This window comes from Hydra vulgaris, chromosome 08 (genome assembly GCF_038396675.1).
Source record: "Hydra vulgaris chromosome 08, alternate assembly HydraT2T_AEP".
Taxonomy (NCBI): Eukaryota; Metazoa; Cnidaria; class Hydrozoa; order Anthoathecata; family Hydridae; genus Hydra; species Hydra vulgaris.
The window spans coordinates 41017780-41089868 of record NC_088927.1 but is presented as its reverse complement, the minus strand read 5'-3'; the positions used below and the strand labels follow the sequence as shown (position 1 = coordinate 41089868).

At 27.9% G+C, this 72089-nt stretch overlaps 3 protein-coding genes across 3 annotated transcripts; all 3 read left to right on the top strand.

Moving 5' to 3' along the window:
* The first annotated feature begins 12473 nt into the window (after positions 1 to 12473).
* On the top strand, positions 12474 to 13885 carry LOC105847151 (muscarinic acetylcholine receptor M3). The gene has a single exon (XM_065803726.1). It carries the CDS (start codon positions 12499 to 12501, stop codon positions 13660 to 13662), a length of 1164 nt encoding a protein of 387 aa, XP_065659798.1. The 5' UTR covers positions 12474 to 12498; the 3' UTR covers positions 13663 to 13885.
* Positions 13886 to 27869: 13984 nt separating this feature from the next.
* Positions 27870 to 66953, top strand: LOC105847192 (muscarinic acetylcholine receptor M3). The gene is made up of 2 exons (XM_065803725.1): positions 27870 to 28064; positions 65619 to 66953. Exon 2 carries the CDS (start codon positions 65635 to 65637, stop codon positions 66787 to 66789), a length of 1155 nt encoding a protein of 384 aa, XP_065659797.1. The 5' UTR covers positions 27870 to 28064; positions 65619 to 65634; the 3' UTR covers positions 66790 to 66953.
* Positions 53891 to 55506, top strand: LOC136083845 (uncharacterized). Its single transcript, XM_065803724.1, has 2 exons — positions 53891 to 54171; positions 54257 to 55506. Exons 1-2 carry the CDS (start codon positions 54065 to 54067, stop codon positions 54606 to 54608), a joined length of 459 nt encoding a protein of 152 aa, XP_065659796.1. The 5' UTR covers positions 53891 to 54064; the 3' UTR covers positions 54609 to 55506.
* Positions 66954 to 72089: the final 5136 nt, after the last annotated feature.

Sequence of the window (72089 nt, the reverse complement as noted above, 5' to 3'; positions counted from 1 at the left end):
ATAACTACTTTAACTAAAGTAACACAAAATAAATACGCGTTGCAAAAAATGATCATAAAAAAGTTATATCTGAAGGAAACCATCGATTATGAAGAACCGAAACAGAGGTATTTTTTTTAAGCGCAAAAAGTAAACTTATGCTTATAAAATTGGCATAATAATATTTAAAAAAACCAATTAGCGTTTCCAAATACAATATGTAAATATAGTTTCACTTTTAACCATTTTTAAGTTTTTTTTGTTGAGCTATATATTTACTTTATTTTTTTTTAAATTTATTTTGCTGTTTAGCAATAAATAATCAACATATACAGGAAAGAAAAAATCAGAACAAAAAAGGAAAATCTTGTCAACGAGCACAACAAGCAACAAGTTTTTGTATGTAAAATAAAAAATATATAAACTTTTCTTTTTTACAATGAGCAGCCGTGGCGCAGTGGTTAGAGTTCTGGCTCAGAACCCAGAGTTCCAAGGTTCGACGCCGGCTCTAGCCCAATAACAATGAATTAGTCCAAAATATATTAGTTTGAGACTTTGTTTATTGATATATGAGCGAACTCGATACATCATACCAAATATACTAGTGGTTTTAGATTGAGTATATCTTATTTGAGGAAGCCAGGATAAATTTTTATCAACAAAAACTCAAAAAAACCTAATACTGGCTTGTTTTTTAATTAAGTTATCATTTAAGCTAAGGTCAGGCAACTTAAGAGGAAGGTTTTCTTCTTGTGTTTTTTTATGGAATAATATATAGTTTGTTTTCTCTGAGTTAAGTGAGAGTTTGTTAGCCCTAAACTCATTATTTACTTTATTTAGTTCAATATTCATATCTTAGTATAATATCTTGATATCATTGTTAGTAAGAAATAGATTTGTATCATCAGCAAACATGACTGAATTAAGTTTTAATGATGCATTGCAAAAATCATTTATATAAATTAAAAATAGGGTGGACCAAGGATAGATCCTTGGGGGACTCCACAAAAAATATTTAAAACTCCAGATTGTATCTTACACCTGTATTGTTTTCTATTGGTAAGATAACTTTTAATCCAATTGTAAGTTTTATTAATTATGCCATAGTGCTTTAGTTTATCTAATAGGATGCAATAGTCAAATATGAAAAGCCAACTTGCCCTATTCGCCGTCTTGCCTCGTTTCCCCCTATATTTAAATTATTTGATCAAAAGTTTAAACATAATAGTACTTTTATAGATGTTTTAAACGCAAAAGAACTTAACTTGTTCAAAGCGCAAAATTAGAAATGCAAAATGAAAATTCTTTTTATCTCTGTTAGCTAATTTCCAAACCTTTTTATCTCTGTTAGCTAATTTCCAAACCTTTTTATCTCTGTTAGCTAATTTGCAAGTAATACAGAGCATTCTTGTGCTTCAATTTCCATATTTTTTTTTTACATATATTTTCCTAATATATAGAATAAATCATATCATAACTCTCCAAATTGAATATATGATATTTAAATTTAAAAGTCGAAGTACTTATAAAGGTCAAAGCATTATAAAATTATGTTTAAGGAAGAATTTAAAAGCGAAAGCTTAATTGAAAATTATCCAAAAATTTTTGTGTTATATATTAGCGATTCATTATTCTACAAAAACGACATGTTTATATAATAAAAACTCAATATGCAATGCTTCAAAACCCCTATGCTGTGTTATTTTTTTTAATTATTTTTTTTTATTATTTAACTTTTATTTCGCTGATTAAACAATATTACAATTTTTCATATAAAATAAATAACATCGTAAACATAAAAAATCTTTATAAAAAACGTTTTTAATATTTTTAATTTATAATATATATATACTGTTAATATCAGTCGGGGTCTCAAAGAAGGTAAGGATGATGCGTTTATCATCACAAACTTTTCATAGAACCCGTTTAGTCACTCATTAAAATAAAAATAAAAATACACTTTAATTTTTAAAGTAAAATAAAAATTTAATAAAGAAAAACTCTTTTTTTTTTTTTTTTTTTTTTGGGTTATAATTTGAAAAAAAAAAAAAAAAAAAAAAAAGTTAAAACACATGAGAAGAAGAAAAAAATAAAAAATTAATAAAAAGAAAAAATACAAAAAAATCTGAAAACAAATACTCTAAACTATAATACATATGTCAGGAATTAAGGAGATGCATTTTAGTTTGTTGTTTAAACGATGAAATGCTTTTTAGATCTTTAATATTTTTATATTGGAAACGATTCCATATTGATGGACCACGGTTTGTAATTAGAAAACTTGACTGTTGTGATTTAATTTTTCCTAGTTGATAGTCGTTCCTGGTATTTGAACGCAGACTATATTTTTAAGAAAATGGTATCAGAAAGTTATGTGAAAAAAACATTTCGTAGAATATTGTTTTTATACTTATACATAAAAATTAATACCTGTAATGTGTTAAGTTTCTCAATATCTAGAACCATCATGCTTTTCATCACTGGGGCCGGGTTTACTAACCTATTTAAATAATTAATTGTTTTGCATGTATGGTTTTGCAGACTTTACAATTTTAGCAATTTGGTTTTATGGGTGCTGGCCCCTACAATATTTGCGTACAAAAGCTGACTATGTTATCTACTAGTTTCAATTAAAAACATATCATTACATCTTTAATGATCACCTAAAGGAATCCATATCAATACGAACCCAGAAAAATGAGTCCAAAACGTCGTCAGACTTCTTATTTATACTAATTTTCATTTTAAAGATATTTATTGCTGTATAAGCATTAGATACTTAACGGCAAAAACACACTGACATATAGACACACATTGCCCCATCAAAAGACGTTGCTTATTTCAAAAAATACTATGCACAATTCCGTCTTAAAACTAATTGAGCCTAATTATTTGGTAATTTTTTTTCTAGATAAAACATTTTCTATGTTTTAGACATTTTCAATACCCTTTTCCTGAAGTTTAAGGTTTTCGATAAAAAAAAACTTTTTTAAATGCATGCGCCGTTTTGAATAAAAAATATACTTAAGAGTTTGACTAGTCAGCTAATAAAAAAAATTTAGAGAGTTTTAACAGCCTATAACATACAGAGAAATAAAACTTCAACCTAAAATTTTTCTTCTGAAAAACTGATATATGTTGATTAGACCCGTATTACCCTAACACATATTCCATATATAAATATTTCCCGGAGCAAGAAGAAGACATTGACTATCTTATAACCGAGCCCCTTTTAACTCGATATTGTTAGAATTTTTTTAACGCGGACTTATTTTTGCCTGAATTGACAAAGCGTACAGAGTCTTATAATCAGAGTCTTTAAAATACGAAATATAACAATTTATTAATTAACGTATATACTCATAGATAATCCAGTTTTAATCTTAAAGGAAAATCATGAAAGCAATTACATATCAGGTAAAAAAAGCACCAAAACCATAGGTTTGATGTATCGAATTCGCTCTTAAGTCACTACACAAAGTCTAAAATAATTTCCTTTGGGCTAAATCATAGCTTCATTAGATATGTTAACATTTCATGGGCATGTACTCAAACACCAAAGCTTAAGGTGGTTGCCCAAGAAGCAACAATTCTTTTAACCCTGTGAATTTAAATTTGAATTTAACCTAACAAATTTTGGTCTATATGTATGGCCTTGACTAAAAATATATTTTAAAGACGCTAATTTTTTTTTGCCTTGATTACTCTATCGTTAAAGTAAGACAAAAATGTGCAAAATTTTAAAATACTATATCTACAGATAGTAACATAGTAACTACATCAAAATTTCAACATAGCTTTAAGATGATAGTTCCATAAGATCCATTTATCGTACCATTTTTTGATCGACTCATTTAGTCAAAAGTTATGCCTCTATTTGCAAAAAGTGAGCTTTAGACGTGCTAGGTCTTATACACACTTTTTGCTACTATTTGTATAAATATTAAAAAATGAAAAGTTATAAAACTCAAAAAAAGAAAAAGCCTATGATGTATGGATTATATATAAAAAATGAGTTATTCCAAAAAATTTTAACTTATTTCATCCATTCATTCTTGAGTTATCATGTTTTAAAACCTTAAAAATCAGATAAAATTGTGAACGTGAGAAAATCAAGTTTTTATCTAAAACAATATAAAAATTTCTTTAAGATATGTTAAAAACCACCAACAACATAAGACTTACATTTTTCATTCTAATTTTTTTATCTGTGTAGCTTATCTGTATAGACATTTTGATTGCTCGTAATTTTTTTGTTTGTTTTTTGATGACTGGTCTGTATCGGTTTTCCATTCTTGTAACACGTTGACGGTCTGGTGCAATAGGTTATTATGTTTTTATAATAAATTGTATTCACCACTATATAAAATATGAAAAAACAGAAGGTTTTATCTAAATTAGATATATATGATCCATATATCATTTTAAACAGGATAAATGTCTGGTAAAGAATCACTTAAATAAAAAAAAGTTAATTTTTTTTTGAAAAAAACAACATTTCTTTCTTGGGCTTAATATCTTGCATAATCACTTTCTTTAAAGACGTGAACACACGTATGCAGGATTTTATATCGACAGTATGCAGGTATCGACAGTATACAGTATGAAGGATTTTATATCGAGAACAAAAGTTATGGCATACCTTATAAAAAGAATTTAAGAGTACGATCAACTAGTTAAGTCCATTCACATTTATTACAAAAGAAGAAATTTTTAAAACTTGAGGTAATAGTTTCTTTTAATAATTTTTCTTAAATCTCTTCTTGTTTTGCTTTTACTTTTTGTTTATTTCATAGTAATCTTATTATTCATAGTAATCTTATTATTCATAGTAATCTCATTAGCGCTCTACGCATTGCGTATTACGATATTTTATTTAAATTTCGTTAAGTATTAAGTATTATAAACGATATAAAAAAAAAGTTATACTCAGGGAAAAAAATAACAATACGCAAATCAATCGACATTGAGATCAGCATATATTAGCATATATTAACATATTTTGCCAGGATTATTCATGCAGGTTTTTCCTCACTTGAAATAAACTTTTTTTTACAAAATTATTTTTTCAACAATAACTTTCTATCTGTTGAAGTAACTAATAGTCCTCAGTTCTCTGACTGAAATATTTAAAATATATATTCTTCAAATAATCCTTATAAAGCTGTTATACATCAAATACATCTGATGACATAACGGCTATCGTCTAATTAAAACGCTGTTAAATTTTTTGCGTTGTTAAAATAATATTCTCACGCATGAATAAATCTGTGGCGCGAAATTTTTGTGCTAAAATTATGAAATTAATTTTTTTATAAAGAAAAATTTGTTAGCTAGAAATCCAATCCATTTTTGTTTAAAAAACAATGCATAGAAACATCTAGTTTTGACTTTATTTAAAGATACCATTTTTGTGTAATATGAGCATGCTCAAATTACCCAGTATTTTTCTTTGAAATTACCTAGTTTAAAGTCCTAAAATAGCAGTGGTTTTAATTGCTTTTTAAATAAAAACAAAGTATAGTAAAAATTTCATAATTATAACAATAATAAATATTTTTCTGTAACAAAAATTAAAAAAGTTTGATTTTTTATCGTTCAAAGGTTTGAGTTAATAAAATTGAAATAACAACGAACTAATTTTTTTTTTTGTTGTTGCGGAAAACGTATTAGTATTGCTTCAACAAAAATTGGCCTAAAATTTGATCTTTTGTTTATAACAAGTCATTATATTCCGAAAGTTAGTGCTAATTGTCAGGTTGGTATTTTTTTACTTAATTAATGCTATTTTTTTGAGCTATTTCAAAGTGCTCATATTCCCAAATGGTCTGGGTAATATGAGCATTTTTGCTACTTTTTAAAACGTCTGTATTTTTTAAGGAAAAATTTCGGGTGCCCATATATCTAAGTGGATAGTAGGGATCCCTAAAAATTGTTTATTCGCAAAAATTTTGGACCCAGCATAATTATTTTTAAAAATTTTCAAATTTTTGTTCAAGGTGCTCATATCTGCTATGCTTAAAGGTCCTGGACCCTTCCTAAAATTAAGATTCAAAAAACTTTTATTTTCCTAAACCTCTTAAGAAAAAACTATTTGATTTAGGGTTAAACGTAAAAAAAAAGGTACCTAAAAAAAAAAAAAGGTCCTTCATATGTAATATGGTGAAATTTTTATATACAAAGCAGCCCTGCATCTATGTGTCCCCTCCCCCAGCCCCTAAATGCCGCTCCGACCCTGGTTTTGTTTAAAGTATTATTTAAAGCGATATTAAACTAGAAAAAAAAATTATCCAATAGTTTCAAATAGATATAAAAATATAGTGTTGTTTCGTTTGAAAAAATCTTAAACTTTAAGTCGTTTCTTTTGCGCAGTTTTTTAGTTTTAAGAAGTTTTAAAGTAAACTAAACTTTTGGCAACTTTTTTTTAGCAGCTTTAGTTATTTCCATTTTTCAATGGTGCAGACAGTTTTCAATGATGCGTACAGTTTTCAATGATGCGTACAGTTTTCAATGATGCAAACAGTTTTCAATGATGCGTACAGTTTTCAATGATGCGTACAGTTTTCAATGATGCAAACAGTTTTCAATGATGCAAACGGTTTTCAATGATGCAGACAGTTTTCAATGATGCAAACAGTTTTCAAACAGCTAGATTCATATAGCTTTAGTTACCTCTTGGGTGTATTTAACGCGACTCAATGTTAAAGCAGCTTTGAACATTTTAATGCATGTTAAAGAAATAAGAAGACTTACTTTTTTTCGACTTAAAATTATTAAAAACACTTCAATTTTATTCCCTTAATCATTGTTTTGATTATTCAGATAAATAAAGTGGTCAAAATAAAAAAATATATTGTCTTGGAATTATGTTAAAAGCTTTCCGCTTTCTCCGCTACATAACTGCTTAAATTGTCTACTCCTTGAACTTTGTTTGATTTTAATAAATACACAGCGTTAAATAATTCTAAAGTCAAAATATCATTTACCTTAAAGCTTATTTTAGGCATTAAGTGTGGTTCAAACTCAAATTTACTATATTTAAATTTTGATACTGAGATTTGGGTCTGAGTAAAAAATAGCATGGTTAAACAATTTAGCAATTTCGATTCGTTCATAACTTTGCAACCAATTATATTAAGTTTTTTGGACCATTGCAATTTATTTAGTTTTTTTCTTTATTTATTATTTATTTAGTTTTTTCTATTTTTACTATTTATTTAGTTTTTTCTATTGTTACTATTTATTTAATTTTTTCTATTTTCACTATTTATTTAGTTTTTCCTATTGTTTCTATTTAGTTTTTTCTATTTTTACTAATTATTTAGCTTTTTCACCAACGGCGTTCATAACTAAGCGCTATGTTTTTTGTAAACTGATTTTAAGTTTTATTATTAACTTTGTTATAGAAGCCAATGACTCATAAAGACGATTGTGAATTTTATACTATGACTCGATTACAAGCGTTATTTTTTTTGTAAATAAACTTTTCATTCAAATGTTGTTTTTTTTTTGCGTGATAATTTTATGATTCCTAGTGTTATTCAGAGATTTGGAAGGGTTTCGTTTTTAATAAAGTTTTTCTGTTGTTAATTTGATAGTTTTTCCCATAATTATTTAGTTTTTTGCATAATTATTAAATTTAGTTTTTTGCATAATTATTACTTTAGTTTTTTGCATAGTTAACAAGAAGTTATAACTAAAGCAAGTTTAGCGATTGAAAATATTAATGAGAAAATTATAATTATCTAATAATAATATTACACAGTTTTTTATACGATAAACAACAAACCTATTTGTAATAAATTAACTTTAATTTCTAATTTAAAAAAAGTTGACTTTTTTTTTTTCATTTGGTTACGAAGCATCTAGGTTTCTTTAAATTTGCTTACAAATAGTATTTTTATTGTTTTTCAATTCGTTGCAAAAAATAAATTCTTTTCTATAGGCCACACATTTTTGATTGATTTATCATGATTTTTTGATTGTTTTTTATTTTCGTGCACGCTATAACAGAACACTTTCCCATTTCTTTAGAAAAAATGTGTTTTTAAAAAAAAAAAATTCTCTCCCAAATATTGGTTCTATTTTTCTCGCTCCCAAAAAAAAAGTAACTAACGGGCTAAGTTTTGACCCATTGCATGGGGCTCATGAACACTTGATATAAATAATAAATTCTACAATTATATTTGAATAGTATATTTTACAAATTCTTTCGTATTCTATATTACAAAATACTTTTGTATTATGTATTACAAAAAGCCAAAAAAAATATAACTTTATACTTAAGTATAGACAAATTTCAGGTAAAGCCTCAAGATCGCAATAGGTGTTACGGCAATTTTGTTTGAATAGCGATTTCTGGGGAGTTTAAAACCACAGGTAAGAAAATAACGTTTGCACAATATATTTTTAATAACCATTTTTTCATAATTTAAAATGTTAAAGAATGTTAAATATAAAAATGACGCAGCAAGATATAATTCAAGATGACGAATTTTTCAAATGAATAATTAAATGAAACAAAATTAAAAATGTTGGAAGAAACCAAAAAGGGTCCAACATGGCTCAGTGGCGTAAATGAACCTAGAGTTCTTTTATAAAAAAAAATTATATGCATAAAGAGTCTCATAGTATTGCTTTAATGAAATTTTGTTTGAAATTACTTATATTAAAATAAAATAAAAATGTTTGTTATTTTTTTTGCAAGAAATTTATAACAGAAAATTTATAAACCTCTAATAGAGGGGAATTAAACATACATAGTTATGATTTTTAAATATATACTTATTTATAAAATTTGAAATTAACAATCAGTATAAATTTAGTTAAGAAGAATAAAAAAAAAATTAAAAAAAAAAATAAATAAATAAAACTTATGTTGCTCTTACGTATGGAGAATGAAAAAAAAAATTGAGTGTTTTTTGGTTCTTGGTCTCCAGCCATCGTAATGTTTTACAAAATATCTTTGCTTGACATAACTAAAATCATATAAATGTTTGAAACTTTCCCCATCTTATAAAATTTGCTTCTCTAACACCATAAAATGGTATTTCTACAACTGAATTGAAGTTAATATACCACAAGTTTCCGCGGTTGCTTTTTCTAATGTTTCAGAAAGACACGGTTTCTGACATGGATCTAATTTTAAACTTTATTTATGCTAGTAATTAATGCTAGTAATTAGTGCGAATGGAAAATGGTGCTGCGATTGGAGCCTAGGAACAACAAAAAAAACCTAAAACTTATGCTTCCCATCCCCAAACATTAAGGCAATAATTTACTAGCTTTAAAATTATTATAGTTTTTAACTAAATTTATACTAACCAACAAATTTCAAACTTTATTTATTTTATAATACTTTAGCGTTCTAAATTTATAACTACCTAAAGTTTATAACCCCCTTTTGTAAATTATTAAGTAATACTTATTTTAGAGTTATGATTTGGCAATATCCCGCATATGTCGTTAATTCTTAATGAGGTTTTAACAATCTAACAATCAAAAAAGTTGCCAATAATAAATATTTACATTTCGTTATTTTATTTTTGAAATTAAGAAATCAGAGAAATTTAAAAATAAAAGTAAGACGGTTACTCCCCATTGAAAAGCGGGTTTATCCCCCATATTGTCCAAATGACTTTCAGTTCTCAACATAAAAAAAATCTTCTTATTCCTCAAAACTGGGTTTTTAGTTTATAACATTGAAGAGGACAGTTGCTCTTAGCCCACAAGTGACATCACTAGGTATTGGCCAACTTTGGATGTGCCACTGATTGAGGCAACAAACACCAAACCACTAATTTAACACACATTCGTATTTTTTAAATCAGGTGAGATAAAAAGTTAAATAAAATTTCTTACTTTGCTTTAAACACTGGTAAACAAGTTTAGGTTTAAATTTGATAAATAACTTTATTTTAATATTTGATTTTAATTTATACATCTCTATTATCTAGCTTAGGTACAATTATGCCTGCTTCTGTCACTTGTTTTACTGCACACACAGTACTTTGAGTATAAATTTTAACAGGAGTTATAAAAGATGTCAATCTTAGTAATAACAACTTGTCTTTAGTAACCAAACAAGTAAAAGCAGGTTCATATAATTATTCTTTTTTCAAACTAGCTCTTGGATTAATTTATTTATTTCCAAGGACACCAATACCCTTTAGTTTTAAAAAATGGTCAACTGCAAACTTGTGACCTTTTGCATTTACCTAATTGTTATCATTACATGATAACAATGAGGTCAATATATTTTGATGATGCGCATACCAGACTCATAACAGGATGCAGGCAGACACAATTTCTTTATACCACAATTTTTTAAAGAGTGTTTTCATAAAACTCTCAACTGAAAAAGTGTGCGGAGCAAACTCATATTTTACTTATATATATAAAAAAAATTCGAAAACAGAATAAGAAAAGTAACTCAAAATTTTCTAAACTATGTTTGATTAACCCATGTTTTTTACTCCGCATAAAAATTGTTCTCATGCTAGAAGTAAGTTTGGCATGACTTAAAGGGTCACACTGTACTTCTATTAGATAAATGGCACCTCACTAAATTTAACCGCTTTAATAGTTTGCAGGATATTTTCTAGTCTTCTGACATATCACTAATTGTACTTTCTCGAACAACAACAAACTTAATTTGAATGATACAAATTCTATTGGAAGACGCATATTCTAATCTTCTATTAGATGAAGCAAATAAAACTTATTCAAACGAATCATGCATAAGGCTAGGTAATACTAATGATCTAATGGCTTTTCAAGATATAGCTATCTTTTATATATTCACTTTTTTAAGATAAGGCTATGCCACCACGTTTCTAGTCTGTTTTAATTACTGTACTATCTCCTCCAAGAATAAAACTCCATAACATTGCATAATTGCAGTAACAAATAAACATTATCAGCAATATTTTTAGCATTTTATTTGGTTAAAAGGCTGAGTCTGGAATAAAAATGACAAAGATACTACTTATTACATTCTATAGTCACTAATATTTGTTGTTCTTTAATAATAGTTACATGTAACTGTTCATCATTAGTTCGAATCATTCGAATTTGTGACGAACATTTGAATCATTAATTGTTGCTCTAGTTGAATTTTTCTTTCCATTGACGAAAATTCCAAAATGCTTGTGTATGTGTAGATTTAAGTGATCTTTTTTTTTTGCAACAAAAATCACGATTATTCTTGCTCTTGTTAACTTAGAAAGATTACAAGGATTCAGGTGCACAAAACCCTACTTTAATTAAATCTAGCAGATCATCTGTGGCAATCTGCAGTTGCTGCAAAAAAATAAAAAATCAGCGAAATCCAAAACTTTTAAACTTAAAGTAGTTTATATTTGCTTTACTAAAGAAATAATCTTAATAACCATTGTCTCTAAAACAATTGACAAAAACATCCTATGCTAGCCGTTGCTATGCTCATTACAAAAGTGTTTATATATATATATATATATATATATATATATATATATATATATATATATATATATATATATATATATATATAATATATATAAATATCTTTTTAGGACATTGTGTTTCAAGAAAGACACAGATATCTAAATTTTTGTTAGATTTCTATTAAAATTAGTGAATGATATATCATTTTCTTCAAATTCAACTTTTGCCAATAGCTGACTCTTCAGAAAGTGCAGCAGTTGGTAAAACTTGAAAAAAATTAGTATTTGTATTTTTTTTAATAACTTATTAAAACTCTATTCCTTACAAATATTGACCTCTTTTTATGAAGGAAGGAGGAAAGGAAACAATATTTAGTGTTTTTGTTGTTTCCGGTTTTCAATCACAGCATCTTTTTGCAAGCATTCTCATTTCATATAAACTTAAACATAGCCAAGTTTAAAGTTTGCTCCATTTATGTAAGTTATCTTTTTTAAAAATGAAGAAAAAGCTGTAACAAAGTTTTACCGTAATCTCTTTAATTTGAATCTTATACTATTTTTAAAACTATTTAAATCATAAACCAAAAACACAACTCGTTTTAAATTGTGTCTTTAGATTTTTTTTTTTAAATATTCAAAATATTTGTTTTATTCATAAAAATGAATACTAAATCTAAACAAAATAATGTTAAAAAATTATATATATATATATATATATATATATATATATATATATATATATATATATATATATATATATATATATATATATATATATATAAATATATATTTGTACATGTAAAGTCCCTCCCACATAGCTACAAAGATGAATATATTTATAAACGTGTGTACAGCGTTTTAAAAAAAAATCACATTGATTAAATTACAAAAAGAAAATTTTAGAATTGAATTTTTAATTTAATTTAACTGATAATATAATTACAATAATATAAGCATTATAAATAGTGATTCTGCAATCCAAACTAAAAAACTTTATTTTTTTATTTATTATTTTTAATTATTTATTAATACTTTTCATAGCGTTAACATATTGTAAAAAACTTAAACCAAAAAAAATTTCTGAGCATCATTTGATATGAGTTTCCTAAATAACACTCATTTCTCTGATTGCTGTGGTAGTACTTCGGATTATAATAGACCAATTGTACAAACTGTCCTCATTTTTTTAGGGGTTGGAATTTTAAGCTTGGTAACTGTGTTCGGAAACTTACTCATTATTTTAGCATACTACGATAACAAAAAAATTCGAAATCTTGCAAACATACCCATAATTTCATTAGCTTTTACAGACTTGTTTATTGGCTTATATCCTATGAACATTAATGTATTAGAAATGACATTAAGGTATTGGCCTTTAGGCCATGTAATGTGTAATGTATCATTGACTTTTGATTACGTATGCGTACAAACCTCAATTAATCATATAGTCTTGATTAATTTTGATCGTTACATATCAATCAAGTCTCCAATGAAACACCGACTACAGCAAAAAACTCCAAAAGTTATGTTTAGATTATTTGTTGTATGGTTTTTTGGCATTTTGATTTGGGTTCCATATATCAATAGTTACATGTATGTATTCCGAGATAAGTTTAATGATAAGAAATGCTACACAGACTTTTTAGCTAACAACACATCCAGTTATAAAACAATCATGTTTATTGTTACATCTGTTGTGGGCTACTTTATACCATTAGGTATTGTTTTGACAATGTATTTTAAAATGTATAACATAATAATGAAGCAACTCTACGAATCTAACCAAACTCAATATGCTCTTCGATCTCAAGAAACAAACGAACATATTGAAATAGGTAATCTTGCGTACAACCCCATAAGTTGTTCTAATGCAACGGAAACTAGCTGCTATTTTGTACCTTCAACAAATTCTTTAAAACAAACATATGAGTATCAAAAAAAAAAACTTGATTCAATAGTTAAGCAAAAGAAAATACTGAGGCACAAGAAGTCATTGCGCATGATTGCAAGCATAATACTAGCATTTCTTATTACTGGGTTACCTCTTAATGCTCAATGGTTTGTAAATGGGATTTGCAAAAAGTGTTATAATGGAGTATTGTTTGACATTTTTAACTTCATAACTTATCCAAACTCAACAGTAAATCCGTTTTTATACGCATTTGTAAGTCGGGCTTTTCGTTTACAATATAAAAGGATTTTATTTGGAAAAAAAAAGTTTCGAGAAGCTGAACGTCAAAATATAAATAATTCTATCTAAGAAAAAATAATTTTGGACGATCTGTACAAAACATTAATAACATGTATATTTATAATTTATATACAGACTCTATTCAAGAAAAGGCGAGGCCCAAGCAACTAAGAATATCGAGGACCATAAACCAAAATGCAGTAAAAAATTTAAAAGATTTTCGTTGTAGCCACATAGTTAAAATGAAGAAGGTTTAATTTAGGAAAAACAACGAGTAGTTTAACACTATATACCCAAGAAAAAAAGTTTTATAGAATTTCTATAAACTTTTGTAACATGTGGTCTATAGAAATTCTATAGAATTCAATAGAATTTCTATAGAATCTCTGTTAATTTCTATAGAAATTCCAATAGAACTTTTTTTCTACTTTTTATTTTATAGAAAAAAAAGTTTTATAGCAATTTCTATAAAAATTAATAGACATTCTATAGAAATTTTATAGCATTCCCATATAATTTATATAGGCCATATGTTCCAAAAGTTTATAGAAATTCTATAGAACTTTTTTTCCTGGGTAGATTATATAATCAATTGTATTATTTAGCATATATATATATATATATATATATATATATATATATATATATATATATATATATATATATATATATATATATATATATACATATATATATATATATATATATATATATATATATATATATATATATATATATATATATATATATATATGAATCGATGTATACAAAAACGTTCTAAGTTGTAAAAACTACTTTTTTGGAGAACGAGAAAAAACTTATTAAATCCAAAATTATTACTTTAATAAATTCAAATAAAAAAATCTGGGTGCTTTTTGACATCTTTAAATATTAGATTTGTTAAAATATATATCAAAATTTGTGATATATATATGTGTTATACATAGTTAAAGTTGTCTGACTTAAAAATAGTTTTTATGACTTAAAACGTTTTTGTATACATCGATTCATATATAGCGTATATTCATTTAAATTATAGTTATACGCATTATATGTTCATGTAACAATATTGTACTTATTCAAATAATGACAATAAAAACACTGGACTGTTATTTTATATTTATTCATATTAGCAGAATATAATACCAACAATAATGTCGAACATCAAGTATGCCCTTCGAATAGACACACACACATAAAAATATATATACAAATATATATATATATATATATATATATATATATATATATATATATATATATATATATATATATATATATATATATATATATATATAATTGTTTGAGTGAAACGTGAAGCTTCACCCCTGTTGAAAAACGTTTAGAAGCGAACACAAAAACTTAAAAAATGCAGGATGCTTGGGATCCAATAGGGTTATAAGAAGTTCTTGGTTTAATTCGGTTTCATACATTAATCCTTCAAAAAAAAAAAAATACTTGTAAATCATTAATGCAATCATAAATTTTAAGAAAGGTTATATTATCTTTAGTAGAAACACTTGTTATTAATATGATTTGACTTGAAAGAGAAATTTAAAACAAACAAAAGTAGGTTTTTTTTATCGTATTTATCATATTTATCATATTTATCGTATTTATCGTAACTTAACAAGTCTTTTGACTTCAGGTTTAAGAAAAATCTAAGCCAATTTTCGGTTGATATGGTGTTACTAATCCCTTTAACCCAGTGAAAAATGAAACCGCGTCCCACATGGGTTACGCGTGGGTTCCGTGTGGGATTGATGGGATTTATGTGGGACGGATTTTCCCATGTGGTATCCGTATGGAAATTTGTCACCTTAAACCCATGTGGGTAATCCCACATGGGTTACATGTGGGAACCATATGGTATTTACACACATGGGAAATCCCACGTGGGTTTCCTGTGGGAATTAATTTGAAAGCTGGAAACTAAAAAAAAACTAAAAAAAATATTTTTAAATCGACATTGCATTGCGTTACGTTTGTATTGTGTGAAAATATTTTATAATAATATAGAGAATGGCAAGCAAGTATGTAAGTACCACGAATAATGTTTATCTTTCTTTATAGAAATAAGATTAAAAATTTATTAAAAAAGAAAAAAATAGGATGGAGATGGGTTTCTATAACTTTTTTTATGCTCCAAAACTTTTAACGTTAGATATAATAAGGTCCTTAAGACTTGAGGGACTTACGAACTACATTGAGGAACAAAAACAGGATATTTACAGAAAATTTTCAATTTTTAGTTTGGAGTACCACAGTGTTATTGTGAATAAAGCCTCTGGGTCCAGTTTTCAAAGTAATATGATCTAAGTAATGGTTAAATAAAATAAAATGCTTTAAAATGCATATAGTTATACATATAACTCCTGATAGTTAACTATATGTATAACTAGTTATACATATAATTTGTTATAAAAACTTATTTTTTAAGGTTATGCTTGAACAAATTAGTACCAATTAATTCAAATTCAAGATTTAGTTAAAGTTCAAGTTAATGTTCTTATTTATTCATTGTTTTTGTTAATTTTATATTTATTTGTTCAAATTTATCAGTTAGTACTATATTTTACTACAGTAAGAATGTTTATCATTGTTGAACGTGATTTTATTAGTAACTTTTGACAACACCCTTTATATTTTAAATAATGACAGCTTTACTTTTCTATTGATGTTAAATTTATTGCGTTTCAATAACTCAGATTGAATCTTAACTGAATTATTGTAAGCTTTGTAGGGGTTTGTTGTATATCAAATGGTGTTGTAAATAAAGTAAAAATAATATATATATATATATATATATATATATATATATATATATATATATATATATATATATATATATATATATAACATTAAAACAATAAAATTGATACAAAATTTCACTTTAAAATGAATACCATTAACATTGTGATGATAAAAGCATTAGGAAACTAGTATTTATGTATTATTATTATTCTATAAATAAATAGTTTTTTAATTCATTTTATAAAATGGAGACTGACAACTGATAATTAATGGAAATAAATACAAATCATAAAAATCATGTAAACTTCATTTATTATTACTAAATACTATATTAATGTTAGTCTACAAAGTTAAAATCAATTTAGAGCATTGTTATTAGTTCTTTTGCGATTCGCACTTCCACTTCTGTCTCTCAAATTTATAAAATAGGTGGTCAAAGCTTGCTCAATAGGTTGGTTCTCAGCATAACAATTTTTCTTTTTTCTTACACTTTCTAAAGAGAAATATAGCAAATTGATTACTTATTTTACCTAAATCGTAGGGTCATCTATGCATAATGATGTCGGATGATGACCCGGTTTATTGAACAACTTCACCCTTTATCAAACTCAGTCAATTTTTTGCCATCTCCCATTGAAAATGATGTCAGTTTTTGTTATCGTATAATGATGGTATATCTGAATTGTTAATATAATATAAAAAATGCATATACCATCAATTTTTTTCTGGTTCAATTATAAATACGTTTATTCTCAACAGTACTAAAAGTAAAAAAAAAAAAAAAACATAAATTGTTCTTTCAGATAAGCAAGCTAATTTCTGAATTTAAATTGTTTTTCCTATGATCCTCTACAGTTTTAAGCAACAAAAGCAAGAAGTTTTTAGACCACATTGTTGGTGTAAATACCTTTAAAACCTGCTCATAGCTAGCATAAATTGTTTTACTTTTTTAAAAAAAAAAATATTTTACTTTTTTTTTTAATTCAATTTTTTAATTGACATTATTTTGGTCTCAACATCCCCTCCCCATTGTCAATTATTGTTAAACTCACACTGCCCCTCTATCTACTTATATTTATGGATGATATAGGTAAATATATATATATATATATATATATATATATATATATATATATATATATATATATATATATATTATTTTTACTTTATTTACAACACCATTTGAGATACAACAAACCCTTACAAAGCTTACAATAATTCAATCTGAGTTATTGAAACGTAATAAATTTAACATCAATAGAAAAGTAAAGCTGTCATCATTTAAAATGTAAAGGGTGTTGTCAAAATATGTTGAAAGTAAAATTAAGTTACTAATAAAATCACGTTCAACAATGATAAATATTCTTACTGTAGTAAGAATTAGTACTAGTTAACAAATTTGAACAAATAAGTATAAAATAGTGAAAAAACAATGAACAATAACTTGAACTTGAACTAAATCTTGTATTTGAATTATTTGGTTATAATTTGTTCAATCATAAACTTAAAAAATAAGTTTATATAATAAATTTTATGTATAACTAGTTATACATCTAGTTAACTATCAGGAGTTCTATTTATAACTTCATGCATTTTAAAGCATTTTATTTAATTTATATATTACTTTAGATTATATTACTTTGAATACTGGACCCAGAGACTTTATTCCCAATTACACTGTGGTACTCCAGATTAAAAATTTAAAAGTTTCTGTAAATATCCTGTTTTTGTTCCTCAATGCACTTCGTAAGTCCCTTAAGTTTTATGAACCTTATTATATATAAAGTTAAAAGTTTTGGAGCCTAAAAAAAGTTACAGAAACCTCCCTATCTCCCCCCTAGTTTAATTTTTTTTTTTAATAAAGAAAATTTGACTTTCAAACCTGCATTTCTTTGTGGGACACTGCAGTGTCCCATGCATGCATGCTTAGTTTTTGACAACATTAGAACTTGCATCAGTCAATTGTTTGCAGATAATATACTCAAGAACTATATTCAAATATCATATGAACATGTTAGAGAATGTTCATATGATATTTGAACATCACAAATTTAATAATATTGTTGTGATATGTTATATAAATAATTCCATAATAGATTATGATATGAAAATAAGATAGGATATGAAGGCAATGATCAAAGAATAAATTTACTTATAGAAATTTAGATGTTTGTTTATTAGTTTCAGAATATTATATTATGTGTGACCGCGGCCTTCTATAATAACAGGCATTGACATCGCGCAACAAATATGTTAAACTGAAGGCCAATTCCTAATACTGTGTTTTACATTTTCATCTTTTAACATTAGACGAAAGTTTGTGCTTTTTTAATAAATCTTTAAAATGTGTTTGGTTTATAAATTAGATAGCCCAACATCAAGATCGATAATGTTGTAAGGTTCAAGGCATTAACATTGTAAGGTAATAATATTGTCAAACTAACGATAAGTTTTTTTAATTATTAAAATGCCTTGAAAATGCCTTTAAAATGCTGTGTATCTCTTTGCAAGTCGAACTATCTCAACTACAACAAAAATATCAATTTATACAACTACAACTACATTATCAATTACAACTACAACAAAAATATCAATACTCAACTACGACAAAAATATCAATTTATAAATTCCCGAAGAATCTAGAGGAGAGAAAAAGATGTAGTGAAGCTATCCCAAGAACTGGTTTTATTGTTACAGACTATACAGCATTATGTCAACTGCATTGGCCAAATGAAGCACCTTTTGAAAGCAAATATGGGAAGCAACGACCTTTAAACCCACCATCTGTTTTTAAAATATTCCGCCTAGTTGTTTAGCCACACCAGCAAGTAAAGTTAGAAAAATGTAACTTCAAGCGGTTTTCGAAGCATTTTACCAGATGAGTTAAATGATTTTCTAAAAGAGGATGAAATTATATTTGACGATATTCAATCTTTGTTAAGTGATAATAACGATGTTATTGTTTTCCAGCTTAATAAAAAAAGTTTACACATACAATCAAAAATGTACAAACTTGGTGTTCCATTATTTATTTTAGTAATTTTCAATGATTATTCATTTGTAGCTAACCATAATGGCACAACTTGTAATATTTCATATTTAGCTGTAAACAAATTAAAGTTAATAAAAACAAAATCAGCTTTATTTGAAGCAGTTAGATTTTTAAAAAATAAAGAAAGTTCGCTTCAGTCAAATATTCTATTTGAACACCTTAATGCTATGAGAAAAGTTAATATTGGTGAAGTTTTATATACTTCAGATATTATATGTAGAGCATATGAGTATTTTGCTATGTGACGAAGTTTGTATGATTGTTTTATATGTATTGACAACAAGTTGCCAAGTTTATATGTATTGACTACAAGTTGCCAAGTATAAGGACTTTAACCCTGCTGAGATATATTGATAAAACTTTTTTTTTGCTTGAAGCAACTTTTGTTGGTGTTTTTTATTGTTGGTGATTTTTATTGTTACCATTTTTAGCAAAAAAAATTAAAAATACAGTTATCTTTCTAATATATAAATATATACTTTGTTATGGTTCTGCTTGTTATTGATACTATTTAATATTACATAAATATTCTTAATGAAATTTGAAATACGAAAAGCATGATTATCTTTCAACAATTTTTTGGTTTTCTTTTTATATTTCCGTTTTTACTAGAGATTATTATTAAAAAACATAGACTGCCATTACACCCTACCTAATATAAAAATATATCAACATAAGTAAAAGTGAAAGTTTAATCGGCCTTCAGTTTTTACGGCATTTTGCGCGATGTCAAGGCCTGTTATTATAGAAGTCTACATCATTGAAAAAGTAGGTTTTTACATTTTTGTTTTTGTTTTTTTGTTTAACTACTTATCCTTATTGATCACTTTTTTTCAAGATTCTCCTCAGGGGTTCAAGCTCATTACGCATAATATGTGTTCAATTACGCATAATACGTTAGTCATTGTAAGTAATAAATTAGGAAATAATTATTTGTGAAATATTGTAGTCATTAATGACTTCAAACTGGCTAATAATTAAAATTGCTTGACTAATAAGGTTCCTTATTAGAATTGCTCTCTCTCTCTCTCTCTCTCTCTCTCTCTCTCTCTCTCTCTCTCTCTCTCTCTCTCTCTCTCTCTCTCTCTCACCATATATATATATATACAGGGTGTTCAGGATAAATTTGACATATTTATAATTGATTATATTTTTTTGTAGATTAGAGGTATTTATACACACTACAGGTCATTTAAAAGTTTGAACCCTTCTTCATTCATATACAAGATGTCAGAAAGGATGGATGACTGGAACCCACCTGAATCATGGAAGAGAATAACTTGCATCATGATGATTCGTGCCGGCCATCAAAATAAGGATATTATGACTGCTGCCCAATGCTCCCTGAACACTGTAAAAACAATCAGGTATGAACTAGAGACTTGCAATGGTGACTATGAGGATGTAGTAAGAAGAAAGATCCCTAGCAGACGATCTGATTGCGTTCGTACAGCAGAATTCCTCGCAAGTCTTCAGGAACAGGTGTTGAAGAATCCTCTACTATGAAGCTTGCACTCAATGAAGACATTCGCTACTACTCATACAAGCATCCAGAGGATGCAACATTTATTTCACGTGACAAAACCCGAATTCCAATGCCAGGGTTCTTCAACATCTGTTCCTGCAGACTTGCGAGGAATTCTGCTGTACGAACGCAATCAGATCGTCTGCTAGGGATCTTTTTTCTTACTACATCCTCGTAGTCACCATTGCAAGTCTCTAGTTCATACCTGATTGTTTTTACTGTGTTCAGGGAGCATTGGGCAGCAGTCATAATATCCTTATTTTAATGGCCGGCACGAATCATCATGATGCAAGTTATTCTCTTCCATGATTCAGGTGGGTTCCAGTCATCCATCCTTTCTGACATCTTGTATATGAATGAAGAAGGGTTCAAACTTTTAAATGACCTGTAGTGTGTATTAATACCTCTAATCTACAAAAAAATATAATCAACTATAAATATGTCAAATTTATCCCGAACACCCTGTATATATATATATATATATATATATATATATATATATATATATATATATATATATATATATATATATATATATATATATATATATATATATATATATATATATATATATATATATTTATATATACTTATATATATATATATATGTATATATTTATATATAATTATATTTATATATAATTGTATTTATATATTTTTTTTTTAGAAAATGTTTGAAGAAAGTTAGAAGATACTAAAAACCTTGGTATTATACAAGCCGAAGCGATTTAATTAATTCAATTGACAAAAAACGGCGTGTAAATCGCAAAAGAAAAAATAATATTTTTAATATTCGTTTTGGATGTATTGATTAGTAGCATTTATTTTTAAATAAATTTATTTTGCAACACGTTTTTTAATTTTATAAAATTTCGTCATAATAGTTTAAGGTAAATCCCACATAGGTTATAGGTGGAAAACATCACATGTAAAAGATCAAAAATGCTACACGTTTTGAATACCAAATGGGATAAAGTAGCAAATACCAGATTAAGTTAAGCCTCTCTGAAAGCTTCGATGATTAATTTTAAATTACTATTTAAGTAATTTTTAAATTAAAAGAATTTTAAAAACTATCATAGAAGCATTCGGACTTTCATTTGTCTAGTATTGACTACTTTTATACCATTTGGATTAAAATATGTGGCATTTAAGATCTATAACATGTAGTATTTTCCACCTATATCCCATGTAGGATTTACCACATAAAACCCATGTGGGATTTACCATATGAAACCCACATGGGACAAAATAATAATCCCCATATGGGTTACATATGGTAAAAACCCACGCGTATCCCATATGGGATTTACCATATGGAATCCATGTGGGATTTACCATATGAAACCCACATGGGACAAAATAATAATCCCCACATGGGTTACATGTGGAAATATCCACGCGTATCCCATGTGCGCTTTTTCACTGGGAAGGTTAGTTGAAGTCATCAACAATAAACTGAGACACAGAGCATCATAATCTATAAATATCTGAAATCTTAAGTTTAAAATAATCAACATCAACTATTCAATAAAGAGGTGTACGACAGAAAATTATTGTCTGAATAATTTATGACTTCTGTTGTTTTTATCGTTAATTGCCACTCCGCCAGTTTTTTTTTGTTCTTACAATGAGTTGAGTTTAAAAATAATGTGTATTGAAAAATAAACGCAAACTACAGTCTTGATAAATAAATAAAATTTCTTTAATTTTTTGGTCAGATTTTTTCGTGCATTGAAAATATAAAATATAAGGATAACTATTTTGCGTTTTTTGCAAATTGTTTTTTGAAAATAAATTTGGTCATTATCTAAATATAATTTGATTTAAGTAAGTTTAATTTCTACGACTTATTTTTTCAGATCTTAATTTTGGCACTGTTTACTCAAACTATATTTAGGTAAATGGACTTGCGACAGTTAAAATTCAGTTTCTGTTTATTTAAAAACAACAGTAATTTTGTAATTTTAACCAGTTTTTTATTACATTTTTCTCAATAATAAATCAGGTTAATAAACAACATTGTGAAAGTCTACAAAACTTTTTGCCGTCTACAAAATACTACTTATAAATAGCAATTGTATTTTTTTTTTTTCAACTCATTCACTCCCAAGAAGGCTGGAAACAACTATTATTTGAGTAGGGAGTTACCTAAAAAACAAAAGCGTTGTTAAAGGTAAAAAAAAAGTTGTCAGAAGACTTGAAAAAACTGTATCATATAAGTCGTAAAAATATGAAGATGGGAGGTAGTTCCGAAGCATTGATGTAAGAGGAAAGAAACTAAATAAGTATAAGTGTTTAGAGTATAAAGAGACTACTGAATAAAGATAAATTTTTGGGAGATGCAACTTTGCTGAATCACGAGTCATGCAAGAATAAGTTTTGGTTGATAGAACTAGAGATGTGAGCTAGTTTGTTTCATTTGTAAGAATTAAGTTCTTATTAAATAATTAATAATTATCCGTTCACAAATAAATTGTTTTATTTTGAGGTACTTTTTTAAAACTTTTCTTGAAGCGTCGCAAATCTAAAAAAAGCGACACCTAAACAATTTTAACCTATTTATTTATCAATTTTATTTATTTATCAATTATATTTATTTATCAATTTATCATTTGTATTGAATAAAATAATTGATTTTGTTATTATTTTTGTGACATTCCAATATTTACAGTTAAACTCAATCTTCAAATTTTTTGGGGGGTTTAATTGTAAGGAGCAAACTTTTTATTTTCCTTGTTTTGAGTACTTGACATATAGTTTTGTCTTGGTTTCCTCTCTCATTATTCATAATCATGCAGTAGAGAACTTCTGTAAACAAGAATATGAATTTCCAGTTAATTTCTTAAAGACAACTTCTTCTATCTTTTCATTTTAAAGTTTTGTCAGCTCAATCATTTTAAAGTCAATTTTTGTAAGTTTTTATAATGACCTGATGTTTTTAAAGCAAAGCAAATGGATGAATACACCCGAAATGTATACTTATGTATCGTATTCAACTGCAGAAGTATTTGTCTCTTTAATGTATTCATAGATAATACGTAACGCGTGCCTTGCATAGTTAGCAGGCCCAAGTTTTATCATAGCAAATTTTTTGGTCAACTAACTTGTATTTATATTTATTATATAAAAGTATATGAGTATACTGAATATATACAGCATATTCATATAAGTCTTAATGTGTTACGATGTGTTTCTGATTTAAGAAACAATACTTTTATCACACAATGATTGATTTTCTAAATTTTTTTTGTAAAAGTAAATGTTGTAGGAACAAATTTCTGAAACAGATAAACAAACTATAGATTTATATTTTTTTGGACCATTCGCTTTTTCATCAAGTATAATAATTACATATTTAATTGTTATTTCATTTTGGTGGAATTGACTTTCTAAACTAAATGTTGTTTTCTATATGTAGCTTTTAACAGCTTAACAGCTTAATAACTAGATCATCGTCTGCACCAGTATTTGAATTGATATTATCAAGAACCTCAAGAGTTTCCATGCAGTCAAACTCTTCTACAACTTCTTTAGTTACAAGTTCCAGTTTCATTCGTAATGATTTTATGGGTTATATATTTCTTTGCCTTTGTTCTAATTTTGCAGTAAATGTAAGATGTTTTTTTTTTCAATTCAAGATATTTTAATTAGTTTGCCATTCAAATTGTAACCAATTTTATGAACAAGGATTTCTTGATCTTTTTTATCAATAACTCTTCATTAACTTTTAATTGAAGAACCTCTTTAAAAAGTTCAATTAGATTTTTATCTCTATTGGAAACTTTTTTATTAAAGATTTTCTGAAATGATACTTCGTCAATTAACAATTGTTATTATGCACTAGGCAATTAGTAACTCTGCAGCTAAATGATCAGCCCCAAAGGTATTAATTTGATAACGAGTTGCTGCTTTTTCAAAGTTAGGCTAGAATTTTTATTTGTTTGAAAAAAGCATTTCTTCATAAAATTTTGAATCAGAACTATTTACATTATTATCACAATCATTGTTATGTGTAGGATTGTCATACTAAACAAAAATTAAACATATTTATATATATATTTAAAGTAAATACTTTATTTACGCCATCAGTTCCGTTATTCAAATATCGCTGAAAATCCCAGGCAGTCTCAACAAAAAAATAGTGCTTAAATACTAGAAAATCCTACACAAGTCTTTACAAAAAAATAGTACTTAAATACTAGAAAATCTCACACAAGTCTCAATAAAAATATAGTTATTAAATACTAGTAAGTTCCACACAAGACTCAACAAAAAAGAAGAAAAAGAAGTACTTAAACACTAAAAAGTTTTGGACAAGTCTCAACAAAAAACTTAAATACTAGATAAAGATACAATAATACACAACAATAAATAAGAATATTTGAATTTACATATGAAGTACTATATTCACAATAAAAGTACTAATAAATGATAAAATTAAATTTTATAAAAAATTTATTCTCTTGTAACACAAAACAAAAGTATGTAAAGTAATTAAAAAGAAGTTTCTCGCATTTTTATCATTTTAAGTCTCAGTTTTTAATAATGTTTTGTTAAAATCAATCAATTACCCAGTTACCCAGCCAATAATAGGAAACGGACCCCGTATGGTTTTTATCTGGGCTTACAGGAACAGAATTTCGATGGGTGCGAGTTCTGGTTTCCCGTATGGTTTGAAAATCACGCAAAACTTTTCATTTGGTAATGAAATGGACTAGAAAATCTGGGATTTTGACGCGTTTCCCGTTCGAGGTTCATTTGGGGTTAAACAAAACTTCAATAAAATGCGTTAAGTCGTTTAAAATTCAAATCGTTTAAAATTCAAAAATTAAAAAAAAATCGCCATTTAAAATTCAAACTTTACGTAGAAAACTTGCTTAAATATAAACAATATAACTTGTAGTATATTATTTGTAGTTAAAGTTTTCTTTTATTTGGTTTTTATTTTATATACCGTAAAATCACCTAAGTTCGGCCACCATGTAACTTATTCATTTAAGTCATTTAAGAAAAAATATATTTAAGGAAAAATATAAAATTTAAGAATTTAAGAAAGTCATTTAAGAAAAAATATTAAAAAAACATTCAAAACTCAAATTTTACAAACTTTTTTTTCTCAAATAATATTTGCAATTAGTTCGAAAATATGAATCAAAAAGTTATTACTAATAATAAAAAAAAAAAAACGTTTAAATGCAATCTGCTGAAATAACTCTTTAGCAAAACAACAGTTTGAAAAAATCCATACTATTAAAATCTAAAATAAGCAAATTTTTAAAATAAATGATCATATTTAATCTTTGTATTATTAAGAATCACCATATTAATTCTATTTACAAAAAAAAGTTATAATCTTTGAAAACTAACTACTGTTTTTTTAAAAATTAGTGAAGTTTTGAAATAGTCTAACAACGATATATATATATATATATATATATATATATATATATATATATGTAAATTACCTTGCAGCCTTGATATATATATATATATATATATATATATATATATATATATATATATATATATATATATATATATATATATATATATATATATATATATATATATATATATAAATATATATATATATATATATGTATATATTATAATTCTTATTAAAATCAATATCTGAAGCTGGAGAGTATTAAAAATCCTAAGAAGTCAAATGATCAACTAAGAAATTATATAGTTACATTTAACATCTATTTTTATATGGGTACTGTGCAGATGAGATTTATATCTATAGGAATGTTTTCTCAAAAGCCTAATAAAAAGCAATTACTTTAAGACGCCATCAAAAGGAAGCATCTTTTGTGGGTGATCCAACACAAAATGTAACTGTATATTTAACTGTATTTAAAATTAGCATTTATATCTACTAATTGTAGATTTAGTTGAACTTTTGTGTTAATATACATGTATATATACGTATATAAATATACATATATATAATATATATACATAATATTTGACTACTTAGCTACTTTGAGCAGCCGTGGCGCACTTGCTTTAGAAACAAAGGATCCGTGGTTCAACCCCATCTCTGGGCAAGTTTTGCGACATCGGTTAGGAAGTAGGCGTGAACTTCCAATTAAATGCTCATCCGCAGTGCTCTGTGATAAGACTGTAAGGACTTCATGGGGCACCTAAATAAATTTGAAAAAATATATATATATTTATATTCTACATTATAATGTTTTTCTATATATTTTAACATTATATTCCAGATCTATATTTTTTTTTTAGATTTTAAAAAGCAAAAAGTTAAAATATGTCACGGATTCTACCGGATAAAATTGCACTTGTTTATGTTTTTCTAAGTTTCTTTGTTTAAAAAATAATGTCATTGTTGGTAAAAAGAGTTGCTATTTAAAATTATTTTACTTTTTGTTGCAAGTTTATGAAAAGCATTAAACGATTTCTAAAATTATTAAGAGGCACTCACTTAATACTTATCTAAGACAAAATTCAATAATTTTGTTTTATGTATATTTTATGAATGCCTTCTGATCTATATAAAAAGTTTCTATTTCTTATCTTAAGTTGTCTTATGTTATTTTGCACTGAACTTTTAAAGAGACTCATATTTTAAATAGATATCCTATTACGTTTAGTTTATTTTAAAAATAAAAAAGTAATGTTGGTATGGTTTTTCTTAATGTACTTAACCCAATAAATATTTTATGTCTATAAATATTTTATATTTATAATTATTTTAAGTCTCAGTTTTCAACAATACTTTGCTTATTCTGAATTTTTTCATTTCGAATAAGTTTATAATGCTTTTAAATAAAAAGAACATAATAAAAACAAAAACAAAACACAAAAAAAAACAAAAAAAAAAACAAATAAAAACAAACTATTGCAATCAATATTTTTAAATTTTTAAATATTTTAAGTTGGAAAGATTATATTTTGTATTAGTTTTAATTTTATTTTGTTTGCAAATTGAAAAACGTCAACACAAAGTTAATTTTTTATTTAAATTTTTTTTTTTATCATCCTATGATAGTCCTTTTACTTTTCGTATTCTATTTGAAAAGATTAAATATTATAAACGTATGTCTACATGTGTTTTACTTTATGGATTATTAGCTAGCATATTAAGAGCAAATATAATTCGACACGACTAAGGTAAGAACAAATTTTTTTCTAATAACATAACAGAGCAGGTTTCTACTGTTGCTTCCCATGTTGTTGGTAATTTAGGTGATAGTTTAGTGTCTCTTCTTTCAGATTTTGACTATTTTCAGCATTTTTCTCTTAAATAATGAAATAGTTCCCCAATATTTCTATGAAAACTTAAAAAATTTAACCCATTTATGAAATAAATTAAATGTAGAATTAACAACAGGTTTACAAAGCAATTGTGTGCGACCGTTACTAAACAACTCAGTGCGAACGTGGCGCAACTGTTTGAGCGTATGCTTTAGAAGCAGGAAATCCAGATTTGAAACAATCTCTGGACACTTTTTTGCGTCACGGTAAGGTAGGAAGCGTGAACCTCCTAGCTTGCAATCTGCAGTGCTCAGTGACAAGATCGTTATGTCTTCTTGGGACACCAAAAATAGCAAAATTAAAAAAATTAAGAGAAAATTGTTTACTTTTTGATACCAAAATCAATAATGATTCTTATTACAGATTTTGGTAGATATTTATTAGTACGGTGCTTGTCATATGGTACTTGTTGGTGCTGCTCGTTTTTGCGTGTTTTACATAAAGCCCTTTAACCAAATATCAGTGGCAAAAAATTATCGCCGAAGAAAACTTCTAGAGAGAGGTTTTTAGTGTTTTTTTAATAAGAAATTTTGGAAACATTTTTTATTTTATTTGCTTACCTATTAAATTAATAGTATATTTAAATTATTATTTCTTTTTTGTGTTGTTGTTCTGATGTAACTTGAGTTCAGGGGGGATTTTACGGGGATTGAAGGGGGTGGGTGTCAAATCTCCTTGCCCCACCAAAGAAGGCAATTTTCAAGCTATAATCGGTTCTTTGAGGATTACAGTAGTTATATGTTACTTGGTTAGTCGGGCACTTGACACTTTTTAGTCAAGTGATCTTTAGTTTTAAGGATTTTTTTTTGTTTTTATAAAGATTTGCCAGCCCCCTCTTCTTTTTTTCTAGAATCGCCTCTGCTTAAGTTGTTTTATACTTTGGACTGTTTTTTGTCCTATACTTTTAACACATTATATTAAGAAAGCTGAAAGTTTTGTTAACTTTATTGTATTTCAAAGAAGGTTTTGAAATTATCCTTGACTATAAATGTTTTCAATTTATTTAATTGAATGCTTTGACAATAGGTTCAATATTTAATTGAAAGATCATTTGACAATAGGTTCAATTTTTTTACTGATTGCTTCTTTAAGAATTGCTTCCACTGGGAAATAATTACCAATGGCTAATGAGCCCACGCAGTAGCTCGTACACAGCATCTCTATTGGTACAGCAATAATGTGTTAAAAAGTTGCAAAAGTTAAAGTAATTCTCGTTGGGGCATGAATGTAGTTGAAGCATTCGCAAGTAATTAGGTGGTATGTGGCCACTTTGCAGGATATAATGTAGGCTTCATCATGTCAGCATTTAAGTCACCAGCTATGCAGATTAGCCCAGTTAAGCTAATTTCTGCAATAATTTAATTAAATTTCACTAACCAGTCTGCTGGTGCATTAAGCGGTTGATCTACTCTACTACAACTATGGATAGTTAAGGTTTTTTTAATTGAATTGAATTTACCGTTGCCTCTATTCCCTGGTCATTAATTTTTGCTTGAAACAAAGTTTAAAACTTTTGGGTGACAATTTTCTTTTATGAATGTAATCACTTCACCACCTGAAGAACTTCTATAACGTCAGCTTATAAAGTAGCCATCAAGTGCGAGAGATCCACAAGATCTGTTTCATCCAACTTTGTATCCTACAGACTGACTATGTCTATTTTGCAGGTGTAACCTTTTGATAACAGCCATTTACTCCTTAATCCATTAATGTTTCATGACACCAGTCATAATGAATTGTAAACTTTAGTTCAGGGCAAGGGTTTGCCCTTGGCTATGTAATTAGCAACCTTTTTTAAATCCTGGGCAGGATGAAAAAGATGACTCTGAAATAACTTTCACAGCTGTTAGACTGTATTGGTTGAATGCATTCTTGATAGTTTTATTATGTACTAAAAGAATTGTTATGGTGTTAGGGTTTAGATAAAGATTTGTTTGATAAGAGAAACTGCTGGATGATTTGGATGTAGAGGTGAATATGTTGGGCCAAAAATTTGCACTTCGTGTCGTGGAAGAGTTTGCTCCCGGTAGATAAAGAACTTATCTTTACCAGCCTATATAAGTAGTTCTTTCCGCTAGCTGGTTAATAGACATATTAAATCTTACACAGATCCTTGGGTTCTTAGTGAAACCAAATTTGGCGTATTTCCACATATTTTGTAGAATACGATGCGGCATTAATGTGGAGCACTCCAGATCTATTACTTCATGGATATGCTTTATCTAAGTGAACGGTTTGAATAGTATTATATTTAGAGCAGTTTGCTTAGAGAGAAGTAATATTTACCAATTTTATGATATCTAGAGTATCACTCTCTTCTTCTGGAAAACCTTCGATTATCACATTTAGTTTCCTTCTGTTGATTTTTGATATTTTGTCAGTAGTTTGTTTAACGTGATATGAATTAGTGACCTTGATCTCTTTAGTTATAGCCTTATGATCCCGTAATCAAATTAATTCAGAATTAATTACTTGCTGAATATACTTTATTCAGTTTACAACTTAAGCCTAGGTGAAGTTATTTATTGCCATTTCATTGTTAAGTTTTTTGAAGTTAGATTTAAGTAGTGAGATGTTTGTTATTATTTCATCCGTTATGAAATGTTATAAACCCCATCTTTTAAAACCTGCAATTGAAATTAGTAAACTAAAATATTGTGCAAATGTGTATTTGTGCCAAAAAAAAAATACAAAGTGATAAATATATAAAGTGTGTGTGCGTGTGTGCATGTATATATATATATTTATATATATATATATATATATATATATATATATATATATATATATATATATATATATATATATATATATATATATATATAAATATATATTTATTTATATATATATACAGACTTATATACATATTGGTCCTTACATTTTCTAAAGACTTCTGTATGTCTTATGTCCTCACGATAAATTCGTCAAAGACACATTTTATAATATTTACAAACCCTAGAAAGAAACTGCCGGATAATTCAATGAAGGTAGCAGACGGCTGTGTTATAATTCTAGTCAAATCAGTTAAACTGTAAGGAGAAACCCTTGATTGGCATACCTTGATTACCTTTATTCCTCATACAGATGATGTTAAAAAAAAATGTCATGGTATCTTGGGAGTTTTTTTGTGAGTAGTTGGTACCTAACTCGAGACCTTCTAAGATTACACTAGAATACTCAGCTTGAGTATTCTAGTGTAATTTGCTTACCTACAGCACCATCACAGTTGAAGAAACTAGTCATATTTCAAAAAATTGTTTCACAAATTATTTGCGAAACAAATCAAGGCGCTCATTCAGCCCTCTTCTAACTGAGTTAAAACTGGACTCTTTAAAAGATAGAAGAGAAAAGCATGTAGCTGAACTTGTTCGTTCTATTATAACTAAAAAATTGTCCTCCAGCCTTTTACAACCTATTTGGAGATCGTACCGAAGGAGAAACTAAAGAAATCTGCACTCGTATTAAAATTGGTCACAGATTATTTGTTGCAATCGGCCATCAGATATTGAATAGTAGTTGACCAAACTGAGAGAGAAATACGAAATAACAAATATTACAAAAAAATAATACATAATATCAAAAAAAAACTATAACAACAACATCAACTCGAGGCAAAAGGATCGGTTAATAAAACTATTGTAAATAAAACTCTTAACTTAACGGAACTGTATCCCAGAGCCAGCGCAAGTAAGAGAGGTGAGGGGATGTGTGCCATTACAAATTTTGCTGACTAAAAAAGGTCCTCGTTTTTTAAAATTTGCCTAGCCGACATTTGAAAAAATTCACCCGACTGAATTGCGTCAAATACCCGTCTAGCCAACTAAATTCGTCAAAACACTGACTATAACTTAAAAATCACCTTATTTGGGGGAGCGAGTGGAAAGTGGAACCTCTCTAAAATTGCCCTAGTCAAACACCTGCACACCCCCTAGGCACCCGCCTTAACTGTATCCAGCTCTTATTGAGTATAAAAAAAAATATATAATAATAATAAGGTTGCCATTTAAAATGAAATAAAACGAGATTCAATAACAAATTTCATTAAAGTAAAAAGCTCTAACTCAATCTTGAAGATTTAAAAAAAATAAACAAAAAAATATTAGCAATTCATCTTTTGCAATTTTTGCAATTTTTTGCAAAATAACTATTACCCATTGTTTTTCAAACTTTTAAGCTTTTGAATACTATTCTATAAAGATTTGTGTTGTTATCGACTTCGACTAAGTCGACTAGCCGAAAGTTGAAATTAGTCGACTAAGAAGAAATGAGAAGTAGATTTAATCGACTATAGACTTTCTACTAATCGACTAAATGCCAATTTAGTCGAGTAAAAATCTTAAAGTTCTTTTATCTTTTCATTCTTTTTAATACGTTGTGGGTATTCTGTCAAAAAACACTTTGCTGAGGGCGTTTTCGTTAATTTACGACTTGGCTGTGTTACAGCACACATTATTTTTTGACTGTTACATCAATTTGATTTATATATAGTTATGTATAAACGTATCATACACTTCAAGCCACTCAAAAAGATTACAAAAATAACCAGCTCAGGTACTTGCATTTCAGAGGTAATTTTAGAAGTTAATATAAATAGACCTTTACTACAATTTGAACTTAAATCATCGTTTAACTTTAAAAGGAATGTCAAATATACGGATGTAATAAAATAATGTGATAAATTCTTCTCAGTGTAAGGCTGCTTGACACCAATGAACCATCACCGGTGACTGGCAGCACCGGTGATGATTCAGCTCTACTTCGTAAAATAAAGAAAACAAAATAAATGAAAACGATCAAACTAATCTCTACAAAAAAATTCACACATATAAAGATGTGAGAACGAGTAGTTCCAATTGCAAATGATAGTATTTTTTACATGAAAACGATACGTTTAAATTGGACAACAAACCCTTACATGTGTTGGTCAGCAGATGCAAAACAATATCCTAACAGAACTTGCTAAAAAAAATTTATTATTTGCCGGTTGCAGTGTACATAATGAATGGCTATTTTAGGAAGTATGACATCTTTAAGTATAACTATTACTTATTTTTTGTTTACTCTTATAAAGTTTTATCTAATTCATAGCATATTACTATTTAGGCTCTTTGCTGAGCTCTGTTATAAGACTGTAAGGACTTCTGGGAGTACCTTAATAACTACATTTAAAAAAAAGTAAAAAATATACCTAATTAAACAATTGGTTATGTATTTATCAATTTATTTTTTCTTTTGAATACTCGATGCTTTTGATTTTCATAAATACTTTTATACAAGGCCGCTTCAAGCTCGGTAGGGGCCCTGGGGCAAAATTAAGTTGTGAAGCTTCAAATTAAAAATGCTTTTTGTATTATACATTGTAAATATGATTGTAAAAACTTTGATAAATAGCAAGTATTTATAGCAGTTCCTAAATCATTGAGGTCTGGGAATAAATTCGCTAGTTGTCGGATCGGCCGTTCTCTCATTTCTCGAATTTAAATAGATATGTGACACGAAATTTTTAAATTAATCAAATACTAGATTGTTATATATTATTGGAAAAACCTTAAAAACAGTATTTTTATGGTGAAAATATTATCAAAATTGAAAAATTCTACAGAAAGTTATAACGTTAAAGAAACCGTGACCAAATTTTAAGTTTTTCTTAACTTAAAATGTCAGAACTTTGTCTATTCTTATCAAAATTCATAAAACTTGGTTAAAAAAAAAATCTAATAAAAAAAGAAGCAGAAGGATTTATAAAAGATGTATGCGGGGCGTTAGAAAGGCGTATAACATCTTTTAATATATCATTGTCATAATAACACATAGTCCGGCCAGTTGGGCCGTTTTCGCAAGATTCTTTTGTTTTTTAACAATAAAAATTAAAAATTTGAATTAATGTTGAAAATAGTTTATTTAAGTGCACAAAAATTTAAAAATGGCAAATTTTGGAGAGGAACAGCCCATTGATTCTCTATTATTAGATCTAGAATCAGACGTTTTTTTTGAAAAAATATGTTTCTTAATGATGTCAATGCTTTTCTTACAGAAATTGAGAATGGAAGCATTTCAAACAACTTTAACTGCCAGCAGTGTGTGAAAAAGTGAAAATCAGAGAAAGGACTCAAACGCCACATAACAGCACATCACTCTAAGATTGACTCTTCAACACTGCCAACAAATGCAACAACTGATGTTAAGCGTGCGTGTACTGCAGATGAGTTCATAACTTTCAGTAAAAAAAGCATTAAACTTGTGCAAAACGATTTTTGCTACCCTCCGTACATAAGAGATGAGTATTCAAGGTACAGTTTCTCTGAAGATGATGCAATGCATTCATTTAATCTCAATAAAGAAGTTATTGAAAATTTTAATGGTGATGCGGAAGTTTTTTATCCACAATTTTACAAAGTTGCTGGTCAGAAAGGTTTTATGAAAAATCTCACAAATAAAACCTCAACTCTTGTAGAATATGACCTTGCAAATTACATTTTGGCTCACTTGACTAAGTCTAAAAATGCCACCTCAGTTTTAGTTATTGATGATGAAATTAAGTTTACAGATAAAGAAAAAAATTTAATTGAATATTTAGGTGGGTATGTATTTAGTACTTTTTATCGAAGGATACATTATTCAAAAAGTTGGAAATCCAGATTTTGTCAAGAAACATTCTTGATTCTGTTGGCTGGAAAAATTGTAGAAAATAGATTCTACTTATTTTAATGAGTATAATCATGATACTAATAAAAAATTTACGAGTTTAAAAAATCAAAGTGGTCTTTGGTCTATATTTTCTGATGCTTTGTCACTATTTAAAATAGCAGAAATAGCATTCAGAAAATCAACAAAACTTTTAAGTAAAAATATTGACTGCAGCAAGATGCAGAGTTACTTCAAGATGTTGACTGCAGAGTTACTTCAAGATGTTGGGTTTTATCTCACTTCTCAAAAATTTGCAATGTTTTCTTCTACCAAAGTATCTAAAGAAACGTCTCTCAATCTTCTAGACCATCTTTTAACTCTTTATATTTGTGTTCGCTCATTTTCCTATTCAAAGGACCTTGTAAACTTGCATAAAATCAAGTCTAAGAACAAAAGAACACATTCATTAAGAAAAGAAATCAAGAAAAGAACTTTGAACTCCACTGAATAGTTTTGATAAAAAACAGACATTAGAAAAGGTTATTTTCATAGCCACAAATGTCATTAAAAACATATTTTTGCATAGGAACTTTATTGCAGCATGATGGAGAGATGCAATGATTAATAAAGTGAAAACAAAATGAAATTAAGTAAGTTTTTATTTTAAGTATCAAATGTTATATAATTAAAACTAGTTTAAAAGTTATTTATTTTTACTATTTTATTAAAATTATTTTGAAATAAATATTGTTAGGAATTTTATTTATGTAACAGAACTTCAGAGTCATTTTTAAGCCTCTTAGAGAATTTTGAAGGTTTACAAAGTACCTTAATCTTTTCATCTCACTATTTTCTAGTCTTGAATACTAAAAAATAGTATTCAAGACTTGGGAACCCTTCTTGCAAATACTAAGGACAAATGTGTGTATATATATATATATATATATATATATATATATATATATATATATATATATATATATATATATATATATATATATATATATATATATATATATATATATATATATATATTCTTCGCTATTGTTTAGGTCTTGTTATAAAATATTTTGAAGATCGGAAATTGTCTATAGATCAAAGATCTAGACCTGGATCAAAGATCCGATCTTCAAAATATTTTGTAAGAAGACCTAAACGAATAATCATTGGGTGATAACGAATTTTATGTTTTGAAGTATTTTGAAGTAAGCTAATACGTTTAACCTATTCCTTAAAAGACTTATATGATTTACTATTTACTGCTTCAGCTGATATAGAAGGCTGATCTCATTAGGGATATAGAAGAAGCTGATCCTCGTGCTTTGGGAATAAGCAAACATGAAGAAGAGCATTGCAATGAAAAGCTTTAAACTGGAAGATTAAGTGTAGGTTGTGAATTAGGCTTGAAAGTAGTTTTAATTGGATTGACAATTAATATATTAGCCTCGTAATGCTTTTCGCAAATAAATAATATTTTTTTTTAATTTGGGTCTTTTACTCTATCTTTAGTTATAATGTGTATAAGTTTTTTCTCCATTCTTTGTTGAAATCATCATCGGTGGATGGTATCTTAAAAAGTGAAACACCTTTATTTCTTCGAGAAGTACCACAACCGAAAATGGAACAATTAGCACCAGGCAAATACCAAAGATAAATCAACAAATTTTTGTAAATATTATTTATAAACGAGTTTTTGTTTACAAACAGTGTGCACTAGTTAGTAGACTGGGTTCTAAATAAACGCTAACAATAAGATAAACAAAAGCGATTTTCAACTGGCCAGACTGTATTTTATGACTATGAATATATTCAAAATCTAGGTTTTTTAAAATATATTTTTTATTTTTTATTGAAATTTAGAATTTTTTTTTTTGCATTTTATATCTTTTATATATGCTATTGAATATTATTTTATATCATGATACACATTTAAACATTATTAAAGTTCAAATGTTTATTATGGTACGCCCTCCCTTAACTACCCGTGTGTTTAGCGGAACTCAAGTCAGGTACATCTTTAGTAGGGTGTCTGGGGGTGCTTTTTTTTCATGAATTTTAGCTGGCAACAAGAAAAAGGTTTTTGTTGATGTCTGAATATATCAGAAAAAAGTCTCAGTATTTCTTCAATACATACCTGTATGGAAGTTTTAAACAACAATAAATTCATTATAAACCAAGTGTTTCAAAAAATGTTTCTGTGCAGAATTAAATTTAAACTACTCTAATACTTAAAAAAAATCTAAGTTAATACAAATTTCTAAAAAAAATAACACAGCGAAACTTGTTCATATCATGCCACTAAATACTGAAAAAACCGTGGCACAAAATTTAGACGAAGAAAACGGTTCCGTTAAGGTCGGATTTACCCGTACAATTGGTACCTAAATGAGAGACCGCCTAAAAAGCCGAATTCTAAAACGAAAAAAATGGCGTAATAATAGACATGCTGTTACCGTAAAAAATAACACTGAAAAGATAAGTATCCCCGGATTTTATATTGCGCATTTGTAAATGCGAAAGTTTAAAAGAAGATTTGTAAATGCGAAAGTTTAAAAGAAAAAGCCAAGTTTGGCTTTTGCTTCTGTCCTTTTAAACTTTGGCGAATAATACCAGAAAAAGAGGGGAAACAAAACTAATGTTTGTAAAAATAATTTTTAAATTTGTTTGCTAATTTCATATTTAGTAGTATTGTCGAGAGGTTTGCGTAAAAGTTGTTAACTAATTAAATTTAGAAAATTTTAATTGGAGTTATTAATAATTACCAGGGAAAACCAAAAAGCAAGCGAATTCTCAGATAAATAATTACTAGAATACTGTGTTAAGAATAAAACTTTTGTTGTTGTGTAAGAGAACCAACCGGTACACTTCGACAATTTGAGGCAAACCTTGTCTTCAAGCAGTAAGCATCTCTTGTGATACCGATTCTTGTTACACGGTGATGAAAAATTTTCTATGTGGGCCTCAAACTCATGTAAAAATGAATCCTTACACACTGAGCAACAATGACGCTAGATATCTTTGAAGGTCGACACCAATAACTAGCGCCATTTACGAATCTTTTCAAGCTATTGCGAGCGATATTAAACAGACCAGAACATTTTAATAAATTTAAAATGACAAAAAAAAAATGTAGCTTTTAGCTTTTAGCTCATTTAACAGTGCAAGCTTCAGAACTGCAAACTTGACAACAAACATTTGTAGAAAAATAAGATGGTTCTTAGTTAGAATTTTTTTTCATTTAGTAAGGTATCAAATAAAAAATGTTGAGTGTTGTAAAAATGCATGGCTTTGAAATGCTGTTATTGTGCTCATATGAGCAATGGCGGTTTAAGTCATCAGAGAAACCTAAACAGTAAACGGAACTTTATTTATCCAGAAAATCCTCTTCCTTTCCAATGACAGTTATTAGACTAGAGCCGGAATCGAACAACTTGGTTCTAATCCACAATTCTAATAACAGCGCCACGGTTTCTATTTATTAAAAGCCACCTATATATATTAATTTTTTAATAATAATAAGAAATACAAATTTATTTTCAAATTATCTAAAAAAGTTAATAAATGTTATAAAAAATATTATAAGGCTCCCTAATATATCGACCATTTTTCTTACGTAATATTTAGATATAAATTTCAAGATTTTTTGTAAATGAAAAACATTCATTTTTACCATCTTCAGGTGATTTTCTCGGGTCAATACCTTGTTCAATCAGCCTAACACAAGTAAAAGTTATACTGCCACATCAGGGGTTACCGAAACAATAAACTTATTTATTGGTTTAGTAATATTATTGTATTTATATAATGGTGAGGACGGACGGAGAAAAACCAACACAATTAAATTATAAAAAAGTAATATAATAATTAATAAATATATTTTAAAGCTCTATTATTTATAAAAATTTTAAAATGATGTCGAGTGCACTAATAAAAAAAAAGTTTCTCAAAAGTTACGCATAAAAAAGTTTATCATATTTTGGGACACTGTTAAATAAAAACAAATGAACTGCAAAAGAGTAAGAAAATCCAATTTACTATGCAAATCATAATTCTCAATTTTGGAGCTGAGAGACTGATATTGTTACATGAACTATGCACATCATGTAAAACACAACCAGCCATATAATAAAAGCCAGCATTCACCTGTCATTTAAAAACTCTTACCACCCATGTAAGTAATATCATCTTTCATCAGGTCAATTGTGCAATAATCTGAATGTACGCAGCAGGAATGACAAACAGATTCTGCTGATATATTATAACTATCACCATTTAGTATCTACAAATAAGTAAATATTTCATAATATTTACTAATAAGGCTAAATAAATTGGATTGAATCTAAAGCGACTGAGTTTAAAATAATTGTTAAAACAACAATTTATAAATAAATATAAAGGTATAAAATATAAACATTCAGATTAGTCTAGTTTATTTTTGAAGTTATTTATTGAAGCAGTTTTTACTATTTCAGATGGTAAGTTATTCTATGCATTTACAACTCCATTTTGGAAAAAGTGATATCTGAAGGTATTTCTGCAAAAAAGTTTTTTCATTTTGAATTTGTATTGTCTTAAATACGGACCTTCATTTGATGTATTTTGATAGTTGTTTGTAACCAAACTTGTTTTATCATGGCCACGTTGAATTTTAAAAAGTTGAATAAGATCTCCACGTAGTCTACGTTCTTTGAGTGTCATTAGTTGCATAATATTTAACCTAATTTCATACGATAATTTTTTAATTGTAGGAGCTAGATTAGTTGCTCTTTTTTTGGATCATCTCAACTTTGTCTATGTCTTGTTGTTGGAATGGAGACCATGCCTGGACCGCAAACTCAACATATGGACATATGAATGTTGTATAGACCTGAATATTTAAATGTCCTCTTTATGATACCTGACATTCTGTTTGCTTTGCTAGTTACTGAATCAACTTGTGAGTGCCATTTTAGATCCGATTGAAACATCATACCTAAATCACGTTCAGTTTTTTTCCCGATATACACAATTTTGCATTTTTTATAATTAAATTTTGTGAGTCGGATAGATGACTATGACATTATATTATTATCATTTTGAAGGCTTATTGAATCATTCGAATTTTTTATGTTAATTATTTTACTAATATCAGCGTAAAGTTTGATTATCAAAAGTTTTTTCAAAGTCTAGATATAACATGTCAACTGTGTGGCCACTTTCTAGTGCATTTGTTATAATATCAAGAGTTTCCAATAGGCTTGTTGTGCAGTATTTATTTTTACTGAACTCATGCTGATTTTCATTTAATAAGCTGTTTTTTGTTAGATAATTCATAACTTTATCTTTGACTTCAAAACTTTACAAAAAAAATTTTTAAAGACTTTATTGCTAGACTAATTACTCTATATTTAATGTCAATAAAATAAATATGCTTAGCAATCGTTTCAGCTTATTTAAGGAAAAAGGGGCTGCTTTCCTTAAATAAGTTAGATAAAGTACTTGAGGTTTGTCAAAGTGAAGGATCAACCATACGATTGAAACAGTCATATTTCAAAGATCGCTTAATATTAAAGTAAATAAAACTTTAAAATTAAAAAAACTAAATGGAAAACTTTAAATTCTTTTATCTCAAATTTTTCTGTTAAAAATTAGGCCATTATAGTAAATTTTTTGCCTTAATATTTATATATTGTATAATATATCAACTAAAACAGATTTGAACATTTATATATTATATAACATATTAACTAAAACAGATATGAAAAAACACAGATTAGTTAATCTTTAATCTGTGTTAACTAACACAGAATAAAGAAACAAATAGAAAAAAATTACCAAGAAAAATTTTACTACTTAGTCTTGCTGGGATAACAAATTTTTATCTTTTTATTTTTAGCATTAGTGACAGAATTTCCTCTTATTGTGCAGGTTCCACTAAACTTACTTGTTGCAAGTCACTCTTATTTTGGTATACGACACACAGATGCCATACCAATGCAAAATTTATTGCCACACTATTTTTTTTAATTTTACATGTTTTCAATTTTCAAAACATTAAAACATTTCCAAAATTCAAAACATTATTTTAAAAAATGCGGGGGTTGATTACCGGTTTTTCATTGCTTTTATTTCAGTTTCTCTTAGAAGGTTTTTCGGCTTTTCGGCGTTTCGGCTTTTTAGAATTCGGCGTTTTAGAAACTCCCCCTAAATGATATGACGTTAAAAGATAAAAAGCGAAAATAAATTACTTGATTATTTTGATGAAAATCTATTTCAAAAAAAATAAATTACTACCATATTTCGACTATATTGACTTATAGTCGATTTAATCGATTGTCAAAATATATTAGTTGATTCAGTCGATAGTCGAATTATTTAATAGTCGTAACAACAATAAAAAAGATAGCTTTAAACCGGATCTCATCCGCTTAATATTTATTTTTTATTTCACTTTTATATTAGAATGCTTTTTAAAAGTAAAAGCCATCATCAATAAAATTTTGTTTACTTTTATTTTTAAAATGAAATGCAATTTAAAAGATTTATTTTATTTATCAAAAATGAGGTTAATGATTTATAACTAATGGCTTGACAACAGTTTGTTAGCGCAATAACATTAAAAACCAAGTTTTTGAACGTTGTAAACAAAACCCTTTTTTAAAAAAAAATGGCGAATATTAGCACTTTTTGTGTATTTTTTAAAACTTAAATATTGAATTTAAGCTGTTACTTTGATGAAACTTGTTTATGAATACCGTTTTTTTCATCTTAAAAAACGATCTTTTAGAATCTAGATCTTTTAGAAATTAAGAATCCGAGTTTGTGCAAAAGTGTATTAGCGTCATTGTTTGCATTTTTTAGCTTTTATAAATAACTTCTTATCTAAATATCTAAAAACTAAATATCTTTTTTTATCATTACAAATATATATATATATATATATATATATATATATATATATATATATATATATATATATATATATATATATATATATATATATATATATATATATATATATATTTAAACAACTTTAAAAAGTATTCTACACAATAGAGTGCTCAATGTTCTTAAAAGAACAGAGCAATTATATATTAGCAGAAAACCACTTAACTAAATTTTTTTCCATTTGAAACACAGTGTCAAATGGAAAAAAATTTAGTTAAGCGATTTTCTACTAATATATATATATATATATATATATATATATATATATATATATATATATATATATATATATATATCTTTATATAGATATATATATATATATATATATATATCTTTTAAAATCATATTCTTGTTATACAATATTTTCATATTTGTTGAATTTGATTAAAACGGCAGCGTATAAACTTTTTGTTTTAAATATATTTTTGATGTTATTATATATTTACAATATTTCGCTGACCTATAGCGGTCAGCATCATCAGGTGTAATCTATTTTCTCTACGTTACACCTGATGATGCTGACCGCTATAGGTCAGCGAAATATTGTAAATATATAATAACATCAAAAATATATTTAAAACAAAAAGTTTATACGCTGCCGTTTTAATCAAATTCAACAAATATATATATATATATATATATATATATATATATATATATATATATATATATATATATATATATATATATATATATATATATAAAATAAAGAATTAATTGTGTGGTTTGTATCTTTGAAAATTTGAAAACAGAAGTCTAAAAAACTTCAGATTTACAGACTAAGTTTAGAAAACCATAATGAAAATTTTCAATTACTATTTCGATTACTACAATTATTAATTCAAATTTTAAAAACTGACCAAATTAATTTCAATTACTAACCACGCGCACTGACATATTTCATATACTTAAGTATTTGAAATGCATCAATAAACGTGGTTCCTATCGTTCGGCCTGCGCATAGAAACATTTAAAGAGTTATTTTATCAAAATGTTATTTTATAGTGTGTATGGAGACATCAAGCCGACGTCGTTTGCCGATGGAATATTTTATGATTTATTTTGTTCATCGGGCCGACATCGGCTCGATGAAGCAAAAAGATGCCAATCTAATAATGATATAATAGATGTCGGCTTGACATCAACTCAATGCCCATGTGATATCTGGGTAACTATGGTTTATTGGAAGTTTTCGGTAAACTTAAAAAAGGTTTTCACTAAAAGAATGAATTGTGCTTGTTTACCACTGCTCTATGTAAGAAGTTTTCAGTTGAAGGTCTATTTATTTCAGATTTTTTTAAATTTTTTCAAAAATATTTTAAACTTCTTTTAAACGCTAAAATAATCTTTGACAAAATTTGACATCTAATTTAAAGTTATGACTCTATAAAAGGTAAATAATTTTTTTTTATAAATAATTTTCCTTAACCAGGGGGCTACTGAAGGCATTTTTGACAGTATTTTTGTGCTTGTAAAATAGTATTATTTTAATAAATATATCTGCAAAAAAAATTTTCTACCATTTTTGGCAGAAATCTAATTTGAATGCAAAAAATCTTTCTTCTGTACTGATATACGTAAAACGTGGAAAAATCTTGATATAAAAAATCAGAAAAATAAAATTCCGCAAATATAAGTTTAAAAATGAAGATCGCTACAAGTCACAAAAAACATTAAGAAAACTTATTTTAATGCTGTTCTTCATCTTTTTTTTGAAGCGTTCAGATTAACGCAGATTTTCTCAAACGTTTATTTTATTCATTAATACTTTCTGCTCAAATTCGTAAAATGTTAAAAAAAAAAAAAAATTTTTTTAATACAAATATGCCCTTGAAAATCTTTTTACAATCTCATTAAACCGTAACAACCATTGCTTTTAATTTCTAACTATGATGGATGTTTATTTACAGACACCACAAACCTTTTGCCTTGTTTATGCACTGCTTTGGATGAATTTTCTGATGTCGATAATTACGTCTGAAACAACGCACACTTCCATAAATAAAAAAGTTCAAGTGAGATTTATAATTAGGGTCAAAGCTAATGTCACGGCTGGTCCAAATAAGGTTAAAACACGGGTAAGATTGTTCTAACTTGATAGTTAACCCTAAGTCTAGCCAAAACCCTGACCCTCAAACAGTGGCGGACAGGCTAAATTTATTTAAACAGCCAGGCAAATAATTAATGGGCCTTCCCAACAAATATGCTTTACTAAAACTGTCGAGTTTGCTCAAGAATTCCATCTTGCATTATTTAATTTTGATATTTTCTGAAACGTCACTTGAGGATATACTCCAGTTTCTTTAAAAAAGCGGAAAAGCCAAGTTAATTGAAATAGAAATTCATATCATTACACCATACTACTGTTTCAGTTAACATTTCTTATCATTCTAAAAATTCTTCCTGAGCTGTTTGTAATTCTTTACTTATTAAAAATTTCTCGTTCTTTTTGACAGCAAAAAGTTTTATTTATTACGTGGTGATAAAATAAACTTTGCTACTATCCAATACTTTTCTACAGAAGTAATACCAGAGATATATCATGGCAATTAAATGTATATAAATTACGGCATAAACTGTTAAAAACTGTTCGTAAATTTTAAAAAAAGGTCCGCTTTTCTTTTGAATGCAATTGAGAACATTGTTTACTGAGTTAATTTTTAGTTTAATCAAGGACGTTTTATTAAATGGACGTTTAACTCATTGGTTAAAAGCCAAGATATCAAATTAAACCTTGTCTAATCAAATTAAACCTCGTGAGAACTTAATCATCTCAGCTTTACTTGGGATACAAAAAAAACAATTTTTTCTTCACTTAATAAAATGAATATTGACAGTAGGGTATCAAATTTCCAGGCAACGGTGCAAACTCCAATTTAATCTGGAATCCAGTTTGCACATCCAAGGTCTATTATCCAATTATATAAATCATTAGCAGTTCCGACGCTAACCCACGGTGAAGAGCTCTGTGAAAATAAGAGTCAACAATGAAAAGATTTGACACTCTCGGAAGAAACGCAGTAAAATAGCTTTTTAATGTCTCCAAGTATGGTAAAATGAATACTTGGAGGTTGCGTGACAAATGACATAATTTTATTTCTTTCTCCCGTCAGGTAAAATATTATACTAGTTTTGATAAACCAAAAAAGTTAAAAGAAATGAGTTTCGAAACTAAATAACTCGATAATTTATATTAAATAATTATACTGATAATAATCTATAATTAATAAGAAAATTTATTATAAATAATTAAATTAATAATATATAACTACACCTTTTCAAGATGTAATTAAGAACATAAAAGTTGTAATTAAAAAATCGAAGTATGTAATTGAGAAACACAATATGTAATTTAGATATCGCAATATGTAATTAAGAAACACAGCATGTATTTAAGAAATCGTAAAATGTAATTGAGAAAACCAACGTGTAAATAAGAAATCGTAATACGTAATTGAGAAACACAACATGCAAATAAAAAATTGCAATATGTATATGAGAATTTTTAATTCATTGCCGAACTTAATAGTAATAGTAGTAGTAGTAGTAGTAGTAGTAGTAGTAGTAGTAGTAGTAGTAGTAGTAGTAGTAGTAGTAGTAGTAGTAGTGTCCCTTGGAGCGTGTTTGACACGATACCCTTGGCAGCCATTGCAACCAAGGTATTGGAGAGAAAGAGTCGCAGCTTTGCTTTATAAGAAAGCAAGAGCAAACGTGAAACTTATATCGTACGTTCATAAACTTCATTTAATGCAATGTTAAAACATACTTAAACATATATCGAGTTTTACAGTTTGACTTTTACTTAAATACTGCATTGCGTCAACCTCTTCTCTGCATTTTTAATCTGCAGCTTTTATTGTCGTTAAAAACAATTTTTATATAATTTTAAAATTTCGATGAGCAACGTAGCAGCATGGCCGGATGGTTGACGCGCTGAGCTTTTGAACATAAAAGCCGTGGTTTGAGTCCTACCATCTGTGACTTTTTAAATTTTTTTTAGATTTTTTTAAATACAAAATACTTGTGAAGTTTTATAAAGATTATAAACAAACATATCTAACGATATTATACACTTTAACATACGAAAAGATTTTTAAAAAAGCTAAAAGTTCTAAAAGCATTAAAAAACGGAGAATATTTGTTGCGTATGTGTCATGATTTAAACTGTAATAAAATATCACATCCGTCTAAAATATCTCATCCCCCATAGAAAAAATGAAATAAAGAATATAAGGAAACTTTTAGAGGATTTGGTCATCGTAATAGACAATGCTCAATGTCATGCTCGTTTGAAAAGAGTGTTTAAAAATTCTCCAGCTCCTTTGTAACGTTTAGAACTCTACAGTCCAATGTTGAACCCGGTCGAAACAATCTGGTCTAAAATTAAAATTAGAATTGAAAATGCGATTCGCATTTCATCTGTTTTCAGTGCTGGGCTTGTGAAACAATGAATACAGTATTTGGAAAGAATTGGTACTGGGGCAGAAAATAAAATATTAGGAGGTGATTGTGCACAAGCTGCTAAACATACTACGAAACATTACGCAGCAATTTTAAATATCAAAGATGCCCACGTTTAACTGTACTTTAACTATATATTACAATGATTTGGCAATGATTTCATTACAATGAGGTGTTTAACTGAATATTGCAATGATTTTTAATGACATTGTTTAAATTCAATTTAAATCTTTATATTTTTTTGTAAATAAATTATTTGTGTGTTATTTATAAGTTATCTGATTCTCAAATAAATATTTTACAAACAAACAAAAAAAAAAGTTCAAATTAACCTTTTTTCCAGGTAACGCCAAAACCACAAATGCTTTTTTCATCACTTTTTTATTTTATTGATAATGTGTTATTATTTATTAAAAATCAACCCATATTGCCACCTTGGCCAAATTACAAGGTAAACTACGGCAACAAAATTAAAAATACAAAGAACTTCTTTTCTCAATTGCAACTTTTATTTTCTCAATTACATCTTGGAATTTCTTATTTACAACTTTCATGTTCTAAATTACATCTTAGGTTTCTTAATTACAACTTTCAAGTTCTTAATTACATATTGAAAAGGTGTAATCAGAGGCGATTCTACGAATAAAATGAGGGGGTGAATCCTTATAGTACTGACAAGAGATAATAAACGGCAGAATTATGATTTTGTCAAGGGTTTTTTTTTTTTTTTATAGCTATCAACAAAATTTGAAGTTTTATATTCAAAACAAGAGTTATAAGTTGGAAATTTTATGTCCATGCCATTGGCTAAAAAATCTTTTCCACGAAAATTAATAGAAAATAAATTGTCAGTTTTTGATGGGATCAAAGTTTGAACTTTAGAACAAGTCACTCATCAGTTAAATAATAACTGTCACTTTTCAACCATAACATTAAATTCTTAATTTTACTCATTAGATATTGTTAAAAATTCTTGACAAACCCAATATTTTTAAATGCTCATTAAAAATTTTAGAGATTTATATCGGTTTGAATTGAATTTTTTCCAATAATCAAAACTTTCATGAAAATTGATTTTTTTTTTTTTTTTAAATGGAAAATGCGCATTCGTCGAATCAAATATTATACTAAATACATTTCTTTACTTGTTGAAATTTCCAGTTTGCTATAAAATTTGTACGACTATGTTTTTTTAACTCCCTAGTAAAAATCTCATAAATACATTTACGGTCATCATCAGGTATTTATCCTCTAGTTGTAATATTTTGCGGCAAACATGTATTTTGCGGCTAACGTGCATTTAGCGGCAACATGTATTTTGCGACCGCGTTTTACTTTCTCATTACTTTTAATAGCTTTAAAGATTGTGGTTTCCATTTCGTACGAATAACATTAAAATTTTCTCTTTTAGATTTTTAAATGCATTGTATTGTTAAAAATTAACGCCGCATACTGAATTAGTTGACATTTGTATTTTTTTAAAAGAAAAAATAATCCAAAGACAGCTATTAGTAAATGGTGTTGATAAATCGAATTTTTGAAGAAAAACAAAGCTATTCATAATTAATAATAATGAGTTGTGTCATCTAGGTAAATCTGGCGTTAAGGTAAACAGTTTATATATTTATAGTTGTTTATACTACTTATATTTATTTTACGTTACCAATTGTGTGATACTAGCTAAATTTTGGCACTTTTGTTGTGTGGTGCAGTTTTTAACTTGAAAAAATTCAAAATTTTTAAAAATAACATATTTCTTATGGCAATCGAGTCAATCCAATCATAACTTGCTTTATATTAACTTTTTGAGCTGAAACGATTTGTAACAAGATTTTCACTCGAAGGTTCTTTTTTTCAGTTTTTTTAAAAGTTATTACATTCTGAAACAAAAGTGGCAATGTAGTTTACTATTCTTTACCAAAATATTTTGAATATTTTCTCTGGTTGAATTGATGCCTATGCGGCCAGATAATGCATTTGCGTCATTGAAAATATCATAAGCATCATTCAAAAACTAAATTATGTGGTGTTGCTCTTCTTTACACCAACTAACTTTTCTGTGAACAAAATTTTAAAAAAAGATTCTTTAAAAATTTTGAATTTTTTTAAGTCGAAAATTGCACCATACAAAAGTGCATCCAAACTAAGCTAGTATCGCACCATAAAAGTATCACACAATTGGAAACTCAATGCAATTATTTTAAACAACTATAAATATATAAACTGTTTACCTTGTCGCTTTCTTACAAATTATTTACGCTATAGATTTCGCCACACGATGCAACGTTTAAAAGTATTGACAAAACACGTGGTTGCAAAATAAATTTGTACATAAAAATACAGTAAAAATTTAGTATGAGATTTTACTAAGTAAAAAAAGGTGGGAGTAAAAATCTCGTACTTTACCGGTATGATAAAGTTTTTTTGAAAAGCGTCTCTAGACGATGGAATTTTCATTGTTCGAATTTCTTATTCATTAAGATTCGAGTAATAAGCAATAGTATTTTTTATTATTTTTTTTAGTTAACCTTTTTTTCTGAGAGATTGATTAAGATGATTTAAGCTTTATGCAGAGAAAAATGAAAAACACACGAGTAAAAGAATATTTTTGACTGAAAATAACAGATGGAAATGCAAAGTGTGCGCAGAACAAAAGTCAGCAATTCTTGTCGGAAATGTTTCTCAGCTCAAAAACCATTTGCATTCAAAACACAAGGATATTACTATAGAACTAGGACTTTCGGAAAGGAGGAGAGTTCGAAATAACAATCATAATGAGGGTAACGGTGAAGAAAATGCTATTTTCGTTTCACGTAAAAAAGTTAAATTTGACTTTGATATAAACGATACAGTAAGAGACTTCATAAAATCGATTCTGATGAGAAATTTGCCTATGACAGTCGCTGATGACATAGAACGAACGAGATGATTAGAAAGGCTCTTCAAGCTTTTGGTGTGAGATGGAATCGTCAAAAAGCTAAAGAATTTATTCTTAAAGCTGCTGACCAAACTTATGAAATTTTTGCAAAGAATATAGAAAATGTATATCCATCATTAATATTTGACTCAGCGTCTCGTTTCAATACAAATGTTTTTTCTGCAAGTATTCGGTATACAAAAGATGGATAATTGCACTATCAAACTTTGGGAATGCTCACTCAGCACGGACGGCAGCTTGGAGCGGTTTTAGCTGATCAGCTAATTACTCTGATTGCGAAAGTAGGGAAAGGAGCAGATGATATTTACTCAACTTGTTCGGATTAAGGTAAAAACATGATCAAAGCTTCTGATGCTATCAAAGAGATGCAAAATCAAATGATCATTTGTAATGAATTTGTTGAGTAAACAAAACAGTTTGATTTTAAAAACTTTTATCTGCTTGACCGAGTCAATTTTGAAGAAAAACTTGTAGAAAACTCTGAAGATACAGACGATGGGATTGAAAGGCTATTATATAATCAAGAACAAGAGAGAAAAGTAAATGAATTAGAAAACAATATTGGTGCAATTTGTGCTAAAATGTTTTGTGGAGCGCATGTTTGCCAATTAGCTGTAAAAGACGTAACAGAGCCCTTTGAAGCCAATCTTGCTGAAATAAGAAACTTTATAAGAAATACACAAGCGCCTAAATATGATGCAATTTTTGCTGATCTCAAGAGACCAAAGGTATTGCTCCGAGATGGAGTAGTACTTACATCATGGTATCAGCTAAGATTAAATGATGAAACCTGGAAATTTATTGAGGAATATGCAAGAACATTTGAGCCGATATTATATGCAATGAAGGATTTTCAAAGATCAGGCTATACCATGTCAGACTTCTTTTTACGATAGATGAAAATGGTGATGAATTTCGAAAAGATTACCGATGGACAAAATAATTTAACATCTAAACTTCTAGAAGCTTTAAATTTACGTTCACAAAGGTTTTTTGAATGTGATGCTTTCATCGCTGCTCTCTTACTCGATCCTCGTTTTGCATGGAATAGTGCTAGTCATGAAGTTTTCAACAATTTATTGAGAAGTCGCGGAGTAGATCATCTACAGAAGATTCATCACTTTGTAAACTCACAAAGACAACTTGCTGAAATTGCTCGACAGCCTGAAAATTTACGAGATGAGGATGAAGAACATTTGACTCAACTTTCAGGTAGAGATTTTACTATCATTCAGTAATCGATATTTAACAAGTATTTGATATCAAGCGGTTCATTAAATAATTATTATTCAATTACATTAAAAAAATCAAGAATTTTCACACTGTGTATCAATAAAAGTTTGATACTACTCAATAACTTGATAATAATGATTTTTGTCATCATAGAGTATTATTCGTTTCTTCCATTTTTTTTTTTCTTCTTTACAAATCAAACGAAAATAGTTTAACCTTTTATTGATTTAAGGTCAAAGAGTCAAATTTTAAAGAAAAGTTTTTATCTTTTAAGTGTTTGAAAAACTTTGCAACTTTTAATGATTCGAAAATCAGTTCGATTATAAACAAATAATTGATATCTTTTCTTTCAGGAGGAGGCCAACGTCAAAGCGTAGATATTATACAAAACACAAGAACTCATCAGCAAATAAATATTGTATATAGTGAGCTACGTATTGGTGTAAATGAAAGTTTTAATATTCTTGAATATTGGCATTTAAAACGTGATGATCCTAACTGGAAGGAACTTTACAATATTTCTGAAGTTGTTTTTTGTGCTGCATTTTCTCCGGTTAAAGTTGATTTTAGTAGCTTTGCAATGGTCCACAACCATTTGAGAACTCGGCTTTCGGATGAAACATTAAACGCGATTTTAGTAGTTAGACAAAATTTGGATTTGCTTGACAAAGTCAAATTCTCTTTATTAAGTTAATCATATATAAAAAAAGAATCTACTTAATGTTACTTGTTTTAAAATGGAATATAAAACACAACCCAAACTTTAATTCTTATCTTTGAAGACTCAGTAAAATTGAGTTGTTTCGATGATTAAATCGATTTTTATTTAAGTTTATGTAATAAAAAAAAAATTACGAAAGAAAAATATTTTAAAATTTAAAAAATTTATCGTACCAAAATATTTTATTCAATAGCTTTTGAAAAAAACCAATCTCTGACAAAGTCATAATTTTGTTAAAATACTCAAAATTTGGCAATTAATATTATAAAACAATTTTCAAGATTTTCGTATTTTGGGTTGGCGGACGCCAATGGCTGCGAAAGAAAAGTGCCGTCAAGAATTTTTCCGTCTTTTATAAACTCTGCTGATAGCTAAATAACTATATTCAACTTGCATTAACATTGCTAACTGAAACATTCGAAAATAATGACAAAGCAAGTCCTTGATTAATAAAAAAATATTTAGTCCAAGTTATAATTAAAAATACCGCAATAAAAACAATCACAGTGTTGTGGTGTTTGAGGTCATTAAAAACTACTTTTATACTTTTTTCTTTCTTGAAGAACGTCATTTTTTATCGTTTTTTAAATTGTATAGTATCGTCAGGATGGTGGAAAAACTTATTAAGTCTAAAGTATTTAATTGGAGAGTATCGAAAAAAAGTTTTTATTTACTATCTTAAGTTTTAAATTGACAAAATAATATTATTCTTTCAATAATTATTGAAAGAATAATATTATTTTAATAATAATATTATTCAAAATTTAAACATTACTGTGATATGAGCCACCCCTATTTTATAATGCCATAAAACTATTTTACTAAAATTCCGGTCTTTAAATTACCATAGATTAATGTAAACATGTAAAATAGCGGGCAGAATTTAAATTTACTTAACCAAATTTAGAATACAAGTAAGCAACAGATTTATAATAAAATTAACTCAATTTTTTGTTATGTCAGAGCTGTCAATTGCTGATCTTTTAACTTGCGGTTTCTCTAAAGTTGCAGTATATATAGCTTTAACTGAAAAACATAGAATCAAACATTTAGTAAATGAAAATTATAAAGTTTTTAGATCAAGAGTGCTAAATCATCAATACAAAATTTATATTGAAAAAAATCCTACATTTCACTTTAGCTATGAACAAATAAAAAGAAAAGGCCGGATTATTGTTAAACATTTAAAAAACTTAGGAAAGACCAGGTCAAAATTGTCTTTGAAAGATATTTTGCTTACCTTTTCCAAAGTAAGATTTAATAATTTAGGATGCTTAAAAATGCTTCAAAGCCTTTTTAACTGTCAAGGATGAATAGCTAACAAAAGATTAAAATTAGTGTTAGAAATATTTCCTGCCAAATGTAAAAGGTTCAAATATAAAGAAGAAAAAAGAGGAATGTATAGGCAGAAAAAACTTTCAATCGCAACTCATAAAGCACTGAACAAACTAGAGCAGGATTTTAATAAAACATTTTCCACCACATTCACAAAGGCTATGAAAATCAATATACCTAATCCACAAAATAAAAAACACAGATATGATGCAAATAAAATAAAAAATGATATTGAAAATCAATGGAAAGAAACCTCAAGAGAGAGAGAGAGAGAGAGAGAGAGAGAGAGAGAGAGAGAGAGAGAGAGAGAGAGAGAGAGAGAGAGAGAGAGAGAGAGAGAGAAAATGTACTCTCTCTCACTTTGTTTTACATGTATAATATATGTATATAACACAAAGTATAATAAAAAATTAACTTTTTTACGGCATTTGGTGTTCCTGTATCATTAAGCAATAGAGATAAGCTCCGCCTAACCCATAGTTTTGAAACACAAAAAAATGCGAAAAAAAGAAGAATATTAAAACTATCAGCTATAAAAAATGTAAGTCAAGTACAAGCAAATGAGTTGGTTAAAAAAAGAATAGTATAACATCAAAACAGATTTGAATTAAGTCAATATTTATAATTACAATGCGTCATTATGTTAAACTTAGGACTGGCATAAGTCATTAGTTCATCCAGTAATCCCTGGGTAAAGTAGTATGTAGGGATTTTTCTACATAAACCAAATAAAGAATCTAATAAAACCTAATAAATATCAAATAGAAGAAAATTTAACTTACACCATTATAGTTCTTACCAGCTCAAATGATCATTAATTATAAATGATGTATGAATTTTTTATAATTTGGACATTTAATTAATGTGTATTAATTAAATGCAACAGATGGCCTTGGTATTATAATTTCAAGTTGTATATTTCAATATATATATATATATATATATATATATATATATATATATATATATATATATATATATATATATATATATATATATATATATATATATATATATATACATATATTCATACACACATACTTTAAAACTCTATTCACATCTAGAAGGAACCTACGAGATGTGAAAACACTCACAGAGCTCGTTTAACAATCCATATGACAAATGTGTTATAAGTACAGAGAAGTACTAGCCATTCCTTATGTAGTTATGTTATATACCTTCTAGCATACTACAGAGAAGGATTAAGGATTGAAAGGTGCATATAGTGAGACTTATACAAAGTTTTTTTTTTTCTACCACTAATTTAGGGAGAGAAAAAAGCAAAAAACCCTGTCGGTTCTGTTGAGAAATATTCCTGGAAACAAGTTGAGTGTTTGGATGTAATTTCATCCTACCCTAATGGTTTTAAAATAAACTTTTCTGAACTAGCACGTAAATTTTCTGTGACAAACAAAAAAGGTAATAGTTTAAATGTCTGCGATATAGTATATTTACAAAAATAATAAACCAATAATAAATGTATTATGCTAATAAACTAGTTTAACCATTTTAACAGTAATAAGTACCAATAAAAAACAAGAATTTTAAACAAAATAATTTTTAGGTATTACACCCGCAAACAGAGGCCAAGTACTGAAAAGACTTTTAGAATCTATGAACTGTGATCTAAAAAGACTAAATCTAAAAAGAAAAATATCAGACAATACATACCCTGATGGCACTAATATTAATAATATACAGTATAGAAGAAAAAAACGGAGGTATTTATTACCTTTCCTTCACTTATCATTAATAAGTTAAACTTTTCAAATTTTATTAATCATTCATGTTTAAACTCATTTATAGGTTAAACATGCCATACATCAGAGATATATCTTTGCCATGCGAACCAACTAATAAAAAAATAAAGCAGCAACTCAAAAAAAAAATAGACGATGGAACATATAATTCAGGGGAAAAGATTGTACCCCAAAGATATGAAAAAGTATTTATATCATCTGAAAATCAAACAATTACAAAAAAAGAGGTTCATATTGAAGGCAGAAAAATTTCCTTGAAAGATATAAGACTAAATATGTTCAAAGACCATGAGATTTTTATGAAAGTTCAAAACGATAATGAACTAGAAGCACTTTCTCAAAGGCAAATTGTTGATGCTCTTGAATTCAGGAATATAAAGATGAATATGACACTCTAACTAAAAAAGAGCTGATAAATATACTTAAAACTTATGAAAGAACAAGGAATTTAATGTTTTGGTATGATTGCTCCAGTATATCTAATCACACTCACTTTCTTGTTACTGTTAGCGCAATGTATGATACAGCCATATTTTTAAGTAGCTTTGAATATAAACAAAAGTATGGAGAGAATATAAATGTTCAATCAGAGGTCGAAAAGTCTTATTTATACATACTTGGTAGATGTCCTTCCAATGACCAGCAACTTTTGTATAGCGATGACAGGATTAATGACATTTTGCAATTGAGCGATCCCTTAGAATTCAAGGGAACACCTATTTTAGATGTTGCACAAATATTCAAAGGTGACAATCCAGCAGCACAACTGGAAGCTGGTCATCAGAAGGGTGGTAATTATTTTTGTTGGGCATGCAACATGCATGCAGATCTTTTTAATAATATATCTATATCACTAAGCTTCCCATACACTTCCTTTAAAAATCGTATAGACCATATAAATGCAAGTAACAACTCACAGCTGGCAGTAAACCAAGGAAAAACAAAATTATATTCATGTCTAAAAAAAAATCCGATTGAACGAGAGCTTTATGAAAGAAATATTCAATTTCCATTAAATACATCTGTCAAAAAATTAAAGGAGCTATTGGCAAATGAAATGCATGGAGTGCAAGGATTGCCTGCCCTTCTTTTTAAAAAACCAGGTTTTTCTTTAACACAACTAAATCTTTTACACTATAAAATTTTAAATAATGAACCAATGCATGATATTTCAAACCATATTATAAATATATTTGATGAATTGCCAAAAATAACAAGCGAAAATTCTTTGGTGCATACTATCACTCAATCACATCCCATGCTCCACTACAGTATAGATTGTTTGCAGGTCGTACGTCTAATGTGGAAAAAGAAGAAGCAATGTTTCAAAATTTGAAACTGTCTACAAAAACATCTTCTAATCATCATTCAGATAATGTTATTTTTAATGCAATAATCCGCAACCAAGCAAAAAAATATTTAAAGGAAGGAAAAAAGTTATGTGATGGCGTTTCAATACTTCACAAATTCTACCAACCATTACATAGTCTATTTAATGACACAAAAATATCATTTACTTGGATTGAAAAGAATAGCAATGAATATCAAAAACTTTTAGAAAAATCAGCTGACTATTTAGTAGAAGGCATTAATGTATGGTGGAAAGAAGTTGAAGATGGAGTAGTATTCTTTGATATAAACTACCCCAATAATTCGAAAAAAACATTTTCCCATTTTCGTTCCTCCTCAATGCAACAACAGTCAGAGTGCTTAGAAAAATGCTGAAAACATTGTTTGGAAAACAAACACAAAATTCCTGCTTAAAAAATCACAGTTAATGCAAATGTTTTTTATTTAGACACACTTCAATATTTTCATATTTTTAACACTGGAAATATATCTAGAATTAGTATTATACCACTAGATATAATTTTGATTTAATAATATCAAAGTTTTTCAAATTAGTATTAAAAACAGTTATATAAATAATACTATTATTCTTAATAACAACATCTAATGTTATTATTATTTTATTATAAAAGAACTTAAATATTATAAAAAATATGTTTATAATGTGTTTGCAACATTACCATTATGTAGTACATAGCCATTGTATGTACAGTCAAGTACACAATCATATATATATATATATATAAATATATATATATATATATATATAATATATATATATATATATATATATATATATATATATATATATATACATATATATAGTATTATTATGTATATGTGATGATATATAGTATATACATATGTATATATGATATATAGCATTATTTAATAACATTATTAATTTTATATTATATTAGGATTATTATATTATATAAGGATTTATTATTGTTATCAAAAATGAATTTTTATTCATGATATAAAAAAATAGATTACTTCTAATAATTAAGTAAAGTTAAACAAAAAATATATATATATTCAACAAAATATCGCGTTTCTTGACTACATATTTTTATACTACATCGCAAAAGATATGTTAAGTTTTAAACAATATCTTAACAAATGTTGCAGACCGGAAAAAAAGTATGTTTGTTATCACCGAGAACAAACAAGACAAAAAAGTTCGAGAACTTGCATTAACGGCGTTGAGAAGCTTGAATTATATTATAATACAAGCAATAAAAACAAGGATTCCATTTAATGTCACTTGTTTTGAAATGGAATATAAGAGAAAACCCAAATTCTAAATCTTGTCTTAAAACTTTTGTTATGAAATAACACAGGCAAACAAAAAGTTCATTTTTTATTAATATTGACACTTGTTCTTACCTAATTTTGATACGCTGAATTTAAATCGGACATCAGATTTATTGCACAGAATTTTTTAATTTTTGAAAATTTTATTTAAAAATAAATAATTAATTTAAAATTAAATAAATTAATCAAACAGCAGAGTTTTCTTCTTCTTTAATTCCAAGAGAGTTTTTTACAACAGCCTCAAACGACAACCAAGCTGTTTTTTCACTTGCTATCGATTGTTTTAACAAATTCTTTATCACTTTTAAAAATCGAGAGTTTATGAGCAATCAAAAACTCCTGCTCTTTTTTTTCTTTTATTGACAAACATGGCAACACCCTTTGTTTTCATTTTTTCTGGCGGTGGAAAACTTAAAATACCAACTTCAGTATGGCTTTTGCTGCTAGTTGGGAGGCAGAAGCCTATGGAGGTGGTTTCCAAATCATCATGCCTTCAAAACATCTTCTGACGGGGGCCGCGAGAGGCTTCTGTCTCCCAATTGGCGGCGGACTTCAAAACATTCTGCCTCCAATAAATAAATTCTGGCTGCTGCTGCCAATCTGGAGGCAGAACCCACTGGAGGCGATCTCTAAACCAACTTGCCTCCGAAATATCTCCTAACGGCGGCCGTCAGTGGCTTCCGCCTCCAAAAAAAGTTGGCCATTCGGCAGAAAGTTACTCTGCCGCCGGGAGGCGTTATCAACTCTGGTACTTGGGGGTAGTTTAAATCTCCCCTCCCTTACACACACACCCGTTAAATTGCCTCTGGGTGTATTTGTACCAATAATTGATATAACTAAGTTAGTTAAGAAAATAGGAAGAAAATTTTCCCCTTTTTTTAATTTTTCTTTTTATATTGTTTTTTACAATTTTTAAATTTTCTTAAAAATAAAGAAGATTTTTACAACATTTTCTACACCAACTGTTTACATCATCGCAAGTTACGCCTCTAAATTATTAAACACAACTTTTAATAGGCGTTTGTTCAAGTTAAAAGAAAGAATCCGCGAATTCGGTTTTAGGATTTCTTTTCAGATTTACAAAGTTTGCATGTAACAAATAAAAAAATAAAAAAATTTTGACAAATGCAGAGAATGGTTATCTGGTAAGCAAATGTTAAAAACAAACCTTTAAAATTGTAAATAATAGATAACAATTTTAACATAAAAAATAGATTTGACCACTCTTAACGACGGGCTGTTTAGTGGCGCAATTTTTGATATTTTGGTTTTGCAGATTTGACACTTTCAGTTGTTGACCAAACTCCAAACTTAGATATGCCTAGGTTATGTCAAATAATAATTTTTTGAAAAAATGTCAGTGATTGGAGCCTGGGAACAAAAATACCCAAAAAAGTTATTTCCCTAACCCCAAAAGTAAGGACAATGAATTAATGATTTAATTTATGTTACATTTTATCTTAAATTTAACTAAACTAGCAAGTTTTAAATTTCACGGTCATCTTTCTGTATCCTCTTTCCTTGACTCCATTGTGCAATATTTGATAATTCTTAGATAATTTGCATTGTAATACAAGAGCAAGTGCTTCATTATTACTATAGCAACTACCCTGATGTACTACTCCATCATCTTTACAACTGAGTTTTTCCTGCAGTACCTGTGCATCTTTTAACTTTCCATCCGTCTTGAGATGCACCATAGCAGCAGATAACAGCTCATCTGAGGGCTTTCGGCTGCATAATTCTTCCGATTTGCTTTTCTTTGTCCAGTACAATCTACAAGAAAATTCTACTGTAGGTGTCTCTCGTCCTGAAAATTAACAAGGCATTAAATAAAATTTATCTCATTATTTTTAGAAGAGCATAATATCTTCACAATTAGATGCTCAGTTATAATTTTTCTGGATAGGAGTTAAAATTTTTACAACATCACAATTTTTTAATACTCAAGACTTTAAAGACATGTACCAGAAACAATCTGCGCGGACATTTTAAAGGATATTTTTTTAAAGTACATATATTAATATTCTTAAACTTCATTTAAGAAAGTTTGTAAAGTTTTGTACGTGAGAACGCACGCACTTTACATTTTACACTCGACATCAGCTTTTGCACGATTTAAAGCTGGATTTTCTTTGTAGCTCTAATCCATTTATTTTTGAAATATTTAATTTTTCTGGCTTCTTTTAAATTGAATCTTAGTTTTTTTTAACAAGAGCCCAATATCTTATGATAGGACGTAGTTCGGGACAATTTGATGGATTGCAGTTTCTTTCAACGAAATCTACTCTATGTTCTCTAAACCATTTTAAAGTTGTCCCAGAGTAGTGGCATGATGCTAAATTGGGCCAAAATAATGGGTTAACCGTGTGTGTTCTTAAAAACGACAAAAAACGTTTCTTGAGGCATTCTTTTTTGTATTTTTTGGTGTTAATTGTTCCCGTAGTCACAAAACAAGAGCTTTTTTCACCACATTCACAAATTACTAGCCAAACTAAGAATTTTTTAGCGAATTTTTGCATTCCAATGCATTTATAATTGGAATTCAGTTTCTTGCGATTAATTTCTGAGAAATATTGGTGTCAAGAAGAGATCGGAAATATGCAGCACAATAAGTTTCATTGTCAATAATCAAACAAGATTTTTTGGCACATATTTTTTTATAGAGCAGCTTTGAACAACGAATTGTGACATTTTTTTGCTTTTCTTCACGACGAGGAACTTTTTTCTTTTTGTAAGATTTATGACCACAATTTCTCTTCACTCTTTGTATAGTGGAAACACTTGTTTTGAATTTATTCGCTAAAGTTCGAACAGAAATCTCCGGTTTTCTGTCTAAGGCATCTTTCACTTTTTTTACCAAGATCTCGACTAACAAAACAATTTTTTCTTCCACTTCCTGATATCCTTTTGATTGTACCAGTGTCCTGAAAGCGTTTCACAACGCTCTGCACTGTTCTCAAAGCAACCTGCATGATATTTTAAAACAATTAGCTATTTAAAATGATGCATTGTTTCTGTAAACACCATATCAGAGCACGCGCAGATTTTTTCCGGTACATTTCTTATCATACAGTCTTGCACAAAAAGAGTGGGTGGGCAGTCTTTGAAATTTAAAATATAATACTTTTGAGGATGCATAATTGCATACAAATTCCAATCCATTCCCGTTGAAGAAAACTGTAAACATTTAAATATTAACTTAATAAAGATGACATTTAAATATTGACGTTGACAACATTACATTTGCAAAGAAAACATATAACACTAAATAATCATTATGTACATATATCATTAATTAACTACCAGGATTAACAGGTGGATCTGAAGGTTTAATATTCTCTACAGGATTGACATTGTTATCTAACCAGTTCTTGTACTTAGCCTCAAACCGTGTTCTTGCCCTGATTTCCTCTTTCCAATTTTTTCACGAAGATTGTTCATGAAATCTCTTTTAATCTCATCCGATATATTCAAACCCTTCTAAATAATTTCAGCCTCAATATCTACTATACTGTTACTGTTAATCTTCTTTTCCCACTTGGTCTCTAAAAGTTTATAATACAAATCTCGCCGCTTCATCATGTTGAAACCGTCATTTAATTTTTTCAATTTTAATTATTGAAAGTGGGTTTTGCTGTTTATTTATTTTGACCACAAACCGTCTGTGGTCAACGCTGCAACGACTTGTCATTAATTAAAATTAATTGATCAACACGTTCGTAGCGGGAGTTTATTATTTATTTAATTACTAAAAACAATGACTTGAATTAAAAATTTTAAGCCAATTACATATATACTTTTGTAAAGTAACTTTTGACATGTGGCGACCGGGGATGAAGGGGGGTGGGGGTGGGGACAGAAAATCTTTTTATAAAGTGTTAGTTAAAGTAATAAAGTATGCATTTAAATTAATTTCATCTTAACGTATTATAACGTGTGGTCAATTTATTACCGCAATCTCTGTTTATTTGAATAATTATAAAATTATAGGTAAATATGTACAAATATTTTTAAATTTCATAAGGAAAGATTATTTCTAAATGCCACAGATGTATAGCCTATATTAACATGTTTTTTGCGTTTTTCATACATATTTTAACAACTTTTTGGCTTGAAGTATCCTAAAGGGTTTACAAAATTGAACAAGTACATTATTAACTAAACATTCATCGCAATTAACGTATGCATGTTAAGTGCAAATGATTAAAAACATATACATTCTTTCGTTTTGACCTTTTTGCTAAACTCTGGCCCATTGCGTTGTAGCACTTATCAGTAATGTATTGCGAATAAATTGGACAATCAAATTATGGTAGCACTCATCGATAAAATATTTATATTAAACTGGCCAATCAAACCTTTGTTGATTATTATTTATTTGAAGCGGCATTTTTTTTTAATGCATGTTTCGATTGTAACTTTGTTTATAAATAAATATTTATAACTAAACTATTTTTTTGTTGCATTTTTTAATACTTTTAAACGTTGTTTAAATATTATATATATATATATATATATATATATATATATATATATATATATATATATATATATATATATATATATATATATATATATATATATATATATATATATATATATATATACATATAATTACCTTTTAAATAATAATTACTAATAGATATCTTAAATTTGTTATAATAGTGTTCTTAAAATACCTTAATAAATTTATTTTGGTTTTAAAATATCTAAAATATTTAAACATAGTACAGTAATTTTTTTTAAACAAATTTTCAATAAAAAATGTAGCTAAAAATATAATATTGAATTTTTTGTAAAATAAATTCATGCTCTCTTATTATGAATATAAATTCACGCACTCTTTTTAGAAAAGATTTACGGTAATAATAGATAATTTTTTCTTATTTTTTTGATTTGTACATACATTTCACTAATCTCCTTACAATATGAATTTTTCTCAGTATTTCATAAAACAATAATCTGTTTAATCGAACAGCAGCCGTATTCACTTCTCTCTGTTAAGCTTAACGGAGCTTTTGTCTGAAACTCCATTACAATTTCTAAGTAAATTTACAATTTCTACAGTAAAGAGATGAAAACTTAAATTTTTTTTTAAAAAAATTAGTTTTAAAATAAAACATTTATTTTTAAAAAATTATATTTTTAAAGAATTTTTTTAATAATGTAGTTAAAAAGAAATTTTTGACTAACGCACCGTTAAGCTCCGGTCCTATACGATTAAAAAAAGAAAATTTCAACTTTTTTTTTTACAAAATTTTATGCAAAATTTGTACTAGTTTAAGATTTTTCAATAATTTTAACTAAATTCAGAGCACAAGTTGGTATATTTTTAATTTTAAACAAAATGTTTAAATTATTTTCCGAATTTGCGCCCCTAGCAACGGCATTTTCAAAATTAAAAAAGTTTTTTCTGATCTTTTTTACCCACTGCTAAAGAGAATGTTTGAAAAGGTTACCACTGCATTTTTAAAGTATAGTTTGCCAACTTTCAAACTCATTTTTTGGCTATACTTTGCAAGAACAAAGCGCTATTAACCTCGTGCTTCATTTAATTTGTTTGAGTTTAGTAAATTGGTACCACGGTTAAAATTTTGTTATGGGTTGAAGAAAGTCAAGTTACAAACCTTTAAAAAGAGTATTTCATGGAAATCGATTTGTAGTTGCTCCATCAGAAACAATAAAGAATCCAATTCCTACTTTAGAAATCATTATAAATGAAGCTCCATGTTCAGCAAGTGGTTTAAAATTGAAAAATAATAACGTGAAGGAAGCAGATTTGAATATATCTTATTTGCTAATAGACTTTAATATTTTGGCAGAAACAATACGTTTGTATTCAGTTTGCCCAGAATGTAATCAAATGGGATTATGTACTCAAAATTTAACAACAGAAAAGAAAGGATGGGCAAATAAACTGAGACTTTCCTGTACTTATTGTCAATGAAATAAAAATATTTTTACCTCTAAAGAAATTATTTTACCAAATAAAAGTGGTTAAAAATGTTTTGACATTAATACTAGATGTGTTATGGCATTTCGCAAAATTGGCAAAGGTCATGCATCAGTTCAGACCTTTTCGCGTATACTAAGTTTAACAGATCCTATAAATTTCAAAGCTTATAACGAAATTAATAACAAAATGTTAGATTCATGCATGACTGCAGCTAATGAAAGTATAATCAATTCAGTAAGGGAATGCAAAGCCAATATAGATGAAGTTGTTGAATGTACTGTATCTCTAGATGGGACATGGAAAAAAAGAGGTCATCAATCTCTTAATGGTGTTGTTACAGCAATATCTCGACAAAAATGAATACCAAAGATGGAACAGCAGCCACAACAGTTTAATAATCCACAAGGGCTCAGCAAGCTCAATGGAGACACAAGGAGCTATAGCAATTTTTCATCAATCAATTCAACAAAACAGTTTGCGCTATAAAAATTATGTTGGAGATGGTGACAGCAGCTCATTTCTTAAAGTTGTAGAGAGTGAGCCATATGGTGAAGATTTCGTTATTAATAAACTTAAATGTGTTGGTCACATACAAAAAAGACTTGGGAATAGACTACGTTCACTATAACAGAGTATGAAAGGACAAATATTAGTAAATGGGAAAAAACTTGTTGGAAAAGGGCGCTTAACTGAATCTGCTACTAACTTACTGCAAAACTACTTTGGCATGTCCATCAGACAAAACTCTGAAGTTTATAGCATGAAAAAAGCCATTATTGCAGTTTTGTTTCATTGTAGTGAACCGGATACTAAAGCTCAAAGACATCTATATTATCCAAGAACCAATGATAGTTGGTGCAAATGGTACAAACTAAATGAAAAGAATAGGTTAAATTATAAATCTAAATTGTCACTGCCTGCTGCTATTAGAGATGTTTTAAAACCAATTTTTATGGAGCTAAGTACTGATAGTTTATTGATTAAATGTTTGCATGGAATGACCCAAAATGTCAATTAATCACTTAATGCAATGATTTGGTCTCGATGCCCTAAAAGTCAATATTGCAGTCAAAAAATAATTAAAATTGGTGTTTGTTGAGCAATTATTCATTTTAATGATGGTTTTAATGGGCTTCATAATGTATTTAATTTTTTAAACATTACTCCTGGAGCTTCATTTTGCATAAATGGTCCAAAACGAGATATATGTAGAATAAAAAAAGCTAACAAGAAGTCAAGTTGTTTTTGTAAAAAGCAAAGAAAAGTTTTACGAGCTAAAAGAAAGGGTTTTATTGATGAACACAAATGACTATGAGTCTTACATGACTGGAACATATTGATTTTTTTATGTGAGATGTTATTTTGATGCTTGTTATTTTCTATTTATTTTCTTATTTTTGTTTTTCTCAGTTTTTGATTTTTGTCTATTTTTAGTCACCGTTTCCAGATTAAAATTTCCTAGGTTTTACAGTTTGACCTAAAAATTTTCCAAGTTATTCGTTTAGGTTTGATCTACAACCTGAACTAAAATGAAAGTTTTTTACTTCGTATTTTTTGAAATTTTGGTCTTAGAACTAACATAACAAAACTTTTTGTAAAATTTTATTCAATGGGTAAATATGGTTCATTTATTAAGGAAACAGTAATTGGGGTATTTCGGTCCCAACATGGTTTATTAAGCCCGTAAAAATTTTTTTTTAAATTTTTTCAAATTTTTTTAGTTTATTTTCTTTTTTTATATCTGGGCATTCTATTATATGCAGTAAAAAGTGTTTTAAGGTCAAACGTCAGTGACACAAGTTGATGGTATTAATGATATATTAAAAATAACTAGATGTCTAACTTCCGCGTATTTTTTGAAGCAAAAATCGGCCATTATGGGGGGCAAATTTAAAAAATAGTAAATCACGGTTGTTTGGATCGAATAATATTCAAATTTAATATTCAAAGTTTATAAATCATGGTTAATTCTTGTGCTGCAGCAAAACTTTTGGTTGCACAAATAGAGCAATGAAAAACGACATCAGAGCATTTCTTAAATTTCCAATTAATAATAGCAAACTCTGTAAAAAGTGAATTGTTGCTATAAAACGTGAAACATTTATTCCTACTGAGCACAGCCGGATATGTAGTGATCACTTTTTACCTTCAGATTACAGTATATCCAATTTTAATAACAAGCCTAAATTAAAACCTTTTTCTGTGCCATCTATTATTATTGATTCAAAACCAAAAGTCAAAAGAAAGTTTAGTTCTATATCGCCACAAACACATAAAAAGAGACTCATTAAAAAAGTTTCAGAAACAGGCAGTCACCATCACATCGATTTCCATTCGGATATAAGTGATAACAATAATGTTGCTGCTAATAGTAACGAAATTTATATTAATAGTGTTATTTTAGAAACAACAGAGAGTAATGATTGCCAGGTGGATATAAATAGTAGCTTTAATATTAGATAGTATTTTAACTAAACGCAAAATAACTTGAATAGGGAGAAGTTTAAGTAAACTTTAAAATTTAAAAAAACGAAACGAGGGGAGGGGAGGGGGGAGTACGTAATACTTAGGTACTTAGTTAAATATTAAACTTTTAGTCTATGCAATGTTTATAACGTCTGATTTTTTTGTTGTTATGAGGTAACAGTTATATTATTTTACGTTTTTATTTATTTCTTATTGTATAGTTTTCAAATAAGTATCTTTTCAAATAATTGCTATTCTAAATTAACATTCAATAGTTATACAGTACTATACTAAACATTATACTTTTTTTTTTCAGATAACTTGATCCAACAATGAGACCTTCATTGCACACGTTGCCAAACAATGTCTTTGATAATGCTATACCAACTTCATACTTTAATAGTACTACACCTAGTTCTGACAGTTCATTGCCACCCGTTAAAGCATTGTCATTTTTTCTACCTGCAATGATCGGTGGCGCATTTCTTAGCATTATAACAATAGCTGGAAATCTTTTGATTATTTTGGCTTATTTTAGAAACAAAAAAATTAGAAGCTTATCAAATGTTCCAATACTTTCATTGGCATTTACAGATATGTTTATTGGATTTTTTCCTGTAACCATGAACATTATGGAAATGTCTTTGGGGTTCTGGCCTCTTGGAAAAGAATTTTGCAATGTGGCACTTGTTTTAGACTACGTTTCAATCCAGTCTTCAATAAATCATATTGTTTTAATTAATTTTGATCGGTATCTTTCAATAAAATCTCCAATGAAACATCGATTACACCAAAAAACATCAAAAGTCATTATTAAATTATTCACAGTGTGGTTAATAGCTGTGATAATATGGGTACCATATATTAACATTTACAAGCATATAGTGAGAAAAGAAAACTTAGATAATAAACAATGCTACAAGCAGTTTTCTAAAGGTCACGATTTTGACTTTAAAAGATACGCTTTTATTACAACTTCAGTAATAGGATACTTTTTACCGCTCGGTATTGTAATTATAACATACTGGAAAATGTATTTTATTGTAAGGCAACAACTCTATGAAGTACCTAAATTTTACCATGCTCTAAATGAAGAAAATAAATTTTCTGCAGAAACGACTAAATGGACACAGTTATTTCCATTGTCCGATAAAATGCCATATAATGCCGCCGATATGCAAAAAAATCTAGATTTAATAAAGAAACGAAAGAGAATACTTAGACATAAAAAAGCTTTGCGTATGATTGCAAGCATAATATCAGCTTTTGTAATTACTGGGTTACCTCTTAATGCACAGTGGCTTTTGGTTGGCATGTGCCCAAAATGTTATTACAAAGTATTATTCGACATTTGTAACTTTTTAACATATCCAAATTCTACAGTTAATCCGTTTCTTTACGCATACGTAAGTCGAACATTTCGTCTAGAGTTTAAAAAGTTATTACTCTGTAGATTTTTAAGAAATTATTTTTCTGATTCTAAATAAAAACACGTCAATTATCGTGTAAACCGCAGTGCAAAGGAACTATCAAGAAGCGAATCGACGTAACTTACATGAGTGTATTTATGTTATAGCATCCAATTTAATTGAGCTTGCAAATCAATATAATTCGTGTTATAGCATGGAATTTAAACGAAAAAAAAAACAAATGATACATTTAGTACATGTATCTATACAAATATAAATTTTTTTAAATAAAAACTAAATTTTAATTTAAAAAAAAATTATAAAATGTTTATGATTCAAAAACTAAATAAATTAAAAAACCTTATTTTACATCATGCAGACATTGTCTGAACCGAATCAAAAATTTCTTAACTTTTTTCTCAAAAAAGATTATTCAATTTATTTAGCTTTTGAATCAAACATTTTATAATTTTTTATCAATTCAAATTTAGTTTTTATTAAAAAAATTATATTTAAATATTTTTTTTAATTTTTTAAAAAGATTAAATATAGCTTTTTAATTTTTTTTTTTTTTTAATTATAATTTTTCTTATTTTATTTTCTTTTTTTACATGTAGAATTTTAAATTAAACTCTTGAAATTTAAGTTAAACTCTTTAGAAACTGAGTATTGTGTTTCTGTCGGGAAGTTTCTATCGTTTGTTGGTGAAATTAGAGAGAAAAATATTTTTAAATTTAGTATATATTTAAATAAATTTAAGTTGTTTTGAAACAACTTACACTTAAGAGGAATGACAACGTGAAGTAGAGCAAATCAAAAAAATAAATAAATAAATAAAAAGGCAAAACAACACTCAGTAGAGCTTAAAAGGCATACAGCAACGATATGATTGGTTAACTACAGTTTTTAAGTAGCTAAGCGCAGTGTACGTTCTTGATATAGTAATTACCTGTTTAAAATCTTTGTTGTTACGAATTGTACCAAAGACAAAAAATGAGTTTCTTCGATACTCTTCAGAAACAACTTTTTGAAGAAAATAATAACTATAACACTTAGTTTTTTGGGCAATCAAAGCGAATTGCGTGTAATTCATAAACATCGTAAAGTGACTTAAAACAACAACAAAAATGGCAATAAAATTTTCATAACTTTTTTGTAAACAAAGTGTTTTTTTCTAAATAATATTAAATTGCATATAATTTTATATTTATATTTTTTATTTCAAAAGTAAAAATAACTTTTTATTTTGTATTTTATACTTAAAAGAAGTTTAAAAGTTTGATGTTATTTACCCTGAAAAATGTTTTATTTAAACTAAAAAAGACTTTTTAGTTTAAATAACAGTAATTTATAAGAAGTTGATTCCAGTAAATATATGTTCATGTCCATAGTTTTTATGTGAATATTTTTTCCCGTACTAAAAGTACTAAATTGAAATTTTAAACGACATTGGCATATAAACTCCCACAAAGAACTCAATTATTAATTTTTGAATTTTTTAAATTCTCGCCTTTTTTCATGTTTTGAGACCCGAGTCATGTATTCAAAGTTTGTAGGTAGTTGATAACTATCTGGAATGATTAACTGGCCCAATTTCACTTCTAGCCAATGTATTGCTTTGCATAACCACCCTGTGTTAACACTAGTGGAATAACTACCTATCACCTTTCGGCTTTTATTGGTACCATAATTTTTAAAAAAATTCATAAACAATGTGAGCAATTACTTCAGCGTGTTTCGTATGTTTTCGAACTTTTTCAAGGTGTGAAATGAAAAAGATACCTACCACCGGGCTCTTGACATTTTGCATAATGTTTCTCTTTGATTGTAGCAGGATAATATTTAGTCGAACTTTCAACTATTAATTGAACTTTTGTATTATCAATTCTGCCATAAAAAAACACAATCAATAATGCTAGTCCTACATTGAATGTCAAACTCTATAGAAAGAGACGTAAGATTGTGCTTATCGCAGCACATTCTTACAAAAGATTGTAAGAATGTGCTCCGCGATGGAAATCTTAAGAAAACTATATTTATGTTAATGTAATTTTGTAAAAGATTATTATATAAAAGTAAGCGTTAGTAAAGGTTGTTTTACCTTATCATATTGGCGACGAAGATAAAAAAAAAAAAGAGGATTTAGATAAACATTATATTTACCATGTCTATAAAAAACCTTAATCTACTAAACTTTTCACCATTTTTATGTACGGAAGATGTGAGTAAGTTATTTTCTAGCTGGAAACGCTACATTAAACGATTCGAGTTACTTTGCGATTCACTCATAATTACGGATGAAAAGCAAAAATTTTCGTTACTTCTTACTTTAATTGGAGATAACACTAACGAAATTTATGAAAACATTTTACCGCAAGATACGCTGATCACATACCAGCAAGCTGTATAAGCTTTTAATGAATACTTCAAACCCCAAAAAAACCCGAGCCATGAAATTTTTATCTTCCGTAAAATGGCACAACGTACAGATGAAACCACTCAGCAGTTTTTCGTTCGATTACACAAACAAGCTCTTAAATACGAGTTTGCCGATAAAGATAAAGAAATTAAACAACAAATTAAGCTTAGTACAAATATTTCAAAACTTCGTAAATACAGTTTTCAAAATCCTAACAAAACTTTACAAGATTTGTTAACTACTGCAAAAACGTTCGAACTCATGGACAATCAAATTGAAGAACTGGAGAAAGAAACGAAAAAACAAAGCGAAGTAAATACAGTCAAGAAAACAAACTTACCACTAATCAGTAAAGAACCACATGAGATTATAAATAAGTCACTAAAAAAAATTTGTTATCGATACGAACTGAATTCCCGCACACTAATGCGTGTTTAGCTTTAGGGAAAACTTGCTACTCCTGCAGGAAAATTGGACATTTTGCAACAGTCTGTAAAAGTAAGATAAAAAAAGAACAGAATACAACAACACATCAAGAGAATTACCAGAGAAATGAACAAATCTATACGAAACCAATTAATACAATTTACAAAGATATCAATGAATCCGAAAATCCTCGTGCAAAGTTAAATCAAGGAGACTTGTACTCTGTAAATGCTAACAAGATAAATACTGACGCAGTCAAAAACTTCAAGGTAACGATTAATATAGAAAGTATACCAATAACTAGTGATTTCGCCGGTTATCCGGTTATTCGGTTAACGGGATTTTCTTCGAATATCAAATATCTATTTTCGAATAATAAAAACCGACTTAAAATTTTTATAGAAAGTAACAACTTACTTATGACTTAAGTCGATTTTTATTATTCGAAAATAGATATTTGATATTCGAAGTAAATCCGGTTAACCGAATAACCGGATAACCGGCGAAATCACAACCAATAACCGTTTTAATAGATACCGGAGCTTCTATCAATATTCTAAACTTTAAAACATTTGAAAAGATAAATAGTTTAATCAAAAGACCGCTTCGCGTATATAAATCTAAAACACAGATTATTACTAATTAGTAATTTGCCCTTCAATTTTAAGTTTTGGATTGTTAACAATCCAAAACTTAAAATTGAAGGGCAAATCAATGCCGTAATAGAAAGTCAAACGAAATTCCTTCAGTCCACATTCCACGTGATTAAAACGCACCACAAAAATCTATTATCTGGAAACGACGCTAAATTACTCGGTTTAATGCAATTGAATAAAGCTCTAGTACATACTGACGTCAATGAGATACTTTTAAACAAACAAAAGACAACACAAAATAACTATGACGACAGTAAACAACAAACTTGCCATTTCATGCAGAATATTAGCAAATTAAACAATATTCTCCTTCTAAACGTTCCAAAACGATTACAACCACTTATAAACTCATACAAAAGTTCTGTTTTTAGTGGGAAAATAGGAAAACTTTCTGACTACCAAGTTAAGTTGAAAATAAATGAAAGTATACCACCAGTCGCACAAAGAGAAAGGAGAATTCCTTTTGCACTTAGAGAAAAAGTTAAAGAAGCAGGAGGAATAAATGAAACGGGAACGGACGAAGCGACACCCTGGATAAGTCCAATGGTAATTGTTCCAAAAAATGACGGTAACCTAAGGATTTGCGTAGACATGCAAGCCGCTAACAAAGCAATTGGAAGAACGTGTTTCCCGACTACAACCCGAGACGATGTTATTATAAAACTTAAAGACTCAGCCGTTTTCTCAAAACTAGATTTAATGAAGGGATTTCACTAGCTCGAACTTGCGCCGGAATCGAGGTCAATTACTACTTTTCAATCCGAAACTCAAATTAAACGTTTCACAGGACTTAATTTTGGAGTAAATTCTGCACAGGAGAAACTACAAAACGCTTTTACAAGAAGTTTTGAAAGATATAGAAGGAACTCTTAATATTGCTGACGATGTTTTAATATTCGCTTTAAATGCAAAACAACACGATTCAATATTACACAAAGATTCAAACAGAGAGGTTTAACTCTAAACTTTGAAAAATGCTTGTTTAGAAAAGAAAAAGTCAAATTTTTTGGATTTATATTTTCAAAAGAAGGAATACAACCAGATCCTGAAAAACTTGATAATATCAAAAACATGCCTATACCAAAAAACACTAAAGCTCTGCAAAGCTTTCTCGGGCTTATCAACTATTTTAGGCGTTTCATTCTACACTACAGTACAATTACTTATCCTTTACAAAACCTACTTCATGAAGATTCATCATGGAACTGGAACTTTGAGTACCAGCGTGCATTCGATAAACTGAAAAACGCTATGACTCAGACTCATGCGTTGGTTACTTTGATACCAACAAAGAAACTACAGTCTTCACCGATTCAAGTCTTGTAGGAATATCAGCAATCATTGTACAAAACACGTCAAAAAAACAAGCCTTTAAACTCATATCTTGTAATTCAAAAGCGCTGTCACCTGTACAATAACGCTACTCTACGCTGGAAAGAGAATGTTTAGCTATAGTGTACGCCTGCGAACACAACAATACATACTTGTTTGGACACCCTTTTAAAATGTACAGCAATCAAGAAGCTATTGTGAAGGTTTTAAACCTTCACAATAGCTTCGTGATTGCGTGATTAAACCATTGAGCGTATGACTTTGCGATTACAGGGATATTCTTCTGATTTACACTACGTTCAAGGAAAACATAATATATGTGATTATCCAAGTCGACACCCGGTAGACCCTTGTGTCAACAAAAAGCTAGAACAATATGTCAGCTTTACTGCTAAATACGCATGTTCTAAAGCCATTTCACTACTATATATTCTAAGAAAAACCTAAGCCAATCCTATTCTACGAATACTTGCAGAGTTAGTCGCCACTAATACCTGGTATAAACTAACACCTCCGAATTATCCTCCAGAAATAAGAAAGTTTTA

What these genes read in the sequence shown, in the direction of transcription:
- LOC105847151 (XM_065803726.1), top strand. Translation starts at nt 12,499, where the DNA reads ATGAGTTTCCTAAATAACACTCATTTCTCTGATTGCTGTGGTAGTACT.
- LOC105847192 (XM_065803725.1), top strand. Translation starts at nt 65,635, where the DNA reads ATGAGACCTTCATTGCACACGTTGCCAAACAATGTCTTTGATAATGCT.
- LOC136083845 (XM_065803724.1), top strand. Translation starts at nt 54,065, where the DNA reads ATGAACTGTGATCTAAAAAGACTAAATCTAAAAAGAAAAATATCAGAC. An exon ending in TATAGAAGAAAAAAACGGAG is followed by an intron (nt 54,172 to 54,256) that starts GTATTTATTACC and finishes ACTCATTTATAG; the next exon opens with GTTAAACATGCCATACATCA.